This window comes from Oreochromis niloticus, unplaced genomic scaffold, assembly GCF_001858045.2.
Source record: "Oreochromis niloticus isolate F11D_XX unplaced genomic scaffold, O_niloticus_UMD_NMBU tig00000960_pilon, whole genome shotgun sequence".
Taxonomy (NCBI): Eukaryota; Metazoa; Chordata; class Actinopteri; order Cichliformes; family Cichlidae; genus Oreochromis; species Oreochromis niloticus.
In genome coordinates this window covers 43,181-115,269 of record NW_020327286.1, presented here as the reverse complement: position 1 = coordinate 115,269, position 72,089 = coordinate 43,181, and the positions used below count along the sequence as shown (strand labels likewise).

Genomic DNA, 72,089 nt, shown 5'->3' with positions numbered 1-72,089 from the left:
TTCACCTCTCATCCGAGAAGCTTCTTCAGTTCTAAAGTCAACTGCAGGTCAATCATGGCTTATGAGGAACGTGAGTGTAAGATGATGTTTTTTCGACCCAATCAGACTCGTTGGATGTCACTGTTCCTTGCTGTGGAAAGAAAGAAGAGAAAGGAATCAGCAATGTTTGCACAGCATTAAAGATAAAGATGTAATTTGATTGAACTTGTTTTTAATTATTAAATTGTGATTAATGTGTGAATCTACCCTTTTTTAAGTGACTTTGACTGAGACTGAAAATGTGAATATTCCTTATCAATTACTTATAATTTTACTGTCTTATTTTCCCATCATACAGACAATGCACAGTTATTACATTCTTGTAGAAATAGCTATGACTTATTTCTGTTTTTACACCTTTTTTAGGTTCAATCCTTCTGAAATGGGATTTGTGGTTGAGTACACTGCTGTGATGAAGCCCCTTGCCATGGCCGTTAACATCCTCCAAGGGCAATCATCTGTGCACATGGGCTTCTAGCTGTCAACACTTAACCAGTTGCTGGAGAAGCTGAGGAAGCTGGAGTCATCTTGCAAAATGCGTAGACCTCTTGTTTATGCACTGCGGGATCCAGAAACGTTTCGGAGAAATAATGAAAGACCCTGATTGCAGCTCCAGTACTTCTACCAAGATTGAGAACATTATCACTCAGAGGGTGCCAACTGGAACCAAAAGTGGTTCTTTAGACTGATGCCATTGAAAAACCTTTAAAGGTGCCCCAAAGAACCATCAAGAAATGGTTCTTTGGGGCACCTTTAAAGGTTTTTCAAAGAACTATTTTTAAAAAGGTCCATCAAATGGTTCTTTAAAAAAACATTTTAAATTACCTTTTTGAAATGGTTCTTTAAAGAATAAATACGAGCACAGCATAGACATATATTAATGGTTTATTGCCATTTCGTAATGTACCAAAAGACAAAAAGGCATTTTAACCCTCAACACTCTCCGTGTTCACACTGGAGAGAAACCCTATGTTTGTGGAGAATGTGGCAAACAGGCTGCACACTGGAGAGAAACCATATAGATGTGACCTGTGTGACAAAACCTTTGCTCAACTGGCAGAAGCCATCGCTGTATACACACTGGAGGGAAGCCATACTGGTGCGACAAGTGCAACTAAACCTTAACCACCACAGGCATCTGCATACTGGAGAGAGACCGTTCTGGTGCGAAACTTGCAGGAAAATGTTTTTGGTTTTTTTTGGGGTGGGGAACAGCCTGAAGGAGCATCAACTCACTCACACCAGGTACCCGTGGAGTTGCTGCGGAGACGTGTTCCCTGATGGACGTTTTCTTTACAATCACAACCTAGGTCACAGGTGGAGAGATAAACAGGTCAAGAGAGCAATGCAAATGAAAACTGAGGCTGGGAATCAATGGTCTGCATAGAGGTTTTAGCTTTTGCTCTTGCAGCACGTGCGTACCCCCAATAATAACTGGCATGTGGGAACGACCTTCAGACTAACTGTCTGATGACAAAACTGACCTCAGTCCAGCCCAAGCATGAAAACGGATGAAGGGCATGGAGTTGTTTCTATGGCAAATGATTAAAATCTCTTTTTTCTGCTTCTGGTTTTAACCTAGATGTTGTCATCTTGATAAAGAAATGACTGAAACACCAGTGGCGTGTCTAGAAAATTTTTGTTGGGGGGGCCAGGTAGGGGCACAGATTTGGAGAAGGGTGGCAGATAATGTTAAAAAAATTCTACCGACCGTTAACCATAATTCAATAACCCTGAAAACCTAATAACCGAATTCGCTTTTAACTCTTATTAGAATGAGGTTTTAACCACTACAGTGCAAAGTTTTTAGATACTGCGTTGATAAAGTACAAGAGATACAATCAGTGCTTTGTCAGTGTTTACTCAGCGTTCAAGGACAGCAATATTTGCATAGTATTTTTACTGACATATAGTGCACATACATTTTGGGCAAAAACATTTTTGAATATTAAAATACAAACATTTTTAACATACAATTGGCAAATTAGCCAATGTAAAACTTTATCTGCCTATTAAAAAAAGAAGATAAACTTATTACAAACTGGTGTTTGATTTTGAAACAGGAAAAAAGTGGGGAAACAAATGAAAAGACTAACATTTAAATGAAACCTGAAAGCAAGTAAATACTTTCTATGCTGCCTTATGGTAAACTTTGGTAATATTGATGCATAAAGAACAACACTGGCTGATGATGAAATACAGTCAGCTGGCATGGTGACACTGCCAGTATTAACCTGCAAGGCTGGACTGGGACAAAAAATTGGGCATTTTTACTAGAGACCGGCCCACCAGGTATTAAAGCCATAAAGCCTTCGAATGAAAACAGACGCTGTTGTGACAGTGATGTACACTGTCTTGTTGGTATATGTATGATTTCTATACATTTTACGTCAGATAAAAACTTTGTTCGCAAGATTCAGATAATTATTTAATAAAAGCGAGATATTTTAAATGAGAATAAGAAAGAAAAGTATTTCTTTGTGTCCACCTTTCCCTGTTAATGCCCTACCTGGCCCCCTGGCAACACTTTGCTAGATTCACCCCTGCACAGTTATCAGCTGTCAGCTACATAGAAAAGCATCCTGGTGTTATTTGTCTCTCAGAAACAGTTCATAACTTCCCTTCAACTCATTCATGTCACCTAACAGGTAAACCTGTTTCTCCATCACCTGTTCAGCTCTGATGATTCAGTAAGAACATCTCCTGGTTTCATCTTCATGTTTCCCTCTCACCAGATAACCAAACCAATATCATGACCAGCAGCTTTTACAGCTGTGGCTCCAGCAAACATCAGCTGATACTAGAATTTAATATTAAATAAATTCTAACAACAGCTGATCAAGCTTAAACGTGCTGCTGTTGTTTTGCGCAACATCCTCTGGTTTCCTCTTTCTGGCGCAAACTGAGTGATAAACAAACAAGAGAGAAAAGCCGATCAGCTGATCATTGATCAGTTTCATGATTGAAGTAGAAACAGGAGAGAGAGGGGAGAGAATGAGAGAAGAAGAGGCAGCTGTGCAGCAAAGACACAGAATAACTCCAGCTTTGTGTCTTTTTTTCATTATAGCTAAAGTACAGGACAAGCTGTGTTCCTTTTCAGCTCAATAGGAAACGCATAATATTTTCTCTGAATGCGGACGATTCCATTTTTTACGGGACGGAAAAAACCTTATGAATAAAATAAAGTTCACTATCAGTAACATCACAGCACCCACCCAGCTGTATAGAAACTCCGTCATGGTAGCTAGTACACAGTATGAGTTATTGTAACTGACTGTAAAAAATCAGCACAATGAAAATAAACTCCACCTAAACTTGGTTTATATCTGACCCAGATAGACTGCAGGTCATAACTTCTTACCTGAAGTTCAGTTCACCTGACACTCGGACTGGCAGCTGCCTCGGGTCTCTCCTCCTCCTGCCTCCCCTTCCCTCATCCACCTGCTGGCCTCTGTGGAAGCTCCGCCACAGCCACCACCAAACAACTGAGTTATTTTTACACATCAGCCAGCATCTGGCCAATCCACCACCTGTCATTGTTCATGCCGTTACCTGCTAATCTTTCGCCGAAAAACTGTTTTCTGCGGTGCCTCTTTCGTGCTCTCCTACCTTTGCTTACATGCCGCTCATAGTGCAGAAGCCGATGCTACATTCACTTACACTCGGATATCTGAGCTTCACTGTGAAAAAAACATAATCGTACATTTGCTATTTCATTGCATTTTATTGTTTTAGCTTCGGGGTGGCACCTGGGGTGGCCAGTCTGGTTCGGGGGTGGCCTGTGCCCCCCAGGCCACCCCGCTGGACACGCCAATGTGAAACACTCTTGTGGGGCCTGTTTAGTGGACCTCTTGTTCATCGTAAACTGATTTAATTTTTTCACTTTTTCTTAGTTTAAGCTTATCGTTCTAATCATTTTTGTTGCTTCAGCAGTTTTAAGTTTTATTTTGAGTTTTAGGGATTTATTTTTAGGTCTTTTTAATTTTGATTATCTCCTTGTGTTCTTTTCTTCATGTTTGCTGTTTTGATTTGTTTAATTCATGTCTTTACCATGTGGCTTTAAATGTGCGGTTTTTTGCTTGTATTAGCACCTGGATTAAGATGTTCTCTCTAAATAAAGGTTTTCTTGCCTGACTTCTTCCTGTTTCTTTCATGCTGTGTTCCACAATCAGATGCAGGTGTTGGAAACAGAACTATCAGGTACTCCTGAGAGAACAGGGGGGAGTCTGAAGAGGTGAAGGTGACCTCTATCAGAGTTGTTACTCAAGCTTTCACTGAAGCTTCAACGTGCCGGCTTACATCATCTTTTATATTGAGTCTGACTCAGTAAACATCTTAAAATTTTACACACAGACTCGGGTTTCATTTTCATATCTACTATGTCATAACTGATGGAGGAATAATTACTCTTTTTTTCATTTCAGTTTCCATCATGACTTTTAATTTCAAGGCTGCAAAGAAAATAACACTTCGGTCAGTGTGCTGATGTTTATATTGCTCAGTCAGTATTCATGGAGATGCTGACTAAATGCAGAAATATCAGCATGGAGCAATAATCAATAATGTTATGAGCATCATTCCAATATCTGATCAGCACCATGGACAGCAGCCACGATCACAGGTCCTCTCCTCACTAAAGCTAAGAACAAGATCAGCATTAACTCAGAGTAATAAAATTGGATAAGTATAGTTTAAGTGGTTTTATTATTTTTTTGTGATTTTTATTATTTGATTTTGCTTTTGCTTTGGAAAAGTCATTTAACAAAATTTCCTGCAATGAACTTTGGCCTTGTAACCTTGTTTTTGAAACAGTAAAGAAAAAAGCCTAAGTTTTATTCTTTAAATTCAATTACATTCTTTTTCCTTGGAGCCTGCTGTCCATGCTACTAAAATCATCCCAGAGGTAACAGGATCAATGGGGCGCAGGTGGGACTGATAGGAGTCGACCTGCAGGCCTATTCAGTTTTCTGAAGTGAAGTAGGCGTTTGTTTTTTTCGAGGTCGCGGATGACGTCAGGAGAAGGTGATTGGTCACTTGCAATGTTTAACCTGGAACAACATTATTTATGATGACGAGGGAACAACACCAACACGAGGATATCAGATCGTCCCATTGGGATAGTGCTGGGCGAGTCCCCTCACCCACATTGGCTGAACCCTGCATGATCAACTGTGTAAGACTCACAGGATCAGATATTAGGACTTTTTAATCAGAGAGCAAAAAAAAAATCAACTTTCTGCATCAGGCTTCTACGGGCCTAAAGATCAACAACTTTTTTTTTTTTTTGTCTGTCCCATTTGATTCTTTAGCCGTCAGAATTGTTATCTGAAGACCAACAAGGATACCAAATGGATTTATTCTGCCAAATGGATCATCATGGCATTGCCGTATTGGTCCATTTGATCAAACTTTGTTGTTATTATTTATTTTATTTTCAGTTGTTACAGATGGGACAGACATGACTGGGGGATAGGAAAGGGAGAAAGAAAGAGAGGAAGGAAAAGAAAAACAGAAGGGAAAAGGGACAGTGAGAAAGGGCACTTACAAAGACAAAGAGAAAAAAAAAATCTCCTGGATCACCTGTTGAGAGAAAAAGAAGAGAAGACAAGCAAAAAAAAAAAACAAACAAAAACAAAGCAACATACTAAACACAGATCAAAGATCAACAACTTAATCTAAATTATATCTGATCATAGAGTTGTACTACACTGATTTATATTCCTGAGCACTAAGCAGTCACATCATGACTCAAACATACTCTCTGGTACATATACCACTGTTGTACTGACTTGTTTTTAGATCATGAATTAGCAGTGCTACAAAGCTGTATTGGACTGTTGTGGTGAAAATGAATCTGAATCTACTGGGTCATAAAGTTGTAATTCACAAGTTATCTGAGTGCTTTTAACAAAGTAAGGTCAACTGTCATGAGTAGCTCTGTGCAGTTGTTGAGGATCCAAAATGCAGGACTGAGAATACAGGAGTAAAACTTAAAGTGCATTTTTATTCCTGGAAACAAAGTGAAAAGCGCAAAAGCTCTGGGGAAGGATCTCAAAACTGCATTGTAGGCGGCAGGCAGTCATCATGACAATGTACCAAAAACTGTCTGATCAGAAAATGACACGTCTGTGTTTCTGTGTTTGAAATATGTTGACCAAGCTTTGCGTTGAAGAAGCTTGGTCAACTTGGTCAACATATTTCACGTTGCGTTGAAGACAAACAGGAAACAAGTCAGAGTGCAGGCTCGCTGTGTGGTCACTGTGTGTTTCCTAATCTACAGATATAATAATGTCACGAAGCTGAGAGCGTATATCTTAAGTCTTCTTAGATCATATATATATATATAGGTCATATATACATATCTATATCTATATCTATATATATATGTGCAGAATCCGTGTACCTGCTCTCATTTACTGTTTAAGCTGAATGGTGGTTGTTGAAATTTTGTGAGTTTGTAACCTGAGATTCGGGCATTTCGGGCCAAATAAATCTATATTTAAAACTTGATTCAGGATTTTAATGAATCGATACCACGTTATCCAAGCTAGAATAGATTTTAATCGATAATCAAAACCCACCCCTAATTTGTTTCTTTCATGAACCCAGTGTCAAGCTGTGTGTCTTAACCTGCGGCTCAGTGTGTTTCCTGTTTTAGTTGGTGCCCTGTGTTCAGTGTGGATGATGTCTCATCAAGTCTACTGCTTGTGTTCCCCATGTGTTTCCATTTCCCTTGTCACCCTTCTGAGTACGTATTGTGCCTGTTCTCCCTTTGAGGCTTGTCAAGTCATCTTTTTGTCTCGCCTTGTTACAGATTTTTCCATGTTCCTAGTGCTTACTTTGTTACGGAGTTTATTTAGCATCATCTTCATTTTATTTATCCTTCTTTGTGTCATTACGCAGCTAATAAAAGGCTCACCTTTTGTTAAGATTAAGTTTTGCCTTCCTGTGTCTGCATTTGCATCTGTTCACTCTGCTACATCATAGAAACACAGATTGTGAAATCATACAAAAAATTCACTGTGTTAAACATTGGTTCAATCCTGGACCTTTCTAGGATGCCAATGTTCACATTTTGGACAGAGAGGACAGATGGTTTGAAAGAGGAGTAAAAGAAGCCATTTATGTCCACTGTGAGCGACCATCTTTGAACAGAGGCGGTGGCTTATGACACCAACTGTCTGCCATCTATAATCCAGTGTTGAGATCCCTTCCCAGACGCCTTAATGCACATTCACACCCTGGGCCATCTGACCTCAGGAAATCACGTGATAAGGTGCGGCTAGGTTTCACAATGAGCTCACCTGAAACCCTGGCTGATTGTGACCCATGCCTGTTTTCAGAACTTGGCTCATGTGATTAGGTAGAGGATCATCAGGGGTCCTTTTGTCCCTCTTAGGGTGGGTTACTCCCACTGGGTTTAAATCTGGGACTTTCCATTTGACCTTAGAACTGAAGAAGCTTCTCGGACAAGAGGTGGAACGTCTTCAAGCAACTCAAAGAAGTCCAGATGCTTTTCTTTCCAAGCTCCTTAGACCATGCTGGAAACATTTTAGAACCTTTAAATGGGTGTTTAAACCAACAATGTATACATCGCAATCTGACTTATTAAACATACAGCAAATAAATTAAGGTTAAAAATAGTACATAAAGTTAAGAATACTCAAACTCATGAAATAAGCAGTTGTTGTTCTGTGGAAGCTAGCATCCTGTAGTTTCTGATACGTTCCATGTTTAGCTTAAGGCTAAAATTCCCCCTCAGTGGGTCACTGGAGACCTGCTGGATGTTCAGAGGTTCATTAAATCCAACATGACTAAAAACTCAAATGTCAAAGGAAATAAACAAAATATTTAAAGTCAATCATTCTGATCATTATTGTACTTTGACCTTTAACCTCTCTGCTCTGTGTTGTTTCCTCTTTCAGACCAGAAAATTTATCACAGCTGAGTCTGGACAGGTCGTCACTCTGACCTGTTGAGCTCCAAACAACAAGGTTGTAGAGTGGAGCCGAGCTGAAATGAAGTCAGAATATGTCCTTTGTTATCAAGATGGTCACTTTTATCTAGGCAACCAGCATCCATCTTTTAAGAACCGGGTGGATCTGCTGGACAGACAGATGAAGGATGGAGACGTGTCTTTAATTCTGAAGGATGTGACAGCTAATGATGCTGGAACATACGAGTGTCGTGTCTTCATGGATGGAGCACACTCATTGGAGTTAAGCATCATCCACCTTCATGTTCCTCCAGGTGAGTGAGTAGAGTTGAGTGTGTGTGTGATCAGAGGTGAAGCTGCTTCCTGGTTGTTGATGTTTGTTTGTAAAGATGTTGTTGATGAGACTTTGTAGAAAGCAGCTGGTCTGAGTGATGTGATCAGAGTGCAGTAGATAATGTCTGACAGCAGTTTGAAGAGGAAATGGATTCTGTTCTGTTCTTCACTCATCACCTACCTGACAGCTGACACCTTACATCTGTTTCTTATCTGCAGGTCAGACAGGAGGACACACAGAGGATGAAGACAAGACGGAAGATGGAAGAAAGGAAGATGACGGAGTGGGTGGATCTGTTGGAATTATTGTTGGTCTGTCAGTTTCTGCTGTGCTTCTTGTTGCTCTTGTTATTGTTGTTCTGATCTGCAGAAAATATTAACGACAGAACCGGGATTTTATATAGCATCCTATTGAACTGCAGCAGGTTGAAATGTCTCAACCTTACTGGGCTTAAGCCCGGAGAAACATTTTTTCTCCTTCATTTCTGTCACACAAAGCTGTATGAAACGTTTCTAGTGGTTAGTATCATGGTTGCTAGGCAACCTGAACAGCGCGACGAAGGCTACAGCGTCCCATTTCACAAGCCTCTCACTTCCGCACTTCTCGTACTTATTGTACGCACCGTACGTAGTAGAGATGGACCGATCCGATATTACGTATCGGTATCGGGCCGATACTGACGTAAATTACTGGATCGGATATCGGCAAAAAATAAAAAATGTAATCCGATCCATTAAATATCAAAAAAGCATCTCACAAAACTTGCAACACGGCGTAACTCGGCTCATAACCGTAGCACGTTGCAGCAGTATACGTCATGTGATAGAGGCTGTGTGTATTTGTAGCCTCGCTACCAAACCAGCATTTCATCTCCGAGGAAGTTATCCCAGAGAGAAGTAAAGCAACTGTGTAAGTTCATCTCTGAATGTTTGTAAAGCATTCCCACGTTAAGCTTAACAACCAATATATGGAGCGACTGCCTCTCTCTCCCTCTCCTGCCGCTACTTCAATCGTGAAACTGCTTAATGATCAGCTGATCGGCTTTTCTGTCGCGAGTCCGTCTCTCTTCTTTGTTTTTGGCCCACTTTGCACCAGAAAGAGGAAACCAGAGGCTGAACAACAGCAGCACGTTTAACCTTGATAAGCTGTTGTTAGAATTTATTTAATATTACTTTCTACACCAGGATCCTTTTCTACGTAGCTGACGGCTGGTAACTGTGCAGGGGCGGATCTAGCAAAGTTTAGCCAGGGGGGCCGATAGGGCATGAACAGGGAAAAGGGGGCACAAAGACATACTTTTCTTTCTTATTCTCATTTAAAATACGTAGCTTTTAATAAATAATTATCTGAATCTTACACCCAAAGTTTTAATCTGATGTAAAATGTATAGAAGTCCATTACTGTATATAGTAACTCTTAAGTCTATATACCCTAGTAAGCTATAGTACTTTTTCCTTTGGGAAGGTACCATCTGTGAATTCTGCAATTCTGTTGAAGAAAGATGTTGAATCTATTTAATTATTCTTGAAAAATAATTTGTTTCGGTGCATTTTTTTTTCACCTTGTATCAAATTAAAGTTGATTACATCGAATAAGCATCATGAGGTGGAGGGTGGGGGGTGGTTCCCTTTTTCTTTTTTTTTTTCGCTGGGAGTTTGCAACCCTATTAGTTAGGTTGCTTAATATTTCTGCTAAGTACTCTTTAAAATACCAGAATAGGGAGGATGGAGTAGGTTTAAGTTAAGTTTTAAGTTAGGTAAGGTTTATTAGATTGATCAGTGTTGCTGAACTATGAAATATTTTGGGTGCAGTGTATTTTTTACACACAGGTATAACAGAATAGCTTTAGTGTTGTTGTTTATTTAAACTTGAGTATGAACTTATACAAAAATGCAGCAAGATATTAAAAAAAACAGTTTTATTGATTAAAAAACACACAATATCGGATTCATATCGGTATCGGCAGATATCCAAATTTATGATATCGGTATCGGTATCGGACATAGAAAAGTGGTATCGTGCCATCTCTAGTACGTAGTATGCGTAGTGTGCGTACTTCAAGCGTGCATACCCTGGCCGTTTCTCAATTCTCAAGTACGCGAGTACGTACTTGCATTCTCGGCGAGTACGTACTGGCCGAGAACGCACGGGAGTAGGGACTCGCCGAGAACGCCAGCACGGACTCGCGATTTGTACAATTGGAACACCAGCGTACGTGATGATGTCACAGGTCCGGAGTTTTTACTGCCGTCCCCTCTTAATTTAACTGTGAGTAACATGTTATGAAGCTTAACTTTAATCACAGCCAAACCGGTTTACTCAGGAACAAATAAAACACTGAAATAAACCAAACATTAACATTTAGAAGTGATCTACGTGACTTATATATCATTTTTAACCTCAGTAGTGACACCTCTATTAATAAAAATAGTGTACATGTACATACGTGTACATACCTTAATAAAAACAAGCAGGTGAGATGTTAGAACGCTTTTATTTTTATTTTAATGGACACTCAATACTATAGACAGCTGCTGGGGTTTCTTTAACCTGAGTAGTGAGAAGACCGCGAGTGGGGGGTGAAAACGATGTGCCGGGAGTCCGCTGTTGAGTTTTGGATGAAATGCATTCTGGGATATTTAGCTGTACCAAGTCCACACCGATGCATGCTCGATAAAACGGGCGGAGTGAGAACACATCCGGGACTTTTTCGCATTCTCGGCTTGATGCGTACTTCGAATTGCCTCAAGGGGGGCGTGCCAAGATGGCGGAGTGAGTAGACGCTCTCTACCGAGTTCTGCACAGAAAGTTCGTGAACAACGGTAAAACCTCAACTTTATGCTGCCAACACTAACAATTCTCTAAACAAGAGAAGATACAGCAATCATAGGGCAAGAAGCCGCAGAATGCCGAATCAGAAAGGAGCGAAAAGGGGACTGGAAAGTTCCAAGTCTAAGATAGCGCCTGAGAATGCTAACGAGAAGAGTGTTATGCCCAGCAACGTGCTAATGGATAGCTTCCATAACTACGCAGCTACTGCAGTGGCACTCACGTTAGCCGAAGAAGAAATGGATGAGTTCCCACCTCTCCCTGTTACACCTCTTAAATCGCCAGCTCCGAAGAAGGTGATGTACGAATGCAGCAGCTCTGACCCAGATGATGTAAATCAGATAATTTCTCGTCTGTCAGCACTAATAAACACCAGGTCCGATAACATTGAGAGCATGGTGAGAGAGAACTCGAACATGGTGAAAGAGAATACGCTCCAGATTGAGGGTCTCAAAAAGACGATTGATTTTGTGTGCGCGGAAATGAAAGATATGAAGGGGAAAGTTTGCAACCTGGAAAAAAAAGTAACTAAAGAGGAAGGTCGAGTGGACAACTGAGAACATCTGAGTTGGAAAGATATTCCAGGAGGTGGAATCTCAGACTACATGGAGTCAAGGAGGCTGAGAAAGAAGACGTAAGAGGAAAGGTGATTGAGATATGCCAGTCTGCTCTGCCAGAACAAAATCATAGGCTGCCTGACGTCATCGACACCGTACACCGACTCGGAGCCAAGCGACAAGGTAGCACCAGACCCAGAGGCATCATCGTGCAGTTCACCTCCCGAATCTACAGAGATGCTGTATGGAAAGCAGCCAAAACTTCCTCCTACCTGCAGGACAATCATTTGAGGTTCGCTGAAGATCTGTCCAGGGAGGACAGAGAACGTCGTGACAAACTGTGGCCGTTGATAGACAAAGCCCGTAAGGAGGGTAAGCCGGCTTATTTCGTGGGAGGCCGAGGATTCATCAGTGGATCAGAAGTTTTCCCTCCTTCATAGAGAGGCTTATTCAGTCTCCGAAATGACATTTCTGTAAGCTTGTTTACATGGTGAACTTTATATTTTCACCATCAGGTTAAAGTTTTATTTTGTGTTGAAGAGTGTGTTTATCTATAAAAAGCTATATTTAAACCATAGCAGATAGTTAAATACTATATTTTTATACACACACACACACACACACACACACACACTATCACTCAGCTCAACTCAACTACCTCAAAGCATTGAGACTGGACTTACACATTGTTACGGGTCCGAAATTGAGGATGAGAGTAAAACAATGATGGTCCAGAAGAGGTCGTTCAAACAATTGATTTTAATGAATGCACGCAGCGTGGAGAGGTGCAAACTGCAAAACAGTTGTACATCTCTGCCCAAAATACACTCTAGATTGCTTTTATAACATCAGGGTATTGTAACGCCCCTTCTTGCGTTTACAAGCACATAATTTGCATGTACAGAACATTCATGTATTTTAAGAATTATCTGCAACATAGAGGTTCCTCCTTGTGGCATACTCTTAAGAATATGGTGATGATCTAAGGCCTTTGAGGTCACCATGGACTGGACATCCTTACGTCACCTGTAACTAAGCAAACTCAAATGCAACAAGAAGCTGAATACATTCAGGCCTTTGCTCAGCTACTTTTTTTACTGTAACAATATACTCAGCATATGAGTTATGATATATATATATGTTTAACTCAATCATTTTAAAGTAGTTATAACTGCACCTGTAATAAACATGTTAATATTTGATTATGATAACCCCTATAATATAAATTATAACATAATGCCAGCAACTTCAATAAACACTTTGATGAAATGATAATTAATGCAATGATAAGATGATGGTTATGTAAAATAATCCCTGTAATTCCACAATTCCCTCTCTTGACGTCTTCCAAAGACGTCACTACACCATTCCCAGGTCCACTACCTTCGCTCTGACCCTCTCTAGCTACACCTTACTAACCTACTGTGTTCATCTAAGGTTCCTGTCATTATTCAAAGTTGGTTCCCAATATCATATCAGGCAAAATCACAAACCCTACTGCCACGTCTGCTTTGTTAAGCTCTTCAGTTAGACTCTGTACCGGTTTGCCAATCTGTGTGTACATGCCTCTACACTTTTAATGTCTAAATGCACATCTGGATGTATGTGCACTTGTATGTCTATCTGCATCTATGAGTCAGTGGTTTTTCAGAAAAAAGGCGTTAAAGTGAAGAATGTTTCCTGACTATTAACTCCTTATACTGGAGGGACTTTCCGGGTTGCCCAACCTCTTAGGTTTGGCCTTTTACACTTTTACTAAAGAAATTTTAACAGAGCCCAAAGAGATTTTTATTTTGCTCCTGTGCTTGACAGGTTAAGCGAAGTTGTTTTTTGTTTTGTTTTGAAATTTTTCCCTTCTGTGTGTGTGTGTGTACATAAGTAAGAATATGATAATCAACATAAGATCCCTGGTTTGCAAATGATTTTCTGCCCCCGCTACAGGGCAACATCATGTGGTGGTGAATCTATGTTGGCTAGTTTAATACAGATATGTAACAGTTGCTTGATTGCATGGCCCACTCAGAGTTGCACAGTTTCAAAGTATGTGGAGATTTCAATACACATTTCTTGGCTAATTATTTATTTATTTTTCTATATTTTGAAACTATTGAGGTGCCATTTAGAATAACTATGAAAACCCCCATATGTACATATATATATCAATATCAAGGGCATATCTACACTTAAACACACACTCAACCATTTCTCCTTCACTTGTTTAAAATACTCGTCCAGTCTCAGCACACACCAACAGCAGATCTCTTCATGAGACCATCTTCAGGTGCATTTTCTAACTTGGTCCTCCTGACTTCAGTTCTTGTTTTTCTACAGTTTTCTATGGAAATCAACCCACTTTTTTCACAGTTTAAACATAGGTTACTCACATTTCTAGCCTGATTGTTTCCCAATAAAAGTGAAATCAAACATTGCATTTGATTTCACTTATATATTATCATATTCTGGGCTCTATCCATTATATTAACTTTCTTCAATCTCAATACTCTTTATGTGTGTGTGCAACGCTTGTAGTTTTATTAAACACAACCCCAGTAAAATACACACCATCCCCATGTCAGCCTGACTCTCCGCTAAAAAGCACACTTCAAAGTTTTCTATCTGGATTTACGCCTCTTTTGGCCTCAAGCATATACATAACATGCAAAGGTTACTGTTAATGCCCGTTAGACAAGTTTCCATTATCTACAACATTTTGTTTCACCCGGCTCACCTTCACACATTTCCTATTCACTTATTGCATATTTATCTTTAACACCTTTTACCTCAGAAGTTGCTAAGCAGAAACAAAGCAACCTGTGGTCCACCTTTACCCTGTAAAATAAACCCCTGTCATGATTGTGTCTGTAAGCATGTTTTGCATTCATTCATTACACTCCACGCCATTCCTACAAGTTAGGAGCTGTAAAGTTGAAAGCTACATCAAGTCCAGGCCTTTGGCCTGGCCTATATTTAAATCATGTGTGTTTGTAAGCGTGCGTGCAATTAACCTGCTATGTTCTCATCATCCCTCAACATGTATCACCTGGACACTCTCACCAGTGAAGCTTAAAACCTGTTTGGACGGAACATCAACTCTAAACAAGCACAGTTATGCATTGTGTATAAAATTAACTCAACCTCATGCTAACCTACATAAGTACCTGTCTTAAGAGAGACCTCTGCACAGCTCAGACGCCAGTTGCAAGAGCTCTCTAACATTAGAATCATCAACTGTGACTTATATAGTGTTATTTCGGTACTTTACACTTCACACATTTTTGAACGTTGTTTATATGGGGAGTTCCTCTTTTTGTGTCTATATTTATTAATATGCCTTGTGCACTAAAGCTTCCTGTTTTTCAGTCTGGCTGAGCACTCGTTTGTGAGTATAAACCGGCCTCTACAAGCCTTCACAATTAAAGTACATAAAACAAGATAATGAGCCGATACACATTACAAATGCTTCATATATACAGAGAAAAACCCAATAATCCACATTTCACTATTTTGTTCTTTGGTTCAGATTTGGATTCTGTATTGTTCTTTATTTGTTATTATTTATATTCAGATTGTTTTTTGCTAGTCTTGGTTTGTTGTTGTCTGTTTGGGAGCTGACATAGTCACTAAAATATAACAAAAGAGATCTCCTCAACGTGTTGTATATTTTTAATATTTCCTTATTATTTTGTCATAAAATAAATCAACCAAATAACTTAAGCTGTGTGACAGCACCTTGCGTTTACGCCCGGCTGTGAACTGCCCTGAAGCTACACCCCCTTTTACCCCATTTACTTTCTCAATCTTAGTTTAAACTATTCCTGACCTTCTCCTTCTCTCGTCTAATCATCTCAAGTACGTCCTGTACCAAATTTGCTTCCTCTTTTCAAGCCCCACATTTAATTACAAGCTCAAACATATTTGCCCTATATTGCTGTCTCGACGTGTTTCCTGTCAACTTAACAGAGTTATTCTCAGAACTCAGAGCTGAGGTTCCCCTTTTCTAAATCTGTATGTTCTACAAGAGAGCAAGTCGGTAAACAAGTTTATCATCACAAAGGTTATTAGGTAAAGGTCACGTAGACATTTGCTTAGTAACCCTAAAACAGCACATTTCATGTAGCTAATCGCATATATTAACACCCCCCTTTTTTGACACATCTCATGTGTTACAAACTCAAAATCCTTCACTCAGGTTAGGCAATCAAAAGAAAAGTTTAGTCCTATCATATTATGTATAAATGCTCCATAACTTCAAACCTGTGTTTAAGGAACGAAATCAAATTAATCATCATGTCAAATCCTTTCTTGGCTCCATCCACAGCCTGCATCCTTGACCTGGAAACAAAACCTGTGTGTTAACCAGAACATCACCTTTTATACTCAGTTTTCCACTTATGATCCAACCTGTGTTATAACAGAAAAGTTAAAACAGAACAATTATCAGTCATGTGTCCAACCTTAGTCCAGTCTTTTGTCAGTGTCCAGTCGGTCCAACCTATGGTCTGCCTGGTCCGTCCAGTCACCATCCATTTACACACATTGACTCACACGCATTACCATCAGGTATTGCTGACAGTGGAGACTATCTCGCAAATATTCAGTCTTCACTCTCAGCAACATCAACTCATTTATTTGTTTTACTTTGTTTTTAAGAAAATAGTTCTTTCTGCTTTTGGACTGGATTGGCTCGCGGCAATCCTTTTAGACAGAGAGTTAGCCTTCTCCTCTGCCTATTGTAATCTGGAGAAGGTCACCGAGAATTTTCAGCGCTGTTATCCACTCTTTTGCAGGCCTGCTTAGAACAAAAATGAGAGAAAAAAAAAAAAAAAAAAAAAGAGCTGATTATTAGCTTCATCAAAACACAAAACAAAATCACCTGACAGGTTTTTTCCTGAGTGCACTTACTACCACAAAAAATTTTCTCTGGGCCCCTCTCAGACCTATCCAGGTCTAATCAAACTCCCTCTCTCGAAATAAAACAACAGCCTCAAAAATCTGAAACAATCTTAAATTTCACCCATAGAACACACCCAAAACGTAAAAAGCTACACCGTTTCGTACACAATATCCCCCTTTAAGCACTTTACCATACTCAGATTCAGCCTAACACCTTACAACAATGTGTCAACACTAATTTATAGACCTCCTAATCAAATTTGCACCTCTGAACAATCTACCCCTCCTTTAAGGCCTCAATCACACACACACAGGAAGTGTTAAGAAAAAATGAAGAGAGGAAGTGTCTCTGCTCATAGACTCACAGCTCAACTGCCAACTTGACAAGAAAAATACATGTTTAAACCTTATCACATTATTGAATTATTTTCATTTTCTTTCTATAATAATCACTGATTTTGATCACTCAGTACGAGAGCACTCCTGAGTCACTCTTATAGACACTTTTCTTTTGTTTTTTCCATCTATTTTAAATCTTTCCATCTATTCTATTAACCATTCACACCATTCTCTCACTCATACAAGCAGCAAACTGATCTTCATTGCATATGCTTGTGTTCTTAGCCAGGTTTTAATCAATGTCTCTATGCATTAAGCTTTGATTAGACAAGCTTCATGAGCTTGTCTTTGTACGGTTAATACATTTTCTGTTTGTGTGTGGTATTTTGCATCTATGGCTTCGCAGTCTGTCAGACACCTTTCCAACTCTCCAGTTAAGCAGTCAGTTTTCTTTTTCCCCGAATTACTAACCCTCTGTTTTGATTTCCCACCTTAAGTAAAGCACTCCTAGTCTTCAGCCAGGAGCTAGGGCCTGTTTTCCAGGTTCATGGACACATGATTCTGTGAACAATTCAACCAGAAACTTGCCTTAACTTATCCAGTGATGTTAACTTCTAACTTTCTTCCGACTGCTGCTGTGGAGAGTTGGTACGGTTCTGCTTTACCCCTGAAAATAACAAAACTAAGACATTTTCATTATTACCACAAGTGCTTAAATGACCCATTTCTCTGTCTCTAGTCAGAAATACCAATTATGCCATGCATGTAAGCGTGTTCTTCCTTGCATTTTATGTTAATTGAGTGTAAACTGCTTCTTCATTGAATTAATTCATTGAGTTCTTCGTTGCATTTCTATGTATTCATGTTAATGTACTCTACGTGTAAGCTGTTTCTTCATTGCATCGTAAATTATAATCAGTTTTACTTCATGCATTTTTCACTGAGGTTTAGATTCAAACTATCTCACTTCTGATTCATTTCAAAAATAATCTCACATGTAACAACTTGTGTATGTGTGTTTTCAATTCATTAAGGTAATGACAATTATTTTCGTTCATTATTCTTACCTTTTCTAATGTTTACCTCTTTGTTATGCTGTGGTGGACATCCCTAAACAATTCATGAGTTCAGGCTTCAATTTTCAATCCAATTATATCCTATATTCTCGCAGTCAAACTCGTCCAGCTTCATCTCTCACTGGTCCCTTTTTCATTCACAGTGTCCTGTTCGTGCTTCAAAGCTCCAGCAAACACAGTCTCAACTCAGCTGTTGTCTTCTTCTCTGTTTCTTTACAGTCTTTCTTTCAGGTCAAGTCCCAGCATGGCAAATATGACACTCAATGTCCAGTGCTCTTCCACAATTCTTTATCCCACTGTTCAACTGCCCAGCCTGTATTTTCACAGTACATGTTACATTACTCTTACATGCTGCTGCTGGTCGTCAGTCGTCATCAGTGTTACTGGATCAGTGGCACTGCCGTTTGCCTGCTGTATTCAAGTCCACGATGTTCTGTCGGTCTTCATCAGGCGATTAACTGTCCTTTGAACTTCTTCTCCGCTTCAGGGACAAAGTGAGAGATCCAGCCACACAATTTCGAGCCAAAAACTGGCTTATTCTCCCAATTCTTTTAATCTACTTTTCTGCTGCTGAACTCAAGGTTGCAAAGTTGAAAGACGCCCACCTGTATTGACACACTAAACCATACAATTAGTAATATATTCATTTTTATCTTAAAACCTCCCTTTGCTCCATGGGCCTCGTCTGTCTCTGTGTTCTTTCTGTACACACTCAGTTCCCATATATGGGCATGCAAAGTTCCTGTTCACTATTTCCTGTCGCTGCAGCCCCGGTACACAGAGCCATATTTCCTGTTCCTCAAACTAATCTAACTCCTTTGTTTTTTGTTTTCTTGAATTAAAAGCACTTTCAAACTTTAGCACATCCTACTTTTCATCACACAAGAAATATATTTCACACTCCTTTATTCCATACACACCTTTTAAATGCTCTAACCTCTTTCAGACGCCATAAATCGTCTCACACGCACTGCCTTTCTCTCTCTCAAACTTCCCCTTTTCACTTACTCAGACAAATCACCCAGTCACTCAAATCAAATACTGACAGCATTCACACAGTTAAAATCACACAAAATACGCTTTCATACGAGTATCTTGGACATGCCTTCCATGATCAGAAAGAGCAAGTCAAAAGAAAAAAGAAAAAGAAAACTGAAACCTCTCATAACATCACTGAAGGTCAAATATCTTCATAGACCCAAAAGTAAGCATATTATTTCCCTAGTCAAAAGTCAAACCGTTACTCACAGTAATTTTTAATCTAACAGCCTTTGTGTTTTGAAACCAAAAAGAGGAAGGAACAGCGCCCAATTTAAACTGTGCATGTTGTCACTCAACAACACACACACCGAAAATGTAACTGTATATATTATCTCAAACTGAAACAAAACCCATCTAAAAATCCTAAAACATCTTACTTCGACACCCCAAAACACACATCGCTTACAGACATCTTTATTAATTAAATTATCTCAAATTCAACTTCAGTTCTCAGAACCCAGGTAACGGTCTTAAGTATCAACAGTTTATGTATCCTATCTCAAAACCCCTCAAAAATCATACAGTCATGGCAAGAAATAAAACTTTACTTACAATATTGTAATAAACAACTCCAGCGTCTTAAATACATGCATCAGCCATGTGTAGCAGTCTCTATAAACTTCCTATCAGTCTTACACAGTTTTACCTAGTACAGACACGTGTCAAGCAAACCCCATACTCATATTCTACAGTTATCATGAAATACTTATCATAATCAACCACAGTCACACAAATATAATAAACATAAACTGCATTTCTTCCCTTAAAACACAGATTGAAGTCGTCCTTGACCCTGGCTCTGCAGTCAGTCATTAGCCACTCATTCGTAAACAGGAAATGTCACTCTAAATAAGTCACAGGCATCTCATTTACATAGACACAGACACGCTCTCAAAATAACCAGCCTGCTGCAGTGCCCGTGACAGATAAAGCCTATATACAAACATAGAAATTATAACACAGAGACGTCTGATAAATTAAATAATATTTACAAGGCCTTAAATTGCACAACCTACAGAATTTAGACAAAATTTGAATTAACCCTCCAAGGGACAAACTCCAAGTTTTTGATAATCAATGACCCAGTATCAGGTCCAACCTGTATCTGGTCTAATTGCTAAAGTTCCTAAGTCAATTTAAAAGCGTCCAACGCCCAAGGTCCAACCTTTATTACCCAAACAAAGTGCATAAACCGTTCCAAACGGTAAACTGATCCAATCAGTAGCTATTTAGGAGCGTCGTTGTTCTCCACACTTGCCAAGTGAACTATCCCTCCCAGAGGAAGATGTCGATCGTCACCGACAAATTGGAAGCGTCACCTTCCGACAATGCACTTTCTTAGAACTTCCCACAGTTCCGTTCTAGAAAAATTTACTTGTATTTTAAAGACATCCTATGAAACCACAAAACCGACTGTATTGATGTCCAAGCCCAGCTTTATATTCAATTATAACTGTATGACCATATACAGATTTCAAATGACCTATATCCTAAATTCAGTAGTCCAACTACTTTAAATTCTCTTTCCTTAGCAGTCCAACTGCATTTCCTTTAATCAGTACTGTCACTTAACCTTACATTATCATTACTTCAACTTCAATTCTCATGAGATTTTCACCACAATCAAAACAGACCTTTATCAGTAATTTTCAGTGAGTAGACTTTAATTTCTCATGTCCAATCTGGCACATTTTGGAAATAATTCAACAGGTAGTGCCTTACCTTTGAATAAGCCGGCTTATGTCCACTCACTTCGACCACTGACTCGTGTCTGCTCGTTCGAGCGCCTCGGACCCTCTCAATCTCACTCTCCGACTTATCTCCCTCAACCTCGGCCAATGCACCAAATGTTACGGGTCCGAAATTGAGGATGAGAGTAAAACAATGATGGTCCAGAAGAGGTCGTTCAAACAATTGATTTTAATGAATGCACGCAGCGTGGAGAGGTGCAAACTGCAAAACAGTTGTACATCTCTGCCCAAAATACACTCTAGATTGCTTTTATAACATCAGGGTATTGTAACGCCCCTTCTTGCGTTTACAAGCACATAATTTGCATGTACAGAACATTCATGTATTTTAAGAATTATCTGCAACATAGAGGTTCCTCCTTGTGGCATACTCTTAAGAATATGGTGATGATCTAAGGCCTTTGAGGTCACCATGGACTGGACATCCTTACGTCACCTGTAACTAAGCAAACTCAAATGCAACAAGAAGCTGAATACATTCAGGCCTTTGCTCAGCTACTTTTTTTACTGTAACAATATACTCAGCATATGAGTTATGATATATATATATATGTTTAACTCAATCATTTTAAAGTAGTTATAACTGCACCTGTAATAAACATGTTAATATTTGATTATGATAACCCCTATAATATAAATTATAACATAATGCCAGCAACTTCAATAAACACTTTGATGAAATGATAATTAATGCAATGATAAGATGATGGTTATGTAAAATAATCCCTGTAATTCCACAACATCAAACTGTAAATGCTCTTTTTGCACAATATTGTTATGTTTACTGTTTCCTTTGCACTACCTACCTAGTTAGATAGTTAGTTTTAGTTAGATAGTTAGTTTTTGTTAATTTATGTTGTAATTTATGTTAGGTCAGTCTGTCCTGTCTCTAGTTAGCTAGTTTAGTGTTTTCTGTTAATTTATGTTGTAAATTTAAATTTATGTTGCATGTAGCACCTTGGCCCTGGAGGAACGTTGTTTCGCTTCACTGTGTACAAACTGTATATGGTTGAACTGACAATAAAGCCGACTTGACTTAACTTGACTTGACTTATAAGCTTAGTTACTCAGGGATTTTACTGTTCTATTACCTAAATTGTGCAGCACCCGGTCCCCTTATTCTATAGATCTATTCTTAGCTGTAGAAGTCTAGAACCTACTTTTTCTCTTTCTTTTTTCTAATAGCTTTGTCTTTTTCATTTGTTTCTCTTAATACCAGGGGGTTAAGACAAACATGTAAACGCAAAGCTTTGTTTTTGTTTGCCAAACAATTTAAAACAGATTTTTGCTTTTTCCAAGAGAGTCATTCCACACCTGCTGATACAAATTTTTGGAAATCACAATGGGGTAATGAAGTCTGGTTGTCCCATGGCTCTGAGCGTTCTGCTGGAGTTGCCACGCTTAAAAATTCTTTTTCTGGGGATGTGTTACACTCTGACTGTGACACCTTAGGACACTACCTCTGCTCAATAATCAGACACAATAACAGTACTTTCATTGCAGTAAATATATATGGTTACAATAATAAAACTGAAAATGATAAATTACTTGACTCCTTAGAAGAAAGAATTAAATTTCTGGTTCTCCAAATACCCAAATTCAGTCCTCTTAATTGGTGGAGACTTTAACATCGCTTTAGACAATACTTACGCTTTAGGTTGATAGGTGGCCTCCAGGGCAGCAGTCTTCATACAGTGCAAACTTAAAAAATTTTATGGGAAAATTTAATGTTGTGGATATTTGGAGAGAAATATTTCCAGATGATAGACTCTTTACTTGGAGCAATAAGACAGGATCCAGGAAATCACGTATTGACTTTTGGCTTGTTTCTGACTGCATTGATAAAGATAATATTACCGTTAATATACTTGCCACCCCCCTCACTGATCATAGAGCAATTCACATTAACGTCCAAATGTTTACACTGGATAATATACCTCATAAATTCTGTTATTGGAAGTTAAATAACTCTTTACTAAAAGATAAAATGGTTAACATGCAGATTAATAAATTAATTGGTTATTATTGGAATAAAGCTAACAGAGAGAAGTCCTTTTGTACGAATTGGGAACTTTTTAAATTTGAAGCATGCAAATTCTTGAGAAGATATGGGAGTCAAATTGCTAAATTAAGGAAAGCTGAAGAACAAGAAGTAATAAGCAGAATTGCCTCTTATTACCAGAAGTCCCCAGAAGAAATCTCAGAGGAAGATAAATTAAGTTTACTAGAACTTCAAAATAAATTGGACGGTTTATATAGACGCAAGGCTGAAGGTGCTTTTGTAAGATCCAGGAAGAGGTGGCTGGAGGAGGGCGAACAAAATTCTGCTTACTTTTTCAGGCTTGAAAAATACAGATCAAAAATAAACTCTATTCATCAACTAAATATTAATGGCATTGTCTCTGACAATCCTAGAGAAATTTCACATTTCTGTGCCAAATTCTATACTAAACTATACAACTCAAAATATAATGAGGTTGTCTCAACACGATTTTTCAATAATATTAAAAACCTAAAAACTATTGTTGTGGAAGATAGAAGTTATTGTGACAGCCCTCTGACTGTGGTGGAAGTCTGTACTTCCATTTCTGTACTTAAGGCCAACAAATCTCCCGGCACAGATGGTTTGACTGCAGAGTTTTATAAATCATTTTCTAATCTCCTGGTTCCGTTTTTACTGCAGGTTTTTACAGAAAGTATAGAGACTAACACCCTCCCTCCTACTCTTACTCAAGGTCTCATAACACTTATTCCAAAACCAAACAAAGACTTACTTTTTATTGATAATTGGAGACCCATCTCCCTGCTCAATAATGACTATAAGATTATGGCTTTAATACTTGCTAACAGAATTAAGGAGGTCTTGGACACAATTATTGATGAGACACAATCAGGCTTTATGAGAAATAGACACATTTCTAATAACATTAGACTGGTTTTGGATATACTTGATTACTCTGATTTGGTATCTGACAATAGCTTCATTCTCTTCCTGGATTTTTATAAGGCTTTTGATACAATTGAACATCAATTTATTTTCCACTCTTTGGAAAAATTTGGCTTTGGAGAGTTTTTCTGTAAAGCTGTCAAAACCTTATACACAAATGGCAATAGTTCTATTAAAATGATTAACGGCTCCACCCCCGAGATTTGACCTGAAACGTGGTATTCGCCAAGGATGTCCTACTTCACCATATTTATTTTTACTTTGTACACAAATTCTTGCAACTAATATTTCAAACAGTGTTGTACAAGGAATCACCATAGCTGTTAAGGAGCTCGTCATCAGCCAGTTAGCCGATGACACCACACTCTTCTTGAAGAATGCAAACCAAATCCCTCCAGCTCTTAGTGTGATTAGTGATTTCTCTGAGGCCTAAATCTAAAAAAGTGTGAGTTGCTAGCAATTAAAGACTGCCCTGCAAATACTATCTGTAATATTTCTGTTAAACAGGAAGTCACATACTTGGGACTGTTAATATCCAAAGATCAAAAATCAAGATGCTCTTCAAACTTCACTCCAATTATACAGAAAACCCTAAAAAAGTTCAACCAGTGGCTGCAAAGGGATTTGTCGTTGAAAGGTAGAGTGTTAATTACTAAAGCTGAAGGGATATCCCGATTAACATATGCTGCTCTCTCTTTACATCTGGATAAGAAAATTAGTAAAGATATTGACCGTATGCTCTTTAATTTTATATGGAAAAACTGTACGCATTATATTAGAAAAACTGTTGTGATGAATAAGTACGAATCAGGTGGGCTTAACGTCTTAGACTTTTCTACTTTAAATAACACTTTCAAAATTAATTGGGCTAAACATTTTCTTAAAAACCCTACCTCTATCTGGAACTTTATACCATATCATATTTTCTCTCGTTTTGGTGGCTTTAATTGTATTTTAAATTGTAATTACAATGTTGAGAAACTCCCTGTAAAACTTTCATCCTTCCATAAGCAAGTCCTCTTAGCTTGGACCCTCATTTATAAACACAACTTCTCACCACACAAATACCTTATCTGGAACAACAGAGATATTTTATATAAAAATAAATCACTTTTCCTGGAAACTTGGGTCCAAAATGGGATCCTATTGGTGGCTCAGCTGGTTAATAAAGAGGGACAACTACTTACTTACAACGACTTTATTGCACTATATAATTTTCCAATCAGTGTTCAGGAATTCTCAATGGTGCTTGGTGCCATACCCTCAGGGACTCTAATGTTATATAAAAACACTGACAGCTCAATATCTACCTCAGTCACTCTCCCTGATCCAGCTGAGTCACCAATAGGAAAAATCTGCTTTTCACAGGAACCTGGTAACAGCAATAAGAGAATACGTAGTTTATTCCAGGACGATATTGTCTCTCTCCTGTATATAATATCTTAGTGGAACCGATATGTTCCAGATATCAAGTGGAAGACAGTCTGGATGATCCCCCATAAATATTTGATTGTAAATAAGGTGAAAGAAGTCTCATTTAAAATTCTACATAAATGTTATCCAGTCAGTCACTACATGGTAAAATTTAAAAGGAACATAAATACTAATTGTACTTTCTGTGGGGATCATCCAGAAACTGTGACACATCTTTTTTGGTTCTGTTCTTTTACACAGAGATTCTGGAAGGAATTTAGCAGTTTTGTTATTGTCCATATTTTAAGGGAGTTTTCTTTACGATGGGAAAATGTTTTATTCTGTTTCTTTAAGTTCCCCAAGAAGAATGATAAATGTTTTTTTATGATTAATTTGTTAATACTTTTAGCTAAATTTTTTATCCATAAATGTAAGTTTACTAACAAAAGACCACATTTCTGTCATTTTTTTAAGGATGTGGATGTGTACATACAATCAATATCAGACTCCACCAACAAAAAGGCTCTCAAAACAATATATGTATGTGAATTTTTGCGTGTATTCTTATAATTGTTACTTTTTTCTTTTACCCCTGGCTTTGTGTGTTCATGTTCTGTTGTTTTGTATACTTCATCTGTTCGTATGTTGTATACTCATTGTTTGTTAAATAAAGTTTATTTAAAAAAAAAAAGTACTTGGTCTCCGACTGATGACGTATCACGAGTACACGAGAACGCAAGTACGCACAAGTACGCATATTGAGAAACGCCCCCTGAATTGAGACACAGCCCTAATTTTGAAATAACATCCCACGTGGATTCGTTATGCAACTGAGTCACGTGACCGCACAGCAACGAATCACAGCAGAGCCCGCAAAGGGGGTGGAGCAAGGTGTGTGTGTGCAGTAGATGAAGCGAGCACAGAGAGAGCTGCTTTTCATAAAACGGGACTAAAATAGTAAACTTACAGGAACATATACCACTACCAACGTTTGGATCGATATCTGCATCGATCTGCACACCCTTGTCTCCTGGATCAACGTGAACCACGGTGGTCTCCTCTGCCCGATCTGTTTCCTGTGTTTGGAAAGACTTCCAGCTTCATCACGGAGTTTCTCTCGGTTTGTGGGCTCATGTAAAGGTAAGCACCGAGCTAACTTTAATGTGGGTTCAGTTTATGTTGAGTTCATCTCTGTTGCGAACAATAGATTGCTTGGTATACACTGGAGTTAGAGAGACTGTAGAGTTTGTGATTGCTTGCAACATTATAATCTGGCGGTTGCTAACTGTGGTCAAGTGTCACAGTCAAGCCAGCCTCACCGCAAATGCTGTTGCGCTATTCTTACGCATATTACGGTTTCGGGTGCCGACAGGTTCAAGAGCACCTGGCTGCAGCCACTGTGGAGCTCCACAGTAACCTGAAATTAAAGCTGAAAATGCTTATTTTTGACCAACTGTGAGCATGTGACTGTACTTTTTCATTTTGTTATGCTGTTTTGTTGAGGTCGTGTTCCTAATGCCTGTAGTTACAGTTGGTGCTATTAGCAATAAACATTTCACACCCATCATGATGATGTCCGTTAACTTCAGGGCTCGCAAAATGTCAAAATCCCTGGTAGCCCTTCGGGCAGGGACTCTTCAGTTTGTGGTAGCCCAAAATAAATGTAAGTAACCCGAATACAAAAGAGCAATTTTTTGATTGATGTTTTGTTTCCTGTTTCCTTTCCTTTACGATATTATACATTAAAGTATAATATTGTAACGGAAACAAAACATTGTTGAAACACAAATTACAACATTGTATAAAAATTACAATCATCAACTCAAATACTTGGATCTAATTGAACAGAAATTTCTATGAACATGTAAGAACTGCAGAACATGAATCAGTCTGTGTCAGAGGAACACTGAAGTAATTGCTTAAAGGATCTTGCTTCTTCAACATCTTTAAGAGTTCTAAACAAATGTCTGTCCTCCAGAAAATCTTATGTACGCAAACGCGTGTTGCAACATCTTATCTTGTGCGCTTTTTTTATTTTGACAGCGAATGCGCACCTGCACACCACTTATGTGCACCCCTGGTTATTTAGCTTGTCATATTCCAGCCACAGACATTCTTTTGTCCATGAAACCATAAAGCTGCACTTTCTTTTTGCCTTATAGTCTGATTTGTCATAACTTTTCCATTTTGTGGTAAGTTTTTCTTTGGCTGTCACTTCTTCACCCTGACCTGTCTTATTTGGCTCAGCAGAACTAAAATATATATTCTGCTGCTGTCAACCTCTCACATATTTAAGCTTACTTTGGGAGATTTCACTTGTCAGGTTTGAACGGTAATGGTAATGACTATTAGGGACCGCTCCTCTACAGGAGACTAGTGCTGGGCGATATGGAAAAAATATTTATCACGATATGAATTATTTTAGATCACGATAACGATATATATCACGATATACCACCTGACCTGTGGTCATCTGGAAAGTATGCAGTCTAAACAGCGAGTGGAGAGGGTGCAGTCTTTGTTTTGAGTTACTGTAAAGCATGTCGCAAATCCGGGTGCACGTAAAGCAGCACCATGTTGCAAAACCACAAGACAGAGTTTCTTTGCAAAAAATATCACTTTTTTATACTTTATTTTCTCTTGCATAAAGTTAAGAGTATGTATAGTGAGAAGACAACACTAATATATTTGCACAGGCTATTTAACCTTTTAAGACCCACCATAGAACCAAGTCCGCCAGAGCTTATCTTTACATTTATTTATTTTGAGTGTCTTCATAGTTTTATTTTTGATATATACAAATTTTTATATACTACAGTAAAAATGAAAATAAATAAATGCAAATTTGCAAAAACACAGCATGTGCATCAAATAAACTATTTACAACGGTGTAATTTGACTTCTAAACGATACAGAAGAGCATAAAGTCAAACATGACTTTTAAAAACACCAACATAGACTTTGAAGCTTAAATAACTACATTTTCCGCGAAAATGACGTCACTTCCGGTTTCGGACAGGTAATGGCGGACATGCGCTGACTTGTATACAAATGTAGGAAGTGTTATGAACAGCTGATCGGATCATCAAAGCCTGTTTCTGGAATATTATGTTTTTGTTGCTGGAAGTGCTTTTTATGCAATTTTTGCAAAGCTATATGTGGAAGAAAACCGTGACCTAGGGCAAGCTAATGGAATAAGATGTAAGTACAACTGGTATGGTTTCAAATGCAAAATAAACATTATTGCGCTACCTTAGGTGGTTACAGTTCTACAGGGATTTAAAAATAGTTAGGGAAAACGGAGTGTGCCTGCTCCGACCGGTTGTAAAGGGTTAATGATATATTTTATGTAATAATTTGTAAAATTCGGGTTAGAAACGATAGAAAGGATAGAAGACAAATGTCACGATAGACACTTTTCTATCATCCACACGATATATATCGTCATATCGCCCAGCACTACAGGAGACACTGGATTAGATTGATTGACAATGGTCTACAGCAATCAGAACGCACAACAAGATGTGCTGTAAAAAATAAAATAAAAATCAGCAAAACAGCGAGTGTCGCGGAAGGTGCGCCGCGTTATAGCGAGGGACCACTGTACACTTTTGGCCACAAACATTTTAGGGGATGGTGAATTTTTTTGAACAAACCCAGAGTGTAAAAAAAACCCCCACTTAGAACCATTTTTATTTCTTACCAGCATCAATACTAACAAAAACGCAATTTAGTTTTCGCTGTCAAAGTTGATTTAACTGAAGTTACGTGTTTCCGGTTAGTGTGGAGGTCACGTGTTTCCGGTTAGTGTGGAGGTCACGTGTTTCCGGTTAGTGTGGAGGTCACGTGTTTCCGGTTAGTGTGGAGCTCCACAGTGGCTACAGCCAGACCCTTCTCGACAGGTTTGCAAGCACGAAAGTCTTCTCTATGGTGTCTTCGAAAAATGCATTTTCTAGTGCTTATTTACTGTGTATTTTGTTTCATGCATTTAAAACAGGCCTGTTTAAAAGCAGGGCAACTTTGAATCATAAAGTGTGTCATAGGTCATTGGATTGCTTAGCAAAACAGGAAGTGTGAAGAACAGCATGCTTTTGCAGAGTTGCAGAGAATATTGCCTAAGAGAACAACAGGAAATGATCTTTGGGTCGTAAAACTAGACATGAGGAGCTAGATTGCAGGTGTCTTTGCAGCTATACAAATAACAGTACTCTAGAATTAAAATAGAGAAGTGACAGTTGTGGAAGAGAGTGCATTTTTCACTATTTCAATTCTCAAACCACTTCGATACTCGAAATAATACACACAGACAGATATATATATATATATAGGTATATGTGTGCATATATGTATGTGAAATGATAACATATTTAAAAAGCATTCTCTTCTCACTATACTGAACGTATAACCCACCAAGTAAAATTGATGTACTGTATAGTTGCCAAGAAATTACACTATAGCAATTCACATTTTCATTTTTTAGCTGATATTAAAGGAAAACTGTAAGAGGTGACGCAGATGTCTTCCTGGATTATGACTCTGGGCCAACCCCACTCTTCCTCTTCCACCCCATAGCCAAAATTACTGTATGGTTCCAGAGAAAATTAATACTAAACTATACACAAATTACAGTAGTTTCTCATCGTTAAACTCCGATTAAAGGGAAACTGTAAGAGGTGACAGAGATATTTCACTAGATCCTGACTCTAGGGCATTCATTCAAAGTACAGTAATGTAATTTGGGTAACGTTTAGTATTAATTTTCTCTAAAAACTGTACAGTAATTTTGGCTGTGCGTCACAGGGTAAAGAGTGGGGATGGCCCAGAGTCAGAAACCAGTGAAATATCTGTGTCACCTCCTATAGTTTTCCTTTAAAATGGGCTCAAAGATGTGAATATTAAAAGTAGAGTACGGTTATTCGTATAAAGTTTAGGATTAATTTCCTCAGAAACTGTTCAGTAATCTTCGCTGTGGGTGAAAGGGTAAGGAGTGGGGGTCACCCAGAGTCAGAATCCAGTGAAATATCCCTCTCACCTCTTATAGTTTCCCTTTATTCTAAGCTCAAAGATGAGACCATTCAAAGTATAGTACTGTAAATTGGGTATAGTTTGGTATTTTCTCTGGAGCTGCATTCATGGTTATTTATCCCGAATATTGTCTCAGTATGTCTGATACAAAAAAGAAAGTGGAAACTTTCAGGACAGAGTTTTGGAATGATTGTAAAACTGTAATCGTGCTTATGTACATCTGGATAATGACACAAACTAGTGTGTGGAGCTTCAAGATGAATAAATAAATTACTTTTTTCATGACATCAATAACTAAACTCTAAATATTAGTTATATTTAATATTATATTAATGTTTGTGTATAACAGATTGGCAGCTTAACACAGGAATGTACATGGAAACAAATAGGGAGGGAGTTGTGATGTGAATGTGCTTGTGACTTTATAACAGTGCCTATGACACTAGGGAGGAGTTTTCATTTTTTTTATTGAAAAATAGCAGCTTTTCCACAGTGCTGGGATTAAGACGGTTCCTCTTTTTTGAGAGGATTTCCCCTGCTTTTGAAAATACCTTTTCACAGGGCACAGGCGAAGCAGCGGTTGCAAGGCAAGGCAAGGCAAGGCAAATTTATTTATATAGCACAATTCAACAACAAGGTGATTCAAAGTGCTTTACAGAGACATTAAAAACAAAAACAAATAAAAAGCATGATTTAAATTTGATTAAAACAAGCAAGCAAACAAACAAACAAACAAAACAGTATATAAAATCAAATATCAAAACAGTAAATAAAATCAGAACAGTAGATAAAATCAGTAGTTAAAAAGTAGGTTTTGAAATTTAAACTTAAGTGTGGATTTGGTGCTTTATTCAAATGCAGCTGAGAATAGGTGAGTCTTCAACCTGGAAAAACCGAATGAAAGTAACTAAATACAATAAAATGGTAAAACATGGCCTGGGGCGCACTGACAGAGGAGAGGCTGCCAGACACTGGCGCCACCAGGCCCTCCCTCTGACCACCACCAGTAGGCAACGGGTGAAGTGTCTTGCCCAAGGACACAATGACCAAGACTGTCCAAGCCGGGGCTCGAACCAGCAACCTTCAGATTACAAGACGAACTGCCAACTCTTGAGCCACGATCGCCTCATAATAAATCAAAATGTGCTCATATACCTCGAGTCACAGGCTGAAAAGCTTCTGATGAAGAAGCTGCTAAAGATGAGGCTCCGAGCACTACAGAATGCAATGCAGTGTTAGAATCGATGAAATGGCAGGTGACAGCAAGGTAAGCCTCTGTGTTAATGGAGGTCCACATATCAGATGTCAAACTAACTGCAGAAGTCTTTGCCACAGTCAGTTTTTCTGTTTGTTTGGACTCTTTGTATCTTTGGACCACCATAGCTTTCAAATCCTAAACAAAAGAAAGTGCAGCTCTTAATATGGAAATATGGGCAAAATGGAAACAGGCTTCATATTTTAAGATACACACCTGCCTTGTGGGGAAAACATAGTTAGTGTTCAAAGCTTTAACACACTTTCTAAACCCACTGTCCTCCACAACAGTGAAGGGCTGGGAATCCTCTATCACCATGTTGACCAAGGCCTCATCCACATCATTCTTCTCCCCTGATAAAACAAGCAGAGCATTAAGAAATTACATATATCAGTAAATACAGCCCAAATAGGAATGAATGACATGGGCAATATAAATGTATCACATGACCAGCATTGGGACTAACTCGTTATTAGGTAACATGTTACAGTAACTACGTTATTATTGTGGTAACGAGCACGGTAACTAGTTATTATGACAAAATCAGGAACGCGTTACTCGTTACTGGGATTTAGATAGGCTCGTTATTCTTTACTTCGTGTGGTGGCTATCGCGGAGCTTCCACAGATTCAGTAACATTAGCAAGTGGTGGAGGCCAGCAGGTGGATGAGAGAAAGGGGAGGCAGGAGGAGAGACCCGAGGATTCTGAGTGTCAGGTGAACTGAACTTCAGGTAAGAAGTTATGACCTGCAGTCTATCTGGGTCAGATATAAACCAAGTTTAGGTGGAGTTTATTTTTGTTATGCTGACTTTTTCGTACTGTGTACTAGCTAGCATGATGGAGTTTCTATACACGTGGGTGGGTGCTATGATTTTACTGATAAGGTTAATTATTAGAGTTGCCAACCATCCCCCAAAAAGGGAATCGTCTCGTATTCAGAGAAAACATTACCCGTTTCGTATTGAGCTGAAAAGGGACGCAATTTGTCCCGGACTTCAGCTACAATGAAGAAGAGAAAGCTGGAGTTTTTCTATGTCTTTACTGCACAACTGCCTCTTCTTCTCTCTTTCTCTCCCCCTCCTTCTCCTGTTTCTACTTCAATCATGAAACTGATCAATGATCAGCTGTTCGGCTTTTCTCTCTTGTTTGTTTATCGCCCACTTTGCCCCAGAAGAGGAAACCGGCGGATGTCGCGCTAAACAACAGCAGCACGTTTAAGCTTGATCAGCTGTTGTTAGAATTTATTTAATATTAAATTCTAGTATCAGCTGATGTTTGCTGGAGCCACAGCTGTGAAAGCTGCTGGTCATGATATCGGTTTGGTTATCTGGTGAGCGGGAAACATGAAGATGAAACCAGGAGATGTCCTTACTGAATCATCAGAGCTGAACAGGTGATGGAGAAACAGGTTTACCTTTTAGGTGACATGAATGAGTTGAAGGGAAGTTATGAACTGTTTCTGAGAGACAAATAGCACCAAGATCCTTTTTTTTTTAATGTAGCTGACAGCTAGTAACTGTGCAGGTGTAACGGAGGGAAGGTGATTTAGCACAGCTGTTATTAAAAGAGGGAAACCCTCCTCAAAAAACGGACAGAGCAGTGGAGCAGTCAAGGGAAAGCACACTAATAAAAACTGTAAAACTAAAATTTGGCCTCCAGTGGCTGAAGCCGTCCGACACCTCGCTCTGCGTCCTTGCTTATCGGCGCTGTATCCTCCTGGCTCGCTTCACGCCAAGCTCTCCCCCCTGTCTGTGTTACTCAGCACTCTGTAAATTACCACTCACTCCTCTTCTCTCAGGTGTGTCCAATCAGTAAAATGGGAAAAGGGCGGAGTCCCTCCAGGACAGATTGACGGTGTAACCAAAAACATGCAATATAAATAAAACACTGCACAAAATATAACCACAACATGCAATATAAAAAGTAAATAAACACACTTCACATTAAAACACAACAAAGCAAAACAACATCCGTCCTCCCCTGGATGACACAGGGGCAGATCTAGCAAAGTTTTGCCAGGCGGCCAGGTAGGGCATTAACAGGGAGAGGGGGGCACAAAGAAATACTTTTCTTTCTTATTCTCATTTAAAGTATCTATTTATGCATATATACCATCAGAACAGTGTACATCACTGTCACAACAGTGTTTCTTTTCATTCAGAGGCTTTATGACCGACCCGCCTATAATGGTGGGCCGGTCTCTAGTCAAAATGCCCGGGCCAATTTTTTGTCCCAGTCCAGCCCTGTATGCACCTTCTCTGGAGTCTGTTGTTACCTACATCTTCCTATTCGGAAGGCAGAATTTCTGGTTTTATACAGTCGAAAGCACCACAACTGCAGTTTTGGTGTTGGATGTAAAAACATGACGCTGTGACATAGGCTAGAATCATGGCGATGGTCAACGACGGTCCAGGTGTGGAATTTCTTTCGTGGAAATATGCACATAATTTTTTCCTTTCTATTGGTATGTGACACAGTGGACTTGTGGCAAGTAAGCAAGCTAGAAGACTGGCAATCTTGCTGGGTATCCAGTTACAGAAGCAACACATTAAGAAGAGAATTCTGAGTAAAAGCAAAGTTACTTTCCCTAGTAACTAGTTACTCCTGAAAGTAATGAGTAACTTGAAGTAACTGAGTTACGTTTCATAGAAGTAACTAGTAATGTAACTAAGTTAGTAATTATAGTAACTTACCCAACACTGCACATGACTATATCCTTACAACCTAAAAAATCTTACCTGAGCTTGGTCCACCATGGTTAGTGTCCTTGTTTTCATGCAGGGCTCTGAACACACCCCACCACTTACCCCCTTCGCCCGACTGAGCCCGGGGAACCATCCGGCTGAACCTACTCCTACTCCGGCAGCAAGATAAAAAAAAAAAAAAATCAGTTTTATTGATTACAGAATACACTATATCAGATTCATATCGGTATCGGCAGATATCCAAATTTATGATATCGGTATTGGTATCGCATAGGGTTGCCACAAACGATTATTTTGATAGTCGACTAGTCACCGATTACATTTTAATGACATTTGCAGATTGTTTTGATGGAGTTTAATAAACTCAGCCGCCTGCTCCTTGCTATCTAAAATATAACAGGACACTGGAGTATATTCTCGAGCATCTCACACTTCTGATAATCAGTTGTCTGCTTGATGTTAAGCTGTGTAAAAACTATAACTTTAGTCTCACCCAAACCGCTTTACTCAGGAACAAATAAAATATTGAAAAAAGCCAAAAATAACATTTTTAAGTTATCTAAGTGACTTATATATCATGTTTAACCTGAGTAGCGAAAGATGGCGATGGGTTTGAAAACGATTTGCCAGGAGTATGCTGTTCTCACCGGCTCTAGTGAGCCTTGAACCCCGGCTAGCTATCGAGCTGGTGGGTAACAGACGTCTCCGAAAATGTCGGAGCGCTTTTGAAAATAAGTGGTGTCTTAAAGGGTTAACAATGCAATCGGTCTTGAACAAATATTTGATTAATGTTGTCAGATCACATCCTGTAAGCAGAGTCTGCCTGTGTCTGTTTTATGGAAATGAACATGTTTGTGAAGGTTCTCAGTCATCCAGGTCATCGTAGTCTATGGAGCTTGGATAGAAAAGTGTCTGGACTTGCTTGACTTGCTTGAAGACATTTCAGCCCTCATCCGAGAAGCTTCTTCAGTTTTAGGGTGAAATGGTGGCTACGTCCACACTAGCCCGGATAGATTTGAAAACAGCGTTTTTGTCTGAAAACGCTCCACATCCACACTAATGTTTTCAATATCTTTCAAACAGTTGCGTGTCCACACTGAAACGGCTGTAAACGCTTGCGTTCCTCTATTGTGCATGCGTGAAATCTAAGACAATTCAACCAGCGTCTTTTTTCTGTCTGCCGTTTATTTACTTTCTGGCTCTTTGAAATAGGGCTGCCACAAACGATTATTTTGATAGTCGACTAGTCACCGATTATTTTTGCGATTAGTCGACTAATCAGATCATGCATCCATTGGACGTAAAACGTACAGCTTATTGCACCAGCATGCATCTGCTCTTATATAACTATCATTAGCTTACAGCTTTAAGTGTTTAAGGTATGTGCTAACTAAAAATAAAGACAAGATGGTAGTTTATTAAATTTTAATGAAATTTGCAGATTGTTTCGGTGAAGTTTAATAAACTCCTTGCTGTCTAAAATATAACGGGACACCGGAGTATATTCTCGAGCATCTCACACTTGTGATAATCAGTTGTCTGCTTGACGTTTATTCAGCTGTGTAAAAACTATAACTTTAATCTCAGCCAAACCGATTTACTCAGGAACAAATAAAATACAAAAAAAAAAAAGCCAAACAATAACATTTTTAAGTTATCTAAGTGACTCATATATGTTTAACCTGAGTAGCGAAAGACGGCGGTGGGTTTGAAAACGATTTGCCAGGAGTCCGGTGTTCTCACCGGCTCTAGTGAGCCTTGCCCCCGGCTAGCTATCGAGCTAGCGGGTAACAGACGTCCTCGAAAACGTCGGAGCGCTTTTGAAAATATGTGGTGTCTTGATAAACTGAGCAGATATTTGAGGTTTACACAGCTACATTCTCGCCTGAAAATATGTTACACGTTTATTTTGTGACCCAGAAAGAATAATGAGAGTAATATTAAAACTAACTAGCTGCCGCCATTGTTGGAAACTGAGCAGGGCTGCGCTATGAATTCAGGGACAGAGCTACTTCTTCTTCTTCGGGGTTTAACAGCAGCTGGCATCCTTGTACATGCAGTGCTGCCATCTTCTGTTTCAGTCCGTTATTACACTCTTAAATCCTACTACTTATTCCCGCGTCATTTGTGATCTTCAAACGACGCGTCGACTATTAAATTAGTCGTCGACGATTTTGATAGTCGACGTAATCGTGACTAGTCGACTAATCGTGGCAGCCCTACTTTGAAACGTTGCAGCAAAAATCTCAAGGAAAAGCACCAAGTTTTTTTTAATGGGCTGACAATGAGGTGGAGTTGTTGCTGCGAGTAAAACAAAAGTACAAATTTGCAAAAGCGAGTGAGAATTAAAGAAGTTGAACAAAAACTACAAAACTACAAACATATTAATATTTAATAGAGCTGGCAAAATTGAGAACAGACAAAACAACTGCTGTACAATGCGTTGTACAGCAACGCAACAAATTAAAAATCCTTGATGGAAAGGGATTGTCTGAAGTGACACAACGATTAGCCTAATAGGGCTTTTGGTGCGTGATGTCACGAGAGGGGGCGTGTCCAGGATTTTTGGTTGAGGCGTCTTGTTTCTGGGCCAAACAAAGCGCTAGCGAAAGAGGACCAAAATGTTGGAAGTGATAGCAGAGCTGTACATATGAATTTGTTTTCAACATCCCTCAGTCAGGACATGCTATATTGTATTTAGATGGAAGCTAGCGAGCTAACTTGCTGCTAATTTCCAACTCCATTAAATGTCATGAATTCCGTTTCGTTTTCATGGATGCCTGGATGATAAACTCAATTGTTACACATGCTAGAGCAGAACGCTGATCATTTTATTACGGATGAAAGACTTTAGTTAGTTTTTCAACTATCAGTGATGCCACAGTGATCGTGTGATTCATGGACCTGCAGCGGAGTTTGAGCCCAGACACGGCTAGTGACCTCAGACTTAAAGACCGGATAAAGAGTGATATGAACATATCTATAACTTACTGGAATGAAAATGTCTGGAGCACACCAACAGATATTTGGAGATGGAAGAGAACTGGATATCAGCTCGTCTCACAGCTGCTATCCAGACTAGACGCCTTCTTTTGGTAACATCCGATACATGAGCTGCCTTATGTTGCATCCAAGTGGGGAAAGAATGAAAAGATAAACCATTTTCAACCTTATTCCCTTGCCGGCCGTGCGATCTAACATTACAACCGACCGCACAGCAAGTATGAACCATAGCGGGTGTTATCCTTGTGGTTTTGGTCCTCTTTCGCTTGCGCTTTGTTTGGCCCAGAAACATGGCACCTCAACCGAAAATCCTAGCCACGGCCCCTCTCGTGACATCAGTAATTATGTTAGTAATCACATGACGAACTGCATAAACAAGTGCTAATGCTAACAGCCAATAACCGCCTAAAACCATAAATTAGCCTGCGTAATACTGCATATACGTAACTGCTATTAATTAACATAAAGTGCCAAACAATAGTGTATACTCACAGGGAATGCCTTTTTATGAACCGTTCACAAAATAGAACACATGTTAATCAGTCAATTGTCTGAGTCTGTCTGACACTTCTTCTGTCCACGCACAGATTATGGTTGTGTCCCAATTTAGAGACTGCACGCTTGAAGTACGCGTTTTGAGTGCGATTACGTCACTGCCATGCGATGATGGCTGTCCCAATCCGAAGTGTACTCCAAATGCGCCGTCGATTTCCCCAAATATCAACCGTGGTCCAGTGCACGCTTCGTGGTCCCATATATCCCACAATTATGGGCTCAAATTGTGGTCATAAATATTTTGTACTTGTTAATCAGTTTTGTACTTCTATATCAGGATTTATTTGTGTAAAGAATTTGTGTGTGCGTAAAAAAGATTTGTGTGTGGAAACGTGTGAAACTCTGCAAATTACAAGTACGAATTTTGACCCTACTTTTCATCTGATTGGCCAATGTCATGTCAATCACAAATTTAACTATCCAATCAGAAAATAGATGGGTTTGGCTAATGGAGGGGTGCTTTATGGAGTGTATATCTGCACCTAATCACTGTCTGCGTTCATTATTTATACAAGCTTGCGTATGTGTGTGTGTGTGGTGCTGTACAAAGGTCACAGAGTTATTCTCAGAGCTGAGGTTCCCCTTTTCTAAATCTGTATGTTCTAGAACAAAAAAGAGGAAGCTGCCAGTTGTTTATCACAGACAAGAGACATGTCAAAAGTCACATAAACATGTGCTTCACTGATACATTTCATGTAACTGATCAAAACATAATTTTCTTCTGACAATATATATATTTTATCAGGAATAATATACATATATATACTTTTTGTGTCCCAGCTGAGTAACAGGAGGAGAAGAGTCTGGAGCAGGAGATGAACAATTTCAGCCATTTGGACTCAGCTCAGCCACTACAGAGGAAACAATGACTTCAACACAAAAGGTAAGACAAATATCACAGTTACACTGTTATTGAAACTGTGCACAGCTAGTTGGTTTTTAAAAACCTATTAACAGCAGCTTTTTCTTTTCCATCCTGGGCTCCTCCATACATACACAATTTACATTCACAAACAAAAAACTCAGAGGTTATAAGAAAATACAAAGATCATTTTTATCAGCACACATTGAAACAACAATATCATCAGTTGAACTCACAATTTTTTATGAGTAAAAGTAGGGCTGGGCGATATGACCCAAAATTCATATCTCTATATTTTTTTAGCTGGATGGCGATATACGATATATATCTCGATTTTTTTTTATGAGTATTTATTAAATAATCATGCTCCATAAATAAAAGAAAACAATGTTGTTTTTGTGCATAACAAAGTGTTCACAATTGTGCAGTCAAAATGTAAACTAACAGACGCTGAGTATAATAACAAAGAGACAGATTTCACAGCTGCTCTATTCCCAAGTTCTACTGCTTGACTGACAGCCTGGAGTTTGAAATCCTCTTTGTAACCACGTCTCTTAACAGGTGCCATTTATGGCCCTTATACACACACAGTACGGTAATATTACGTAGGGCTGCTTGATTATGGCAAAAATGATAATCACGATTATTTTCACTGAAATTGAGATCTCGATTATTTGACGATATTTATTTAACAATAACAATGTATTGAATAATGACTTTAAAGATTGTCAAAAAATAATATAAAATAGTGTGCAAATACTGATAACAGTGCAAATGTTTGCAATATAAAAAATAAATGAAAAATGTAAACATCTATGTTTAGTGAACTTTGCAGTGTTGCTCTGTGGTGCAGCTACGACACTCTAGCAAAGTTTACACACTATGTCTACTTGATCCACGTCTGACTCCGCGAACCAATAATGTTTCCACACCACTGAAGTTTTTTTTTTTACCTCTCTTTTCAACCAACAGCAGTCACTCTCCTCTCCAAATAACTTCTGCTTAGCTTTCCGAGCTTCCCTCGGTCCCCAACCCCCGGGCCTCGAACCGGTACCGGTTCGTGAGTCGTTTGGTACCGGGCCGCGAGAGTTGAGGCTCAGGTGTGAAATGTATAGTTTTCAGGGTTTTTATCGGTTTTCAGCGTTATTTTGTTATCGTTTTTATCGTTTACTCGGTTTCCCTTGGTCTTTTCACGTGTGTTATGAATAAATTTTCTTTTTTTCGGTACCTGTACTAGTTTTATTTTGTTGTATTTATCCGCAACACCTTAAAGGCCAGTCTATGAAAATACTGTCGGGCATAAACCGGTCAGTGGCACAAAAAAGGTTGGAGACCGCTGCTCTTAATTGTTGTGACACGTGTTCGAAATGCAGAGAGGTGCGCTCGATTTCCCACACGGAGCAGCGCGAGAGTAAAGCACGAGGGAGGGGCTAATAATCAGCTCAGTCATTTTTAATGATCGTTGAAAGCCCAGATCGTAATCGTGATTAAAATTTGATTAATTGAGCAGCCCTAATATTACGTTGAAGCACAGTACGTATCACTCCGCGAGGCACCAGACTACGGTAGCCGTAATGCTCCGACAATCCATCAAGTGGTGCAGCCCCGTAGCTTAGCAAAGTCGTACTAAAACATTTTTTGACAGATTGCTGAGCGCCGTGTACCAAGCAAAATCGGTTCGCGGTCAGTAAGCACAACCAGAATTCATACATAAGGAGCACTGTCGATTTTTGAGAAAATGAAAGGATTTTAGGCCGTGTAGCCCCTGTGGGCTGCATGTCGTTAGCGTTGTTAGCTAGTTAGCGCGGTTAGCTCGCCAACATGTTGACGTCGTCCAGTGCCACGCACGGGGCGATCCGCAGCAACTCGCTAACGGAGATTTGCCACGTTCATCTTGTCATTGCCTGCAGGTGAAGCTAAGGGGGAGGAGGAGTTGTGTTAAATGAAGGAGAGGCGAGGCAGAGTAACTTTGCGCAGAGACAAAAGTGGACGAAAGAGAGGCAAACCTGCGGCTCCACAAGTATAATTATAACGTAACATATACTATATCGATATAAACGATATTGTCACGTCTTATGTCTCCTATGAAAATATATCGATATTTTTAAAAAAAACTCGATATATTGCCCAGCCCTAAGTAAAAGATTTTCTCAGCTGATCAATATTTCTTCAATATGTATTTTTCATTACAACTCTCATTGTACCACATCATTGAAATGTGATCATTTCACTAGAAGGTGGCGGTAACACACCTACAATATGTTTGTGGACATGTTTGATTCCACTGATGGAGGGAGTTTCTGTTTGTTCCACGACTGCATTTCACTCACTGCCTCTGTTTGTATCTCTGTCACTGCAGGACCAACATGGAGCAAGAAGTCAGCGCTCTCAGGAGGCCGACAAACCTCACAGAAGAAAGGGAGAGAAAATCTTCAGCTGTGATGAGTGTGGAAAGTCTTTTACCCAGGCTGGAGGCTTAAAAAGACACCAACTCATCCACATTGGAGTTAAACCTTACAGCTGTGAGTTGTGTGGAAAGTCTTTTACCCGGGCTGGATACTTAAAAACACACCAACTCATCCACAGTGGATTTAAACCTTACAGCTGTGACTTGTGTGGAAAGTCTTTTACCCGGGCTGGAAGCTTAAAAAGACACCAACTCATCCACAGTGGATTTAAACCTTACAGCTGTGAGTTGTGTGGAAAGTCTTTTTCCCAGGCTGGACACTTAAAAACACACCAACTCATCCACAGTGGATTTAAACGTTACAGCTGTGACTTGTGTGGAAAGTCTTTTACCCGGGCTGGAAGCTTAAAAAGACACCAACTCATCCACAGTGGATTTAAACCTTACAGCTGTGAGTTGTGTGGAAAGTCTTTTTCCCAGGCTGGACACTTAAAAACACACCAACTCATCCACAGTGGATTTAAACGTTACAGCTGTGACTTGTGTGGAAAGTCTTTTACCGAGGCTGGACACTTAAAAACACACCAACTCATCCACAGTGGATTTAAACCTTACAGCTGTGAGTTGTGTGGAAAGTCTTTTTACCAGGCTGGAAACTTAAGAAGACACCAAATCATCCACAGTGGATTTAAACCTTACAGCTGTGACTTGTGTGGAAAGTCTTTTACCCGGGCTGGAGACTTTAAAACACACCAACTCATCCACAGTGGATTTAAACCTTACAGCTGTGAGTTGTGTGGAAAGTCTTTTTACCAGGCTGGAAACTTAAAAAGACACCAAATCATCCACAGTGGATTTAAACCTTACAGCTGTGAGTTGTGTGGTAAATCCTTTGCTCAAAGTAGCAACTTACAGAAGCATCTAGTTACCCACTCAGGAATTAAGGTGTACAGCTGTGCAAAAACATTCACTTCATTATCTGCTCTGTGCAAACATCAGCCTGATCATGCAGGACTGAAATCACTGGATCACAATGAATCTGAAGAGAGAGAAAGATCCTCTTCTGGTTTCAGGGTCAGACTTAAAAACCTTGAGATCAGGCTCCACAGAGTTCAGATGGAATCTCCTGTAAAGAGTGTCAGCTGATGTCACACTTGGATCTGATGAGGTAGCTCTGATTTCTGGACCTGCAGTGAATAACCCTGAATGTTACATTCAGGAACCTGCATGTATAGATATGCATATCAAGTTTATTTTTTTTCCTTTGAGGGATTTTAATTCTCTAAAATGTTATCCCTGTTACATTTTATTCTTTGTTCCCTTAGGACACAGTAGTGTTTAGTAGTTGTACTTGTTACTGTATTATTAAAGTTATAGAAATATCTTTTTACCAAACTGATATTGTATCAAAATTACAGATATGGATATATATCAATGTTGGGTCTGTGTTTCCACATGCCCCGCTAGTTTAGAGACTTATTCCTCATGAAGAATGCAAAACATAAGAGATCATCTTCATCCGTTTCTAACGAGGGAAGCTTTGGTCAAGAACCAGCTCTTGAAGCCTAAATCCTTCAAAGAGCAGCTGTCCTCATAGCCTTTTTATGGACATGACAGTTACAGTTTACACAATACAACACAACACAAGCACCTCCCACCGTAAAACCCCCCAATGGTTCTAAGACAAGGCACTATTAGTGTGTATGTGTAAGCACCCATATGCATGTGCAAGAACGTGTGTGTGTGTGTGTGTGTGTGTGTGTGTCTGAGTGAGTGCGTCTGAGTGAGTGTGTGAGAATGTGTGTCTCTCTTTGTGTGTAACTTCCAACTGTTTCTAACAACATCCTTAGTCATAAAATGGAAATCTCCCCCAAACCCAATATATGGTTCAATTCCTGTATTGGTTCACCATGCACAACACAGTGAAGCCATACAAAGGGCAGGAAGCTTACCAAACAACAAACAGAATCAACAAACAGATGTGTCTACAATAAAACCTCCCCCAGCACAGAGTAGCTGGAGAGGTGGTCAGAGACAAAGGAATGTCTTGATCCTATAGATTGAACTAAGACTCAAATTTAAGAACCACAATGACAACATTCAACAATTAGACTTAACAGTCAATTTCTTTCATTTGAACTTTCTTAGTTTTTCCAAAATTAACTTCTTTTTTTTAAAGTATTCATTTTAAAGAAGTGTTAAAAGTTAAAAACAGCAGCACACATCAAGACCATTTTAAAGATCACAGGTGACTACTTTTAGTGGTTTCAAATTCTATTAAACCTCTATTTTTGGCTCCTCCTTTTACTTTAGTGTATTTACTGTATTCTTGACGTCCACATGTTGTTTTTTAATGAATTTATTTTGATCCACATGTTCTGCAGCTGTTTTCTTGTTAATTTGAAGTTTGCATTATGAAAATCCTGATAATGTTAAAGCGTTAGTTATATTTCATGAACTCTGTGTAAAGTTTGTCTTATTAAACAGTTTGGTGTGAAAAATAAAGAAATGGTCTCACAACAAGTAGTTTGACCCATGATTTCAGATTCAAAGTAATTTAACAGTTTTCAGTGGTACATGTGGAGGTTTATCAGAGGAGGAGACTTAGCTGTTCTCCACTCACACTGAACAGGTTTCCTGCAGCTCGTTAAAAACTCTGAAATGATCTTCAAGGACAAAAATATTTGATTTTTCTCAAAAACGTGCTGTGGTGGTGGTGATGTTCCTGCATTGCAGCAGTGATTTGAAGATGTGTTCTCCCCCCTGCTTGTCTGCACGACTCTCACGGAGCACCACTTTGAAACGCAGCCTGTCTGGCTGTTGAGAGGGGCCGGTTGTCTTTAAAGTGCTTCCAGGTAATTAAGAAGTGAGCGCAGGGTTTTATACGGTTCTGTGGTGATTGTCACAAAGTGAACAAGGTCTCATGGTTTGATGCTTATCCCGTGCCCCATGTTGACCCGGACTGTATAAGCACTGCTTGTTTTTTCTATTATGCTACATTTAACCAACGCCCACTGGCAGATTCCCTTGTGTGCAGAGTCCACAGACAAAAACGTCCTTCTCTACTCTGTATGGTTCGTATCAATTCCTCACACTTCTGTTTGCCTTGGTTGAAGCCCGACCATTTTCCAGCACCTCGTGGAGCGCTAGCTGCGTCCTCACACTGCATATGCTGTTCCTTACCTGGATGGTGTTGTCATTCATAGTGATACCTCGGTGGATCATGTGCAGTGGTTGGTCACAGTCCCGGAGTCCATGAGGCAGGCAGGGCTGATGGCAAACCCAAAGAAGTGTGTGGTTGGATGGAGGGAGGTACAGAGTCTGGGTACTAGTGATGTGTCGGTCACGAACGAAATGGCTCTTAGAGCCTGATCTTTGACGTGAACGACGCGCGCCGGCTCCTTATCACGAGCCGTGGGGGGTTTTTTGCTTTTTGTTTTTTTTTCTTTCTCTCACCCTCTCTCTCTCGCACATTTTTTCCGCTTCACTCCGCATGCAAGCCTTGTGCTTTGCACTGGGGGGAGGGGCGGTAGTTACACTCACAGTAGCACAGGAACAGAGTGGGAGGGAGAGACAGAGAAAAGAGCCAGGAACAACAACGTCACATTAGAAAGGTATAGTTATCATCCACAACTATTTTTAGTTGCAGATGATAAAGGATTCAGAAAGTTTATTCATGCAGGCCCATATGACAGAGAATGTGCATCTTCTTTTTGTTTTCATATTTAAATTTATATTTAATTGTGTTGTGGTTTGCAGTGTTTTGTGTTGTTTCACTTTCAATTTGTTTAAAAGGAAAAAGCTGAAAATTTAAATAGTTAAAAATTGAAATGTGAAAAGTTGTTTTTGTATTTATTTATTTATTACATTTTATGTGGAGTGAATAAATAAAAGTATATTTACAGTGGCCCCTAGAGACAAAGCACATACAAATTTCAAAACAGTTATGAACTCTGAAGCACGTAAAAACTCTAAAACACGAACAAAAGACAACAGAAGTGCTCCAGGATGCTCGGCGCAGTGTTGAGCTTTTGTTACCTAGTGGCTACACAAGCCAGCAAGTACCAACGACCGGATTTAGTGTGTGGTAGTAACAGGTAAATGAACATTTTTTTTTAAAATTATTTCAATATATATGAGTGCTTGTGTATGAATACACAAACAATACACATATACTTTCAATTGTGTAATTTAAGTGATCTAGGTAGCTCTGTTTTGGAATTTCAGTTAACGCTAGAAATGTGTTTTGGAGTTTGTACGTACTTTGTCTCTACGGGCCACCGCATATATTTATATATAAACATATATAAATAAAACCACTTTTTTTACATTAGTAATTCCTTTTGTCCATAATTTTATAGTGTTGTTAGTAATAAATGAATTAAAGCATCAAAACAACCTGAAGAGCCGGTTTGGAGCCGAAAGAGTCGGTTCTCTAAAAAGAGCCGGAAATCCTATTGGGTACAATTTGGGAGGTGGGCAGGTGCATCCACACATGGATAAAAAAAAAAAAAACAGCCATTGCATCCTTCCCAGACAGGATATTTCTAATTTTAAATATATTGCAGAAATGGAAGAAAGCAGGCTTAAACATTTGCTTAATATTTCCATTGAAAGACAAGTCCTGGTCAAAATGACTGTAAGATTCCTCATAGTGTTACTGGAGGCCAAGGTATCGCATCCAGAAGACGATGAAATCCTTATTTGTTGATAAAATTGTCACAGAGCTTCCCCCATCCATTACTAAAGATTCACATCAAACTTATGCCGTTCTTGGTTGCTTTAATGAACATTTTTTGTTGTCACAGTTTGATACTGATGATTTCTTGTGAACACTCCTTTAGTATGAACCCAGTGACAGTACCTGGGCCGGTTGTAGACAGGCATATATGAGGGGGCAGACAGAAATGTAAAGGGGGCACCTGGTGGCAATGGAAGCAAGAACAGTGTGGGGGTTGGGTGGGGTGCTCTGGATTAGGGGCAGTGTTGGGGAGTAATGGAATACATGTACCGGCGTTACATATTTAAAATACAAAATATGAGTAACTATTTTCCGTCCTCATTCAGTCCGATATTACACTCTTAAATCCTACTACTTATTCCTGCATCTTTAAAGATCTTACAAAGCTTCAAATCACGTGCCGACTATTGAATTAGTCATTGACGACTTTGATAGTCGACGTAATAGTGACTAGTCAACTAATCATGACACCCCTACTCTGGAGAACTGTTTTTGTCATGTAATTGGATTGCACTTTATCAGGCCTCCACCTTATGACCTGACCAACTTGGGTGTCCCACCTGAAAACTAAGCTTCTGCTGGTCTAGCTTTTATGGTCACTAAGGCAAGCAAACCCCCTAACCACGTTAAGGTGGCAATCCCTCAGGTAGAAAACAGAAAAGCAACAAATTAAAAAATAAATTAAAATATTGCTCATCAGATTCTAAACTAAAAACATGACAGGAGAACAATGCAAACTAAAACTACATAATAATGTGGGATGACCTCTGTGTTTGGGCAATTCAGATCCAAGAAATACTAAATTTACAACAACAACAGTAGTTACAGATGACACTCCCATCACTCTCCAGTTCTCCCACAGCTTTATTTTGGTGCTACAGTTTTCCCCAACCTCATCTTGGTGCTACCTTGTACCTTTCCCACGTACTCAGACTAGAACCTCTGTCCAAGGAGCTTTTAACCTTTATTTTATTGCTGCAGCTACCAATTTCTTCCAGTCGGGTGATTTTCTGCTCTTTTTCGAACCTCCTTGATCTGGTGTTCCTGGATTTCCGCCAACCCCTTCGTGGTTATTAGTGTGCTTATTAGAGATGGACCGATCCGATATTACGTATCGGTATCGGTCCGATACTGACCTAAATTACTGGATCGGATATCGGCAAAAAATAAAAAATGTAATCCGATCCATTAAATATCAAAAAAGCATCTCACAAAACTTGCAACACGGCGTAACTCGGCTCATAACCGTAGCACGTTGCAGCAGTATACGTCATGTGATAGAGGCTGTGTGTATTTGTAACCTCGCTACCAAACCAGCATTTCATCTCCGAGGAAGTTATCCCAGAGAGAAGTAAAGCAAGTGTGTAAGTTCATCTCTGAATGTTTGTAAAGCATTCCCACGTTAAGCTTAACAACCAATATATGGAGCGACTGCCTCTCTCTCTCCCTCTCCCTCTCCTGCCGCTACTTCAATCGTGAAACTGCTTAACGATCAGCTGATCGGCTTTTCTGTCGCGAGTCCGTCTCTCTTCTTTGTTTTTGGCCCACTTTGCACCAGAAAGAGGAAACCAGAGGCTGAACAACAGCAGCACGTTTAACCTTGATAAGCTGTTGTTAGAATTTATTTAATATTACTTTCTACACCAGGATCCTTTTCTACGTAGCTGACGGCTGGTAACTGTGCAGGGGCGGATCTAGCAAAGTTTAGCCAGGGGGGCCGATAGGGCATTAACAGGGAAAAGGGGGCACAAAGACATACTTTTCTTTCTTATTCTCATTTAAAATACGTAGCTTTTAATAAATAATTATCTGAATCTTACACCCAAAGTTTTAATCTGATGTAAAATGTATAGAAGTCCATTACTGTATATAGTAACTGTTAAGTCTAATATACCCTAGTAAGCTATAGTACTTTTTCCTTTGGGAAGGTACCATCTGTGAATTCTGCAATTCTGTTGAAGAAAGATGTTGAATCTATTTAATTATTCTTGAAAAATAATTTGTTTCGGTGCATTTTTTTTCACCTTGTATCAAATTAAAGTTGATTACATCGAATAAGCATCATGAGGTGGAGGGTGGGGGGTGGTTCCCTTTTTCTTTTCTTTTTTCGCTGGGAGTTTGCAACCCTATTAGTTAGGTTGCTTAATATTTCTGCTAAGTACTCTTTAAAATACCAGAATAGGAAGGATGGAGTAGGTTTAAGTTAAGTTTTAAGTTAGGTAAGGTTTATTAGATTGATCAGTGTTGCTGAACTATGAAATATTTTGGGTGCAGTGTATTTTTTACACACAGGTATAACAGAATAGCTTTAGTGTTGTTGTTTATTTAAACTTGAGTATGAACTTATACAAAAATGCAGCAAGATATTAAAAAAAACAGTTTTATTGATTAAAAAACACACAATATCGGATTCATATCGGTATCGGCAGATATCCAAATTTATGATATCGGTATCGGTATCGGACATAGAAAAGTGGTATCGTGCCATCTCTAGTGCTTATGGGATCCATCCTCTTGAGGTGACTGGACGGAGCCCAAACGGCATGACACTTGACCCCAGTTTCTGTCTTGGCAGTCTCTGTGTCTGTCTCTGCTGCGAAGGATCCTCGTATCTCAGTGACCTCGTCTGGTGTCTGTTCCTTCTTCTGTAAGGCAGAAAACCAAAACACCTCTCTGCCTAGCCTTAATAATCTAATGTTGTTATCCATTGTTCTTCCAGTGATTCAAATTTGGTTTAGAATATCATGTTCAGGACTCTCTGATCCAGGGACTTATTCTAATCATATCTACATGTGTAAGCATGTGTGCATTTACCCCTCTGCTTATGACCTTCAGAAGACTGAGTGTCAACTCTTATTTGCAATGTGTGTATGAAAATGATTATAACCGCTTATTTAAGTAAAATAAATCAAAAACAAATTAACCATTTTCAATTCTAACAATTTCCCTCCTTTTCACAAAAGCATATGTTTCATTAAGCCTGCCGTCCCACGGTTTCCTCTCCAGTGTGATACTCAGCTTCTCATGAACACTGGCATTTTAAACGCTATTCAGTTTATTTCAATCATTAATGCTTAAACGTGAAAATGATGATTTATGCTTCTCACTGGTTCTCACGAAAAAGTCTGGGAACCTCTGGGTCATAATCTTAAGTTTTACCCTACCTAAATTATTAAACACACAAATAAAGTCATTGAAACCATTGTTTCATGTTAAAACTCGACTTCCCCCTTTTTGACACACTGCCATGTGTCAATTCACCGGAGCTAGAAATTAAAGGAAAAGGTTAGTGACATCATATCTCAGAAAACATCAGAAATTCTCCTCTCGAGTATTGTTGCTCTAGCCCTGCTGCCCTGTGTTAGGGAATGAAATCAGTTTAATTATCATGTTAGATCTGTTGAACTCCTGGCTCCGCCTGCATGTGCAAAACTGCCTAGAAACAAAACCTGTGTGTTAATATGAAGTTCACATTTGCAACTCTGTTTTTCCCTCACTGACCACAGCAGGAGAATTTATGTCTTGATTCAGCCATGAATCCAGCTCACCTGACTCATCATTGAGCCCAACCTTCACTGGCATCTGATAGTGTGGCACTGCATATTCTTCTCTTAGTGTCACTGTTTTCCATTCTTTTACTTAGAGTCCTTAAACATGAGATAGACCGCGTCAACAACAAGTCAATACAGCTGTAAATATGGCCAATTATCAAGCGTTTATTTTAATGCATGCTTTAGTCAACCACTCACGCAGAGGATGAAGATCCCAGAAAATTACTTTTCCTCATTTAATAAAGTCTGTCATCCTTCCATGCCCTGGTAACTGGCCCATCCAGAGCTGTATCAATTTGAAATGTACATACAACAAGCCAAACCACACCTTGGTCACACCAACCCTTTTTCCACCCTCAGGATGTCCAACGTCATCCTAGTCTGAACTGTCAAAGTTGACTTTAACGCTTACTGTTCTGACATTCCTGTTTATTACATTCCCTGGTCAGATTAGCAAATCTCTGCCCACTAGTATAAACATAATCAACATGGTCAACATTTTATTGGGTGTTATTTCAAAATATTATAGATTCAAACCCTCCACCCCTGTGGGGTTTGCCAAATTATGTTTATCTAGAACTCCTCTCCATCTCTAAGTTTTTGAGAATTTTATACTTAGTGTCAAATTTTAGGAATTTGACCATAAGTGACATTTATGGTGTTATTACCCCAATTGGGGCTTACCTTTCCCACTTTTGGTGATATTCCTCCCTCGAACATTTGCAATTACCAAGTGGGTGCTATAGGAAACAAAAGCTCAGGACAGAACAACTATCAGTCATGTGCGTCATGCAAAATTTGCATATATTTTGATTTCATATTGATCCTCTGAGTGTAACGGTACATTTTAATTTATCAAAGCTAAACACAATGGTTTTTCTTTCATTGTTTTACTCTTCTTCTTTGCAGTACTACATCCTAGTGTAACAGAGTTAAAAATACATCTGGAAAAAAATGTACTTACCTGGTCTTAATTATTATTGTCACAAAACGGCCAGAGGCCGAGAACCAAAAATCAAACCCACGTGCAGGAAACCCAAGGCAGAGGCAGAGTAAAGGGTTTAACAAAGGTTTATTGACTAACACCAAAATGACGTTCACGTTAGTACTTGATTTAAGGCTTGATATATGGGGTGTGAGGGCCTTGGCCAGGGGAGAGGGATAAGCAAGGGGACAGGTCCAAGAGAGCAACGGCAGCTGCTGGTGATTAGGTACATATTGTAACAAATGCAGAGGTTTGGGGTCTTCACACACCCCTGTTCTCTGCTGGCCATCGGGGCGGGGGGCTGGGAGGAGGTGTTGGCCGTCCGATTGGGATCTGGGATGCGGGGCCTCCCTGCTGCTGCGGAGCCTGGGGTGGTCTGCTTGCCTCCACCCCGGGGGAAAGGGTAACATCTCCTCGGTGTAGGTGCCGTTTCCTCTTCAGAGGGGAGGGTACCTGGACCTGGGGTATAGTTTGTTTGGGGAGTGTGATTGTGTGTACAGTGTCCATGTATGTCTATCCCTACGTTGGGTGAGTGCTGAGTATTTGTATATGTGTGCATGAGGGTGGGAATGCATGTTTGTGTCTGTGTTTATATGTCAGGTCGGGTCTTACACTCCACCTCTCTGGGAACTCCCAGGCCCTCCAAAGGCCTATCTCCCCTCACTACACTCCCTGCCGGTAACTGATGCCCTCAGGGGTCGGCACGATGGTGACTCTTAGTGTCCGGGGCTGGGTGCCCAGGTATGTACCAGCTCACTCCCGGTGGCTACTTGGCGGGGCCTGGCGCCTGTTGCTCGGTCAGGCCTCTTCCGGGGCAAAGGGGGCCCTCGGGCCTGCGACTCAGTTCACTCTGGCACAGCTGGCTGCACGCCACTGCAGCCCCCTCTGGCTTCTGCTCCGTGGCTACTGGGTGACCCTCATCTGGGGCTCTCCTCAGCTCTTCCCAGGAGGGTGGCGCGATGCCCCTCCGGTGGTCCTCCTTGGGCTCTCGTACTCTGGGGCCTCTGGATGTCTGGAGCCTGGATCTCCTCCATGCCTGCTTGATGCCCTGGGGGACGAGGCTATGGCTCTCTACATCCTCTAGCAGACCATTACATGGGGAAACCTTTTGAATACAAGCGCACTGATCCACACAGGTGTGCACACGGGTGTTCACTGTTCATAGACATAAACTACACCTTTCTTGGCTGCTATTGCCAAGCACATTGTGCGCTGTCAGTCCTGCTTGCTACACAGCAACATTCAATATTTATGTAATGAGGGAAGGCTTTAGGACCCAGGGGACCCAAGGGAGGGTATAAAAGAGGAAGTAGCAGCAGGTGCTCTTCATTTGCACTGACAGCGGCTGTGAACAATGGTTGTGTGAGTAGGTGAAGAGCCTGAGAAGTTTTAATTGTCTTCTACACACAATTGTTTTAAACCTCTACAGCAGAGGTTCGAGGTACAGGCTGTTTTTCTTTTAGTGTTTTTTATATTCGTTGAAATGTATTTGATGTTTATTGTATTTTATGTTTTTAGTAGTGATTTTAGAAGATAAGCCAAGATAAGCCAGGTGTGCAGCAAACACAGTTGTCTGCTGTAGGTATGTTAACTTAATATATTTGACATTAAAAAAAGTATATTTATGCACTATAATCTAATTTATATTGTATTGCCTCCTGCAGGACAGGCTGCACATGTGAATTTGTCACTGTTTTTTCCTCCTCCTCTTTTTGTTGTGTTTTTTTGGTTTTAGTAGGGTCACCTTTTAAAACTGTTTTTTATGCCGGGTTTGTTTTATTTTCAACGGGCTGGTGCAATATTAGTCGGGCAACGTGCAACCCCTGAGCTGGGCTCTTACCTTAGGGGAATTAAGTCTTTTAGAGGTGCTCCGTGTGGATTTGCAGTGAACAAGTTTTATTAAGAGTGATTTTAGTGCCACCAATCATTGCCTGGACTACAACACTTGGTGCATGTGATAAGTGTTCTGTTGGGCTCGTATTTATTTGGGGTGGATTTGTTTCTTTTAAAGTAACGAGCATCTGGGACCACCGGGGTAGAGCAAGCCCTCAGGTGATAGTTGCATTGCTGGCAGGTTGCACCAATAAGACTATCTTGTGGTCGTTTGTGACCTTTTCCATTTTCCGTTTGTGACCCTCTTGTCCCGTTTATTCTGGGCTCGTTCCTGTGAGAGCTTTGGGCCTGAAAGTTTGCACGAGTAGTATAGAGGCCCTTAGCGAACACTCGGTGGCTTTTACTCGCTACATTTAGTATTTACTACTGTTTACACTTAGCTAGATTAACGTGATGGTGTTGTCTTTAGTATGTTGCTCTGTTTTTTTTGCTTGTTTTCTCAGGTGACCTGTTTCTAAACAGGTGATCCAGGAGATTTTTTTTCTCTTCTTTCTCTTTTTAAGTGCCCTTTCTCACTGTCCCTCTTCCCTTCTGTTTTTCTTTTCCTTCATCTTTCTTTCTCCCTTTCCTATCCTTCGTCATGTCTGTCCCGTCTGTAACAACTGAAAATAAAATAAAATAAATATTAACAACAAAGGAAGAAAATAAAAATGCAGAACATGAAATAAATAATTTACACTGCAAGTCACATTGCTGTTTTTCCCATTCTGATAGATTGAAACACTGAAACAAAGACAGACAAACTATTTGCAGTTAAAAGATCAAAATGATCCCACACAGCAGAAACTTTCCTTTTTCTTTGGGGCTCCATTTTGTTATGGAGAGATGTGTATTTTTATTCATCTTTGCGAGAGTAATTTTCCTCTATAAAATGTAATCAAGTTTTACAGTGGCCTGCTATGGTTAATAGTAACATATTCCAGTCATGAGTGATATCAAACGTTTTCTCCACTGTAGCATTTGGTATTCCCTACAATATAATCTGATACCTTAATCAAAACACAGCCAATAAAATACAATTTTCTTAATGCAACCATCAGTAACTTAAAATTAGCAGCCAAAGGGTTCAGTCTGCAGTTCCACACTCTCATGTGAAGCTACAGTCTCCCCCTCCGGTCTCTCTTGTCCTCCTGCTCCTGCAAAAACAAAACAAAACAATGCATCCACCCTTTTCTTACCGGCTGGGTGAATTGTTTGTCGACATTTACTAATCCTAAGGTCGGTGCAGTTTTTGTCTCAGTATCAAGTCAGTCAAAAGTTTTAGTCTACATCGTCAGTCCATCATTGTCCAGTCGCATGCATTCAATCACACACATCCATACCAGGTATCACTGATAATGGAGTCTCACGCACAACCTATTCGAGTATCCATTAACAGCAAGATGACATCATCATTTTAAAGGAAAACACTTCCCTGTTATTTTGGACTGGATTGACTCGCTGCAATCCTTTTAGACTCAGGACCATGTCATGTGATCAGTGTCCCATATAAGTGAATTTCTCCAAAACCCATTATAATCATGGAGAAACACACTTTGCAACTGTTTCCAGTAAGAATATTTCATAGCACTTTAAATTTCAATCTCTCAGGCCTGGTTTAAAGAGCTGATTCTTAAATCATGAACTCACAAAATATCACCGTCGGTGGATCACACCTCTCAGATTTTCTTATCTCAGTGCACTGTAACAAAAGCAAACACAAGTGTAACCAATAAAATACTGATTAAAATAACACATACTAGGGCCCGTTGCAGACATGTCCAAGCATAAAACCATCTCTCTCTCTCTTAGAGAAAGAAAACAACCCAGACCTCACTGATAAACTCAACCTAGTGCAGAAGTGTAGACTTCAATTTAATTCAATTTTATGTATAAAGCACCAAATCACAACAAAAGTCGCCTCTAGGCACTTCATAGGTACAGAGACAATCCCAACAATCATATGACCCCTATGAGCAAGAACTTTGGCGACAGTGGGAAGGAAAAACTCCCTTTTAACAGGAAGAAACCTCCGGCAGAACCAGGCTCAGGGAGGGGCGGGGCCATCTGCTGCGACCGGTTGGGATGAGAGAAGGAAAACAGGATAAAGACATGCTGTGGAAGAGAGACAGAGATTAATAACAGATATGATTCAATGCAGAGAGGTCTGTTAACACATACTGATTGAGAAAGGTGACTGGAAAGGAAAAACTCAATGCATCATGGGAATCCCCGGCAGCCTACGTCTATTGCAGCATAACTAAGGGAGGATTCAGGGTCACCTGGTCCAGCCCTAACTATTTACTTTAGCAAAGAGGAAAGTTTTAAGCCTAATCTTGAAAGTAGAGATAGTGTCTGTTAGGGCTGGGCGATATGACCCAAAATTCATATCTCGATATTTTTTACCTGGATGGCGATATAAGATATATATCTCGATATTTTTTTAAGCCATAAAGTACGAACAAAAAGAGAGTCCTTAGTCAAAGCTGTGTCCCAGATGTCACACAGGCACTTTTATTAACATACAGAATAGATGTACATGAAAAATTACTCAAAAATAAATTATGAGCATTTATTAAAAAATAATTATAATATAATTATTATAATTATTAAATAATCATGCTCCATAAATAAAAGAAAACAATGTTGTTTTTGTGCATAACAAAAAGCTCACAATTGTGCAGTCAAAATGTAAACTTAAACACATTGAGCATAATTACAGAGACAGATTTCACAGCTGCTCTGTTCCCAACTTAAACTGCTTGACTGACAGCCTGGAGTTTGAAATCCTCTTTGTAACCACGTCTCTTAACAGGTGCCATTTATGGTCCTCATACACACACAGTATGATAATATTACGTTAAAGCACAGTACGTATCACTCTGCGATGCTCCTCGGTAGCCGTAATGCTCCGACAATCCATCAAGCTGTGCAGCTCCGTAGCTTAGCAAAGTCGAACTAAAACATTTTTTGACAGATTGCTGAGTGCCGTGTACCACATAAAATCGGTTCACGGCCATCAAGCACAACCAGAATTCATACATAAAGCACGCTGTCAACTTTTGAGAAAATGAAAGGATTTTAGACTGTGCAGCCGTTCTTGGCTGAATGGAGTTAGTGTGGTTAGCTCGTTAGCGTGGTTAGCTTGTTAACACGTTGACGCCGTGAAGCCCCACACACGGGGCAATGCACAGTAACTCGTTAACGGAGATTTGCCGTGTCCATCTTGTCGCTGCCTGCAGGTGAAGCGATGGGGGAGGGGGTTGTGTTCAGTGAAGGAGAGGCGAGGCCGAGTAACGTTGCGTAGAGACAAAAGTGGACAAAAGAGAGGCAAACATGTGGCTCCGCAAGTATAATTATTACGTAACATAGACTATATCGATATAAAGGGTATTGTCACATCTATTATCTCGTATAAAAATGTATTGATATTTTAAAAAAACTCGATATATCGCCCAGCTCTACTGTCTGTCTCCTGAATCCAAACTGGAAGCTGGTTCCACAGAACAGGGGCCTGAAAACTGAAGGCTCTCCCTCCCATTCTACTTTTAAATTCTCTAGGAACAACAAGTAGGCCTGCAGAGCGAGAGCAAAGTGCTCTAATAGGTTGATATGGTACTACAAGGTCATTAAGATAAGATGGGGCCTGATTATTTAAGACCTTGTATGTGAGGAGCAGGATTTTGAATTTTGGATTTAACAGGGAGTCAATGAAGGGAAGCCAAACCAGGAGAAATCTGCTCTCTCTTTCTAGTCCCTGTCAGTACTCTTGCTGCAGCATTTTGGATTAACTGAAGGCTTTTCAGTGAGTTTTTAGTACATCCTGATAATAAAGAATTACAGTAGTCCAGCCTGGAAGTAATAAATGCATGAACTAGTTTTTCAGCATCACTAAGAGACAGTGTGTGTGTAAAAACCATATGTGTGGGTTAGTACTATGTGGTGGAGGTGATACGGTCTCTCAATCACACCACCACATAGTGCTGACCCACACATATGGTTTTTACACACACACTGGACATTCTGGACATTTGTTTACTCCACAACTACACTGTGTGGTCATCAAATCAAATCACTCTATCACAGGGGTGTCAAAACGGATCAGGCCCGCAATCGGGTTTAATCCGGCCCTTGAGATGATTTTGTAAAGTATAAAAATGAGCAGCAATTTTTCAATAAAGAAACTGCTGTTCCAATTGTGTCCATTGGATGGCGCAATAGTAATTGTGATCTACTTTGTTTTGCCCGCGAAATTTAAACCTGATGTGCTTTGGCACCCTCATTGCCCCAATATGTCTCTGTCAAAAAAGAAAAAGTGGATGCAGAGTGCAGAGTGTTCCAAGAAAAATGGTCATCCTCCTAATTATTCACAGAAGTGAAATGGAAAGCTGTATGTTTGGTGTGTTCCCAGCATGTTGCAGTGCTGAAAGAATATAACCTCTGTCTTCATTCCAACAAATATGACAACTTTCAAGGACAGCGGAGAAGAGAGAAGGTGAATGAACTGCTGGCGGATCTGAAGAAACAGCAGTGTGTTTACTCACAGCCGAGACATCAGTGACGCTGCAGTGAAAGCTAGCTACCTTATTGCTAACGAAATTGCACTAGCATCAAAACCATTTAGTGAGGGTGAATTTGTAAAAACAAGTATGATGAAGGCATCGGAGATTGTGTGCCCTGAAAAGCACCAGGCCTTTGCAAATATCAGCCTGACAAGAAACACAGTTGCCGACAGGATTTCTGATCTTTCAGCAGATTTGGACAGCCAGTTGAAGCAAAAAGTAAAGTCATTTATTGCGTTTTCAGTTGCAATTGATGAAGGCACGGACATTACAGATGTTGCACAACTGGCAATTTTCATCCGCGGAGTTGATGACACATTGGCCATCACCGAGGAGTTTGTGGAGTTGGTACCGATGACAGATACAATGACCGCAGCTGATATTTTCACCGCACTCGTCGGCGCGCTGGACAGGGTCGGAGTGGACTGGTCCCGCGCTGTCAGCCTGGCTACAGATGGTGCGCCCTCAATGATCGGGAAGAAAGCAGGCGTTGTAAAAAAGTTCAGAGATAAAGTGCAATCTGCAAATGCAGGATGATATTTGTGGACTTTTCACTGTATTTTGCACCAGGAGGCTTTGTGTTGTAAGTCACTGAAAATGCATAACATCATGAAGGTGGTCATCCAAACTGTTAATTTCATCCGTCAGTTTGACAGTCTTCTCAGAGAGAAAGACCACATCTATGGCCTGCCATACCAGGTTCTTTGATTTACGAGAAGAAATTGAACAGTTTATGGAAGAAAAGGGCAAACCAGTGTTAGAATTTCATTCCGCAGAAGGGATACAGGACCTTGGATATATGGTGGATGTTACAGAGCGCCTGAATAACCTGAACAAACAGCTGCAAGGACGCAACAAAGTTGTCACGCAGTATTATGACAGCATACGTTCTTTCAAGTTGAAGCTGTTATTGTGGGAGACGCAGCTCGCTGGTGGTGATGCAGCTCACTTCCCCTGTCTGAAAAATGTGTGCACGATCCAAAGTGTGGCAGATATGAAGCAGTGCAAAGATAAAATAACGGGACTGTTATAGAGTTTGAGCAACGATTTCAGATTTTTGGTGAACTGGAGAAAGACTTCCAAGTTTTTTGCTCGCCGTTCACCGTGAATCCCTCTGATCTGCCCGTCAGGTTCCAACTTGAAATAATAGACTTGCAGTGTGACTCGGATTTGAAGGGCAAACTTGCCGCAGCTGGCTTGAACACATTCTATCAGAATCTCTTGCCAGGTTACCCCAACTTGACAGCCCTCGCTGCAAAACTGGAACCATGTATCTTTGTGAGCAAGTTTTCTCTGTAATGAGCATAAATAAAACAAAACTGCGCTCAAGGCTCACGCACAGGCACTTGAATCACATCCTGAAGTCAGCTGCCGCTCAGGATGTGAAGCCTGATATTGATGAGCTGGTGAAAGCTAAAAGATGCCAGGTATCAGGAGTCAAATAAACTATGCAACCCCACTGAAAGTGCTGCATGAGACACCCTGATGTAGTTCTGTGATCTGTGATATACTTCTGTGAATCACTGAGGCACTGTGTGCTTGTGTGTTCTTTGTCCTCCGAATTTTCAAATAATTTGAGGTGTTTTGTAATTAATAGCTATGTTGTGCTTTTGGACACTGTTAAGGTTCAAAAATATTGAGGAGGAATCCAAAAATAACCACAGATCCGGCTGGGTGCAATTAGACGGCATTTTAATGAATTACACATGCGGAGTCCGAACGCTGTGCAGATTTCAGCGTCGAACTGTCTTACAATAGTCAGACAAAGGCTTTATAGGGTTTCTGTTGTCAGGCAGATCCAATACAGCATACGTCAGCCTAAACCACAAGCGTTCAGTTAACTTTGAACACAGTTTTAAAAAAGAACATTGTCTTTGGCTCGACCCCAGGTGCTTCCTGTCACCATCCTCGGACGCTCGCCTCCGCTGTCGCTTATCTCTGGGACATCTGGTGTACTTCCTGGAACAGACTAACACGTACGCACCCCAACTTTGCAGTTATAGCAAAACATGATTAAACTCTTACCTACTCAAAGGAGTCTATCTAATATGTGTGTATGTATATGTCAGCTTCTGCTGCCCTTTGTTTCACCTCTCAGCTCCCCAGCCAGACCTTGTAACCTTTCCACTAGACAGAAGGCCAGCACAACTGAAACTATGTGTGTGTGTATGTGTGTAATAATCTTGACTGATATATAAAATATATAAAACAAATGTTTCAATCTAATACAACTACTTAAAGCTTAATCAAAGCTTAATCAAAGATAAATGCATAAAAGACAATAGCATCATCGAAACTGCTCCTCAGAATTATTGCACTGAGACTCTGCTTTCGGTTTCACTTCTGCAGAAGCATGTAACTTCAAAAACATGTAACTTCCTGTCGCTGCAGTCTACACAGAAACATTTAAGATTATAGGAGCATTGAAAAGCATTTAAAAGGATAGATTCAACTCAACAATTTAAAGTGGTTCTCGCTGGACTTGTAATAAAGACTAATATAATACCAATATATTTGAACATCTGAATGCATCTGAATGCAACATCACTCTTAATAATGAAATGGCAATGATGATTATAAAAATAGCAGCCAATAATAGCAGTAAAATATTCCTCCTCTTGACAACCCGCTGTCCTCAGGCTCCAGCTTTATGTTTATATGTTTTTATGTTGATTTGCTACTGTTTCTAATTGATTATATTTGATTTATATATTTAACCTATTCTGTGGTTCTTGTACTTGTTTGGGGAGCAGGATTTCATTATTTTTATCTACATTGCTGCCTGCGAAGTGACACCCTGATATAGTTCTGTGATCTGTGAAACAGTTCTGTGAATCACTGAGGCACTGTGTGTTTGTGTGTTCTTTGTCCTCAGAATTTTCTAATAACTTGAGATATTTTATGATTAATAGCTCTGTTGTGCCTGTACTATTTTGAACATACTGTCCACAGGCTTTAGCTTTATTTTTCTGTTGATCGTTGTAAAACAAAGAAAACAATCTGAAGTTGTTGTTTTTAAGTTATATATGCAATGATTTCACCAGCCCGGCCCACTTGAGAATAGACTTTTCTCCATGTGGCCCCTGAACTAAAATGAGTTTGACACCCCTGCTCTATCACAAGTCACTTAAATAAGTCACTTTTAAGCATATTTGCACAGCACAAGACACTTAAATATGTGGATTGCACAACCCTGGACATTGCATTTCTTTCATTACCATTTATTACTCGTACAGCTGCTCTTATTGTTCTGTATTTCTTCATATATTCTTTATATATTTTCTATATTGTGTATTTTGTTGTACAGTTATTTTATTTTTAACTTTAATTTTTATATTTTACTTTTTTCTTTCCTGGTTAAATTAATTTCCTATCCCAGTGGTTCCCAAACTTTTTTTGCTAGGCCCCCCTTTGTTTTACAAGTGCACATGTGCACATGTGCAAACACATCCTCCAACAACACCCACCCATATTTTGCTCCATTGCGGTTTATTTCACATCTCAAACATTTAGTAAACAATTAAGCAAATACAAGTAATCTGCTATAAATAACAAGTAGTAAGAAAGTAACTACTAACTCTTTTACGCTACCTCCGCACCTACACAGGTATTTTTGTGTAGGTGCGGATGAAACGCAGCTGTTTCATCCACATGTAAACAGCATTTCAAATCACTGAAAACGATGATTTTTTACAAACTAACATCTCCAAAATGTCAGGAGCAGTTAGTCATTACAAGTGTTTGTGAACTAAAAATCATGAATGTGGGATACTGTTTGTCTGTGATTTGAACAGCCCAGCGCTGCTCCCGACAAAGGGGAAACCAATTATGCAAGGGAGACCTACCTTGGCACTTGTGCAGGTGAAACCAAAGGGCAGATGACTGTGTATGACTGTGTATGTGACAAATACAATTTGAATTTGAATTTGAATCAAACAACTGAGCACAACAGACTGCTGGTCTGCCAGACAGCATAGCTACTTAGGAGTGACTTGTCATTGGATAGATGACATCTCTTTAGAAAGGCATTCTGCTGCACTGGCTTGTAGACCTATTAAAGGTTCACACACATCTGATGTTCTTGCTGCAACATTAGAAGAAATCCATTCCAAGGGTATAGATTTGGTTTTTGCATTGGTGGGGACGGACGAATCAACCGCAGAACCCTGCCCTGTTTCTTTTTTTTTTTTTTCCCTTTTTGTCTTTGTTTCTTGATTTAAAAAAAAAACAAACAAAAAAAATGAGAAATATACTTGCCTACATATGCTATTCTACATGCTTTTAAACCACTTAAAATTACAGTTCATAGTTTAATATGTGAATTATATAATGTTAATTTACTATTAAACAAATGACTGACTAGGTATTTTAGACTTTAGTTTACTTCAGCCATATTCCATATAAATCGAGTCCATCCATCCATCCATTCGCTTCCGCTTATACTTTTCAGGGTCGCGGGGGCCGCTGGAGCCTATCCCAGCTGTCATAGGGCGAGAGGCGGGGTACACCCTGGACAGGTCGCCAGTCTGTCGCAGGGCCAACACACAGGGACAGACAACCATTCACACTCACATTCACTCGCACATTCACACCTAGTGACAATTTCGATTATCCAATTAACCTATCCCCACAAGCTGCATGTCTTTGGATGGTGGGAGGAAGGCGGAGTACCCGGAAGGAACCCACGCAAACACGGGGAGAACATGCAAACTCCACACAGAAAGACCCCGGCCTGATGGTGGAATTGAACTCAGGACCTTCTTGCTGTGCGGCAACAGTGCTAACCATCGTGCCACCGTGCTGCCCTATAAATCAAGTATCATACAAAAATAAAAATAGCTTTAAATACAGTCACGACAATAAAAGAATATGACTTTAAGGATTTAACAACATTACTTCAGTTATAGTACACCAACATGTCTTATACATTAGCACAAAGGAAACACTGAATGACCTGCTGGGTTTTGTCCATAAAACTACTCATCTAAGATTACCACACAGTAATAGATCTCTCAGCAAAATTATGCAACATTTTAGGCACACTATACAAACATTACTGATGAGTCACTCATCAGTAATGTTTGTAGGGTGAGTGCATTTTTAAAAGATTTGTGCAAACTGCACTGCAAGGTGGAATATTTGCAAAATCATGACTACCTCATGATATTTTGTCTCAAAAATCAACCCTATGAATATGTCAGTGCCACTAGGATGAAATTAACATTTGAACCAACATTTTAACATTAGACATATAATTTTAACAGCCTCTGTAAACTAATATCCTGGCTGCTTGAGGCTGCCGTTTTCTCTGCCGTTTCAATCAAAATTAGAAATGCTACTCTGAGACTGAGATAACTAATAGTGCTGCCTGTTGTGCAGTTATTTTCCCAAACACGTTATTCAGGGTTACATACAATTTTAGACTGATGTGGGCCAAAGCCTAGCATAGCCTGTAACGTTATTATGACAGACACATTTCATGAGTGAACTTGACTTTAAGTGACTTATAGGTTTCTTTGAAAAATACTGTGGCGAGCTCAGACACGGAGGAGACAGAGGTTTCTTGGGAGCACAGCCGTTTATTTCTCTCTGCGCCAGAACACTGCCGCTACCTCACTGCTCCGCGCAGCAACCACACAACAACAAGAAAAGAAGGCACTCTCTCAATTTCAAATTAGACTAATTCAAATTCAGTTTTCAAAAGCATTTATTCAAGTTACAATTCAGATTCAATCTGAGCAATTCAAATTCAAATTTAACTTATTCTAATTCAGTTTCTGATGGCACAGATTTCTGCCCATAGTTGATTATCTTGTTAAAAATTTTACCTCCTCACTACGTACGACTCTGGATACTGTAGCTCCTGTGAAAACTAAGGTCTCAAATCAGAAGTACCTGACTCCGTGGTATAATTCTCAAACACGTAGCCTAAAGCAGATAACTCGTAAGCTGGAGAGGAAATGGCGTGTCACAAATTTAGAGGATCATCATTTAGCCTGGAGAAATAGTTTGCTGCTTTATAAGAAAGCCCTCCACAAAGCCAGAAATTCTCAGATGACTCTGCCATTGTGGGCTGTATCAGGGATGGACAGGAGGAGGAGTACAGGAGTGTGGTGGACAGCTTTGTCGAGTGGTGTGACCTAAACCACCTACAACTTAACATCACAAAGACAAAGGAACTGGTTATGGACTTTAGGAAGCAGGCTCCTCCTCCTACCCCTGTCACCCCTGAGGGGCTGATGTGGAGATCGTTGAGGACTACCGGTACCTGGGGGTACACTTGGACTGTAAACTGGACTGGACCAAGAACGCCAATGCTATCTTCAAAAAAAGGGCAGAGTCGGCTTTTCCTACTGAGGCGGCTCAGGTCCTTCAATGTTGGTAGGAAAATGCTGACCATGTTCTATCACTCGGTGTTGGAGAGCGTCGTGTTCTTTGCAGCTGTGTGCTGGGGAAGTGGGGTGAAGACAGCTGATGCCAACAGGCTGAACAAACTGATTAGAAAGGCTGGTTCTGTCCTGGGTTTCAGACTTGAGAACCTGGAGGAGGTGGCTGAAAGGAGAATGCTAAAAAAGCTTCTTTCTATCATGGACAACCCCTCCCACCCCATGCACGCCCCCATGATGGACCATCGGAGCAAACGCAGCAAAAGACTCATTGCCCCGAAATGCAGAACTGACCGCCACAGGAAATCCTTTGTACCGGTGGCAATAAGACTGTACAACTCTTCCTCACTCTGTAGGTGATTCTCCTGAGACGATTACCAATGTTATTCTGTTCCCTCCCAGACCGTGCAATATTACCCAAGAGTACTTATTGAATATTTGTTTCATCCCCCTATCATACGCTGCTACTCCCTTTATTCTATTGCACAATACTTTGTCACTTTCTAGAATCGCCTGCACTGATAGTTAAGTTATTTATTCACCAGGATATAGTTATGTATATTACTTTGTTAGAGTTATCCGATACTATGTCTTGCACTATCCCACTGTATATTACTGTACACTACTATTCTTTTTGTATATATTGTATATCTTATATCTTATTCATCTGCTCCCTTGTCTCTCCTGCTGCTTTGAGCATGTACATGACAAAAGAATTTCCCTCGGGATAAATAAAGTTGTTCTTATCTTATCTTATTTTATCTTATCTTATCTTAACCTGGTCACAGTGGGAGTACCGGTGCCAAAAAGTGATTGCTTGTATTTAAACTGCTATAAATAACTTATTGCTCTATAATATGTGAAACATATATCAAATGTATCCCTCATCAATGATAGCAAGTCATCTTGAGCAACAAACAACATTCCTGTAACAACGTAGAAGCCCCAATTAGTGTTTGGCAGTGATTTTTATGTATCCTTTATTTATGCACTTAAAAAAATTCCTGTTTACTTAAAAATTTCTCTTTTAAGAGTAATCTGGCCAAGAAGACAGCTGAAATTGCAACGAAAGCAAAAATAGTTATGTAAACATATATTTTAAGTGACAAAGGGGAGCTCATTGATTATAATGTAAGTACAATAACACAGTTACAAAGATACTTGAGAAACAGGTAATTTCTCTGGCAGAGCGCGGTGCCATTTACGAGGTCTACGAATCAAAACAAACACACTGTGATGGAACGACGACTACAAGAAACATGCTTAAAAGCAGCTGAAAAGAAAACGGACTGTATAGAGACCGATTGCGTCCAGAGGCGAAGTGGCGGTACTTGCAGAAAATTGCGTGCATTGGAACTGTGGAGCCGTATGAAATACGGCCGCGGAGAAGAAACCCTGAAGACCTACCACTATTGACGTAGCCTGACAAATTTTCGTACCTTGTCTGTGGAGTCGGCGCATACAAGTCGTCATTCAAACAAAGGTAAGTCAGCTTGAGTACTGCACATAAAATGCGTTTGATTTTCCCCCGAACATTCAAATTAGTGCAGCATAAATTCACTCATGAGAGGTAAATTACAGTAAGAATCAGGGCTGGACTGGGACAAAAAATTGGCCTGGACATTTTGACTAGAGACCGGTCCACCAAGTATTATAGGAAAAACCATAAAGCCTTTGAATGAAAACAAACGCTGTTGTCACAGTGATGTACACTGTCTTGTTGGTATATATGTATCAGTCTAATAAACTTAAACCTACACCATCCTCCCTATTCTGGTATTCTAAACAGTACCGAAAGTAGACTGCTTGGTCGAGTTAACCTCCCGAACTATCTACAACACATGGTGAAAACCTGAAATTAAGACAAAGACTAGAGATGAGACATGATCATTACTGATAACTGATGACAGATTTACATATCTTTTCATAAACAATTAATTGGCCACATCAATAAACAGCATAGCAGGGCAAAATATTTTTTCCTAACATGGCAACCTTTAAAAAGTGAAAGGACATAGAAAGACAGGTGAGAAAGAATAAAACTTAATTGACTTTTTGATGGCATTTTACACACAGTACTGGTACAGTATCTAGAAAATGTGGGAAAATACTGGCATCACATACAGTACTTAGCTACTTCTGAAGAAATTATGATGGGACCCTAAAAAATCACTATGTACAATAATGGATTTTTATACATTTTACATCAGATAAAAACGTTTGTTGTAAGCTTCAGATAAAAGCAAGACATTTTAAATGAGAATAAGAAAGAAAAGTATTTCTTTGTGTCCCCCTTTACCTGTTAATGCCCTACCTGCCCCCCTGGCAAAACTTTGCCCCTGCACAGTTACCAGCTGTCAGCTACGTAGAAAAGGATCCTGGTGTTATTGGTCTCTCAGAAACAGTTCATAACTTCCCTTCAACTCATTCATGTCACCTAAAAGGTAAACCTGTTTCTCCATCACCTGTTCAGCTCTGATGATTCAGTAAGGACATCTCCTGGTTTCATCTTCATGTTTCCCTCTCACCAGATAAACAAACCGATATCATGACCAGCAGCTTTACAGCTGTGGCTCCAGCAAACATCAGCTGATACTAGAAATTAATATTAAATAAATTCTAACAACAGCTGATCAAGCTTAAACGTGCTGCTGTTGTTTAACGCGACATCCGCTGGTTTCCTCTTTCTGGCGCAAAGTGGGCGATAAACAAACGAGAGAGAAAAGCCGATCAGCTGATCATTGATCAGTTTCATGATTGAAGTAGAAACAGGAGAGAATGAGAGAAGAAGAGGCAGCTGTGCAGCAAAGACACAGAATAACTCCAGCTTTGTGTCTTTTTCATTGTAGCTGAAATACGGGACAAACTGTGTTCCTTTTCACCTCAATACCAGACGCGTAATATTTTCTCTGAATACAAGACGATTAAATTTTTTACGGGACGGTTGGCAACTCTAATAATTAACTGTATGAACAAAATAAAGTTCAACAGTAACATAGCACCCACCCAGCTGTATAGAAACTCCGTCATGCTAGCTAGCACGCAGTACTAGTTATTGTAACTGACTGTAAAAAGTCAGCATAACGAAAATAAACTACACCTCAACTTGGTTTATATCTGACCCAGATAGACTGCAGGTCATAACTTCTTACCTGAAGTCCAGTTCACCACCTCGGGTCTCTGCTCCTCCTGCCTTTCCGTCATCCACCTGCCAGCGTGTTGCATCTGCTGGTCTCCACCACTTGCTAATGTTACTCAATCTGTAGAAGCTCCGCAATAGCCACCACCAAACAACTGAGTTATTTTTACACATCTCCCTTCATCTGGCCAATCCACCACCTTTCAGTGTTTATACCGTGGGCAAGGATTTCAGTCTGTAGATGTGCAAAGCTGGTAGAGACATACCCTAAAAGACTGGCAGCTGTAATTGCAGCAAAAGGTGGTTCTACAAAGTATTGACTCAGGGGGCTGAATAATTACGCACACCCCACTTTGCAGTTATTTATTTGTAAAAAATGTTTGGAATCATGTATGATTGTCGTTCCACTTCTCACGTGTACACCACTTTGTATTGGTCTTTCACCTGGAATTCCAATAAAATTGATTCATGTTTGTGGCTGTAATGTGACAAAATGTGGAAAAGTTCAAGGGGGCCGAATACTTTTGCAAGCCACTGTATACATGTGTATATATACACATACACATACACATCTCTCTCTCTCTCTCTCTCTCTCCCTTTCGCTCTCTCTATCTCTGCTAACTTGGCGGTAAAGTAATGGCATAATGTAAAATACAGTGTTTGTATATGCATGAATGAGTTAAATAGTAATGGACCCAAATGTGCCCTATGACTTTTGAGTTATGTTTAAGTTACCTAATTAACTTATGGTTGGTGTCAATTTGGAGCAGTGACAGAGGACCAGGAACTGTCCTTCTGACAACTGTTACGTCCCCACATGAAAGCTAGGCGAAGAGGGTGGGGGGGACAGTAACAGTTGTCAGACGGACAGTTCCTGGTCCAAACGCCTAAGCTCTATTTCCCTTTTCAGCTGGAACTCTCTCTCACGCTCCTCCTTTTCCAGCTGGAGACGAGCCAGACGGACTTTGAGCCTAGCATCCTGCTTAGAACCCTCTGATGACTGGGTGGAGAGCGGATCAAAACGGGGCAGCGTCATTGGCCCGCCCTCGGGCAGCCCCTGTCCCACGGGTGTAGACAATGACGGTTCTACGACCTGGCTTGGAACATGAGGCGCTGCACTTGGTCCAGCCGGACCGGGTTTGCTCGGGGGTTCTTGCATTACAACCACCCCCTTCTCCAACAACCCGGACACCAGAGCAGCCTTCAGCTCTGTTTTGCGTAGACCAGTGGAGACACTGATCCCGTAATATGTTGCCACCTCCTGCAGATCCCTCTTCCTACAAACATCCAGCACGGCAAGCGACGGCTTTGCCGTAAACCCAGAAATATCAAAAGTGGCCATGAAAACTCAAATCGGCCCGAAACACATAAATTAACCACCCAAGGGCCAAACAACACCTTCACTACACAACCAAAAAAAAACCCCAAAAAAACAGGCAAACAAAACGTGTTGTGTCAAGTCAACCATTAACTAAAATACTACCAACCCTCTCCCCAGTCCTGCCTACTCAGAATCTAGCCTCACCTAGCTTCTGAAGTGTACCAGGCTCGAGGCCACTTTAAAGGCAAATCATCAAGTGCCGAAGGCACCGAAAAGCCTACCCCCAACAGAGAATCAATCCCCACCCGGGTTTGCTCTGAAAATAAAAAAGGCAAAACAAAAAACGAGTGTCCGAAGGAAGAGCAAACGCTCAGCTAGACACTCCCCTGTTCTAGCCAGGGAGAGCAGCAGCTAGTCAAATGACCCTCACACAACACACAAACACCTGTTCACAATCGTAATTAGCTCAACTCCTTTCATTCCGATCCCGGACGAGCCCCCACTTTGTTACGTTCCCACATGAAAGCTAGGCAAAGAGGGTGGGGGGGACAGTAACAGTTGGATCTGGGTTGAAATGAAAAGAACGCCAGGCAGAGGTATTCAACACAAAATAAATCTTTATTATAATCAATTAACTCAATAATCATATAAATAGTAACAACAGAAAGAGACAACACCGCTGCTTTAATGATAACTCAAACAGATCAACACAAAGAGAATGGTGACCACTTCAACAAAGAAAAAAACTATAAGGCTTCAACAGAAAAAGACAGCAACGCTGCTATTAACGATAACCAGGCAGGCCAAACAAAGTAATGGAGGCCGCCGTCACCTAAGCAAAACCACTACTCGGTTAAGAGCTACTCACAAAGAGCCACGCACGGTGGGGCTGGTCACACATACACAGCAGTAGTGATGGGACGTTCTGTATCGAGGCTTCGAAGCTTGTGTCGAGTAATGGAGGGGGCGTTTCCGCGATGCGCGTATCGAGGCTTGCTTCGTTTATGGGAGGAGCTGAAAATGATGACGTCCGAAGCCTCGCTGCCCGCTGTACCACGTGACTGGTTCAGGAAGTGGTTCGAACTGTGGAGCTCCACAGTAACCGGATACACGTGACCTCCACAGTAGCCGGAAGCACGTGACCTCCACAGTAGCCATAAACACGCATGGATACCGTGGAAGTCTTGCAAGTTGATCGCAAAGGTTGGGACAGAGTCTTTCTTAAATAAATTTGCCGTTAGTGATTTCATAATTCTAGGAATCGTCTAGTTTTCTTACAATGATCATGTTGCCACTTTTTTTGCGTTACAACAACATTCCTTCTTATTTTAATTTTTTTTTCATCGTGCTCCATGGCAGAGAAACACACAAATATGCTTTTTCCTGGGCCTAGTTTAAGTAAGAGAGCTGGATTAACGGCTTCTGTGGGCGAGAAGAAGAAAAAACCACATTTTGCATTAAAGTATGATTTATTGTTGGCGTCAGAGATGCAAAATAACGAATACTTCAATACTGTACTTAAGTAGAATTTTCTGGTATCTTTACTGCTGTACTTTTTTGTGCCTACTTTATACTTCTTTATACTTCTACTTCTCACATTTTAGCATGCGTGTCTGTACTTTGTAATCCGTACATTTGTAAATCAGCCCCCCGCACGCGTGCTTTGGACGCAAGATTACTTCAGAATTTTGTACATAAATTATATTTTAGACCCTGTACTTCTTACTTCCACTTGACTAAAAAGTCGAGTCAATGCTTCTAATTTTATTTGATTATTTTTAAACAGAGGTATCTAAACTGTAGTAAGGAACGTGTGTACTTGTGACACCTTTGGTTAGCGTCAACACCGTAAATTACGTCACAAACAGATTTATATATTTATCAATACTTCTATTCGTTATTCTATTCTGTACAGCTTTTTTTATTGCCCAGATTTTAGTTAGCCCCTGTTCAATTGACTGTTATATGTCAATAGAAACATATCTCACAAATTAAAGTGTCTTGTAAAATATTTGGGGGGTTTTTTCAAGAATTTTCTTCCCAAATCTATTACATGCCAACTGTAAATTGTTATTTCTGCTAAAACCTGAACTTAAATGTGTATATGGTGTTAATCTGTTTTTCTCTCTGTTTTAGATGCACATATCAATCTGGAATTCGGGCTTAAAGCCAGAATTGCAGGAATGCAACACGTGTTGCAGAGGACTTTCACTGCCCTCTGTGCCCCACTTTCAGCCCTACCGTCAGGGCAAAGATTGAGGAGCATCTAAGTGTGCATATAAAAAATGCTTTGCATTTCAATGGTATCTTTGTATTAAATATACTTTATAGTTATAAATATGCACTTTTTTAAGGACTTCTGCAGTATCTTTGTTGGCTTAAAAGTTGCTGTTGACATTGTACAGTTCAGTGCATTCATCTGCAACAAAAATAGTGTTTTTATAAAATATATTATATATATATATATATATATATTATATTATAAAATATATTTTTATTTACTTTTCACCACTTTTCTTGACATAACTTTTGTGATCCATACCATTTTGCTTTCATTATTGAGCATGGCTTGGATGTTTTTGTTAACATGTACAATCTGATTGTTAGATAAATTGATTGCATTCTATACAACTACATTTAAATTACATCTGTTTGTTTGTTTGTTTTTTATCTCTTACAGATAAAATGATATGCCGGTGCAGGCTGCCTTGTAGGACAACAGGACACTTTCACTGCCCTGTCTGTAAGATTACAATCATACGGCGTGGGGATATGGCAAGGCATTTATTGTCTTGTCAGCATTCTTCAATGCCAAGTCAGCCACCATTATCAGGACTGCTCCCCGCTGAACTCTCCGAGGAGACCCCTATTCTTCCGGCAGTACTCTTCGAGGAGCCCCATCTCCCCCCCAAGGTTTTGTCTTCGGTATGTGAACCATTTTCTGAATCTTTGTTAGAACATTCCTATGCTCTACCCTCTGTGTTCAATAAAACTGCAGCTGATGGAAAGTCCATGAAAATGACATGCCCTCACTGTGGCCTTACTCTTCGTACCAAAAACTACAAGGCTCACATGATGAGGAAGCACTCCAACCGATCAATAGATGTTTCCCTGGCCAGTCATCTGCAGTGTGTTTGTGTAGATGAAACTACAGGGTTATTTGCTGTGCAGAGAACTGGCCATGGGTTTTCTGTGCCAGTTCACGTTCAGAGGAAAACATGGGGGATGTCTCACAATATCAGATGTGAGCTGGAGGAATGTCAGCAATACCAGTTGCTGGCCCAGCGGAGCGGACTAGGCTTCAGTTTATGTGAGCACCTTCGCTCACTAGATTACTGCCGAGAAACTGTAAAGGAGGTTTTTCTTCAAGAGCACATCGTGATGGAAATGGTGGACCTTAAATTTTTTGGAGAGGCCAAAGCTGCTACATGCATAAAGAGACAGAAAGCTGCCCAGATGGCACATGCTCCACTTTGTGTGAGGGTGGATTTTGGTGGATCCTCAACACAGATCTGTTTGTCTGTATTTGAGCCGGAAATACACAGTTTCTGCCGTCTTGGCAGAATATTTGTGACTTACAATGCTCTGAGGAACACCTTGCATTGTGCTTGTGCAAAGCCACGAATATCATGTCCTCATAAAAACATAGCTAAATGGCATCTCTTCCAGACACAGAGAGACATCTTCAAATCAACTGTACCACTATCATCAGGCACCCCATCACAGATGACTCAGGAGAGTTCTTCCTTTGAGGACAATGCTGCTATCGAAAGGAGTATCCGCTATATGTTTAAAGAGAAAAAAATTCCTGGATCTCTTCCAGAAAATGTCATCTCACAGAAAATGGATCATCAGAAACAGCTCTTTCCATGTGAAACGTTGTGCCAGGTGTGCCCAGAGCACCCAAAACTTGATGAGGCTGTTCTAGTTACCAATAAAGCGAGGATTGTCAGCATGATGGGAGTGATTGAGAGTAAGTTTTAATGAATACGATTAAATATCAGTGTGAAATTATTAGTTATAATTGTTCCTATACTAATGTTTTGAGATTAATGTGATTTTTCTTTAACAGATGTTTCAACACACCATAGATTGTGTCCTCAGTGCCACATGGTCTACAGATACCAGGAGTGGACAGATGGGCTACACAACTTTGACAACCACGTTGTTTTGTGTCTTGAACTCTGCCTTTTTTTGAGAGAAAATCTGCAGGTGAGGATCACAAAAATAAAATATACTCATCTGAAGATTGCTTTAAAAATGTGTTTGTGTCATTATTATATGTTGGTGCCCAAATTTAAATATCTGTGTAATCATAGTCTTCTTCACCCTATTATCATATTACAGAACCATGTATCGGCTTCAAGGGTCATTGACTCATTGGAGGGCTTAAGAAGAGTGAAGTTTCCTTCTAGGGATACCATTTTTCATGCTTATTGCCATTTTGAGGCTTTGACTGACACAGACTATGTACTCCTGCATAAACTGTGGGTTTCATCCCCCTGTGGTAGTTATGGACTTACACAGAAAAGGGGTGTTCAAGTTAGCAGGTAAGTTTAATGTA

General features: G+C 39.9%; 1 protein-coding gene and 2 long non-coding RNA genes across 6 annotated transcripts in view; 2 read left to right on the top strand and 1 right to left on the bottom strand.

The window, feature by feature from the left end:
- The first annotated feature begins 26,024 nt into the window (after window positions 1–26,024).
- On the top strand, window positions 26,025–40,952 carry LOC109200496 (uncharacterized). The gene is made up of 3 exons (XR_002060663.2): window positions 26,025–26,295; window positions 38,480–38,582; window positions 40,921–40,952. It is a non-coding gene; the product is annotated as an uncharacterized LOC109200496 (long non-coding RNA).
- Window positions 31,342–32,028, bottom strand: LOC112844727 (uncharacterized). The gene is made up of 2 exons (XR_003217461.1): window positions 31,652–32,028; window positions 31,342–31,573 (listed from the first exon to the last, which is right to left on the bottom strand). It is a non-coding gene; the product is annotated as an uncharacterized LOC112844727 (long non-coding RNA).
- Window positions 40,953–68,628: 27,676 nt separating the features above from the next.
- The window catches only part of LOC109200495 (uncharacterized), an 8,029-nt gene continuing 4,568 nt past the window's right edge, over window positions 68,629–72,089 (top strand). For 2 of the 4 annotated variants that reach the window (XM_025904357.1, XM_019356082.2), the window contains exons 1-4: window positions 69,689–69,828; window positions 70,206–71,498; window positions 71,598–71,737; window positions 71,873–72,075. In XM_025904357.1, coding sequence (XP_025760142.1) covers window positions 71,994–72,075 — 82 coding nt within the window. In that variant the 5' untranslated portion in view covers window positions 69,689–69,828; window positions 70,206–71,498; window positions 71,598–71,737; window positions 71,873–71,993. Of the gene's footprint in view, window positions 68,729–69,661; window positions 69,829–70,205; window positions 71,499–71,597; window positions 71,738–71,872; window positions 72,076–72,089 lie in introns of those variants that run through there. The other 2 variants (XM_025904355.1, XM_025904356.1) reach the window with 2 other exon arrangements.